Genomic DNA, 72,089 nt, shown 5'->3' with positions numbered 1-72,089 from the left:
AGTTTCAGGCCAATATCACTGATGAACATAGATGCAAAAATCCTCAACAAAATGGTAGCAAACAGAATCCAACAGCACATTGAAAGGATCATACACCATGATCAAGTGGGGTTTATCCCAGGAATGCAAGTATTCTTCAGTATATGCAAATCAATCAGTGTGATACACCATATTAACACACTGAAGAATAAAAACTATATGATAATCTCAATAAATGCAGAAAAAGCTTTTGATAAAATTCAACACCATTTATGATAAAAACTCTCCAGAAAGTGGACATAGAGGGAATCTACCTCAACACAGTAAAAGCCATATATGACAAACCAATAGTCAACATCATTCTCAATGGTGAAAAACTGAAAGAATTTCCTCTAAGATCAGGAGTAAGACAAGGGTGCCCACTCTCACCACTATTATTCAACAAAGTTTTGGAAGTTTTAGCCACAGCAGTCAGAGAAGAAAAAGAAATAAAAGGAATCCACATCAGAAAAGAAGAAGTAAAACTGTCACTGTTTGCAGATGACATGATACTATACATAGAGAATCCTAAAGATGCTACCAGAAAACTACTAGAGCTAATCAATGAATTTGGTAAAGCAGCAGGATGCAAAATTAATGCACAGAAATCTTTTGCATTCCTATACACTAATGATGAAAAATCTGAAAGAGAAATTAAAGAAACACTCCCATTTACCGCTGCAACAAAAAGAATATAATACCTAGGAATAAACCTACCTAAGGAGACAAAAGACCTGTATCTAGAAAACTATAAGACACTGATGAAAGAAATTAAAGATGATACCAACAGATGGAGAGATATACCATGTTCTTGGAATGGAAGAATCAACATTGTGAAAATGACTATACTACCCAAAGCAATCTACAGATTCAATGCAATCTCTATCAAGCTACCAGTGGTATTTTTCATAGAACTAGAACAAAAATTTTCACAATTTGTATGGAAACACAAAAGACCCCAAATAGCTAAAGCAATCCTGAGAAAGAAAAACAGAGCTGGAGGAATCAGGCTCCCGGACTTCAGACTATGCTACAAAGCCACAGTAATCAAGACAGTATGGGACTGGCACAAAAACAGAAATATAGATCAGTGGAACAGGATAGAAAGCCCAGAGATAAACCCACACACATATGGTCACCTTATCTTTGACAAAGGAGGCAAGAATATACAATGGAGAAAAGACAGCTTCTTCAAGAAGTGGTGCTGGGAAAACTGGACAGCTACGTGTAAAAGAATGTAATTAGAACACTTCCTAACACCATACACAAAAATAAACTCAAAATGTATTAAAGACCTAAATGTAAGGCCAGACACTATAACACTCTTAGAGGACAACATAGGCAGCACACTCCATGACATAAATCATAGCAACATCCTTTTTGACCCACCTCCTAGAGTAATGGAAATAAAATAAAAAATAAACAAATGGGACCTAATGAAACTTAAAAGCTTTTGCACAGCAAAGGAAACCATAAACAAGATAAAAAGACTACCCTTAGAATGGGAGAAAATATTTGCAAACAGAGCAACTGACAAAGGATTAATCTCCAAAATATTCAAGCAGCTCATGCAGCTCAGTATCAGAAAAACAAACAACCCAATCCAAAAATGAGCAGAAGACCTAAACAGACACTTCTCCAAAGAAGCTATACAGACGGCCAACAAACACATGAACGAATGCTCAACATCACTAATCATTAGAGAAATGAAAATCAAAACTGCAATGAGGTATCACCTAACACCGGTCAGAATGGCCATCATCAAAAAATCTACAAACAATAAATGCTGGAGAGGGTGTGAAGAAAAGGGAATCCTCCTGCACTGCTGGTGAGAATGTATATTGATACAGCCACTGTGGAGAACAGTATGGAGGTTCCTTAAAGAACTAAAAATAGAGCTACCATACAACCCAGCAATCCCACTACGGGGCATATACCCTGAGAAAACCATAATTCAAAAGGAGTCATGTACCACAATGTTCACTGCAGCTCTATTTACAATAGCTAGGGCATGGAAGCAACCTAACTGTCCATTGACCAATGAATGGATAAAGAAGATGTGGCACATATATACAATGGAATATTACTCAGCCATAAAAAGAAATGAAATTGAGTTATTTGTAATGAGGTGGATGGACCTAGAGACTGTCTTACAGAGTGAAGTAAGTCAGAAAAAGAAAAACAAATATCGTATGCTAACACATATATATGGAATCTAAAAAAGAAAAAAAAGTGGTTCTAAAGAACCTAGGGGCAGGACAGGAATAAAGACGCAGACATAGAGAATGGACTTGAGGAAACGGGGACAGGGAAGGGTAAGCTGGGATGAAGTGAGAGATTGGCATGGACATATATACACTACCAAACGTAAAATAGATAGCTAGTGGGAAGCAGCCACATAGCACAGGGAGATCAGCTCGGTGCTTTGTGACCACTTAGAGGGGTGGGATAGGGAGGGTGGGAGGGAAATGCAAGAGGGAGGGGATATGGGGATATATGAATATGTATAGCTGATTCACTTTGTTATACAGCAGAAACTGACACACCATTGTAAAGCAATTATACTCCAATAAAAATGTTAAAAAATAAATAAAGATACAAATACCTAATACTAAAAATAAAAAATACCTAGGAATAAACCTACCCAAGGAGGCAAAAGTATCGTTTTATAGACAGACCAATTTCTGTACACCTTGGAAATCTGTCTAATGGTCAGAGCCGAATATTAAGTTCAAGTATATTTCTCATTTCAAAAAGAGAGGGGAAAAATTATAACTCCCTGGCAACAACTTGGGGAAATTACCTGGTGCTAAGAAGCTTCTTAACACATTTCTGAAGAAGATTTCAGTACTACTCTGACAGCGATGGATTAATTCTCCCATCCCATGAACCAGATCCAGGCCAACTTAATCAAAAACACCCACTGACAGTTCTGCCTGGTGGCGATACGGGTACAGTACTGGGCACAGAGCAGACCCTCAGATTTTGGTGAAACTTGATAACTGCTTTTTTATTAAACACTCCCCGTGTTCTAAGCTCTGTGCTAAGCACTTTATGTAGCTCACTTTATTTTATCCTCACAGCCTGAAAGATCGAAAAACCAAGCTTAGCATTTACCTCACTGTCTCGTACATAATTATCGCTTAAAAAGTAGCCACTATTCCTATCAGCTATTTTACCAATGAGCGCACAATTAGTAGGAAGTAAACCTAGGAACTGGCCCCAGGATCAAGTGGTAACAAATACATTAAAGAAGTGAATGAATGAGTGAGTGGAAGGAAGGAAGGAAGGAGGGAAGGGAGGACGGAAGGAAAGAAGGAAGGAAGGGAGACAATACAACCAGAGTCATCCCTTTAATAAAAAGACCAGGGGAGGGAATTCCCTGGCAGTCCAGTAGTTAGGACTCCGCGCTTCCACTACAGAGGGCACAGGCTTCCTTCCCTGGTTCAGGGAACGAAGATCCCGCAAGCTGTGCAGTGCAGCCAAAAAAAAAGACAAGGGAAAAAGAGAATAAATGTTAATTATAATGTCTAGGGGTGGAGCACACAGGTTTATCATCTTCTCTGTGCCAAGCCCTGTACTTTGCCCTGAGGAATACACCGAAGAAAAGAAGTGTGATTCCTCCCCTTTGTGGGATCTAGTTGGACTGAAATATGTATCACATATATAGAAGTGAGATGTCTTATTTTCTGACAAAGAGAGTTCCACTCCTATTCCACACATAAGCTAAAACCACCACCAGAAATGACATTCCCACTGTTGCAAACACTGCAGAAGCCCAGGGCCCTGGTGGCAACTCCTGAAGGAGGAACTCGAACCATTTACATGATAACCACATCCATGTTTCATGTAGAAACATGAATGAATAAGCAAATCACACGTACGTCGTTCCTAAAGCACATTCCTAAAGTGGCATGAGCTTTTTTTTTTTCCCAAGGAAGGTTCTTGATTGAATTAGACAGCTTTGTGTTTGGAATTGAATAATGACCCCCAAATCTCTACTCCATCCACCTGAGATTCCACCATTTGATAGTCACTCCTTTGAGTGTTAAGAAATGTGAGAACTTTCTATCCTCCATTAAAACAAATAACACTGGAAAAAATGCTATATTTTAAAGCATGTAAGTGTTTAAGGGAATTAATCGGTTAAATCTCCATTTGAACAACACGTTGAGAGAAAGGCACTAGAGAGAAAGAAGTCCAAACAGGCAACCAGGGGGTGAGCCCGAGAAAGCCAAAGGGCTCCCATCTTAACCAGGGCTAGCCTGGGGCATCACAGTCCATTCATTCTGTGAGACATCACATTCCACTCTTCCCTTTATATTTCATAACAATCACTGGTCACTGGCCAAGCAATAAAGCTTCAAGTGTAGCACTCAGCCATGACTGTAAGTGGACAGTTGGGAATCAACAGAAGGCTACAACCTCAAAAGGAGCTCTTCTTCCAGAATCTTTCTTAGTGACAATACTGGGCGTTTTTCGAAGTAAAAGGCGCAGCCCAATCCTTCTTTATCCAGTTTCTCCTGCTAATTCCCAAACTCAAAAATGCCGTAGGGCCCTGTTTGAGAACGTGCAGTGAGCGTTTCACTCCAAGCATGAAGAAAGTTTGTCTCCACGTTGTTTCTTGTGTAAGCAAAGAAGGCAAATGTGCCACTCATGTTCCTTTCCAACCTTCCCTACTTCTGGGAAGCTGGGATGGATGCAGGAACAATGCAATGCCCGAGATACGGCAAAGCCTGATCAAACGTCCTCGCCACAGAGCTGCCTGGACATAGTTACTGTGTGAGGCTCAGGTTCCATGTTGGGGACCAAGATGTACATAAGAAATGGCAGCTCTCCAGCTCTGTCCTTCTCCCCAGACGGAGGGAGGGAGACAACCAGACAACTGCTCAGGATGTGACAAGGATTCTTCCTGATTTATTCAACACCTACCCTTGCTTGTGACCTTGATAATCCACATGATTTTATTTAAATAGAAAGTAATTGAGAAAACATAAAACAAAACAGTTTTAGAAAGGAGAGTTTTAGATCATATAATGAAAAGGGTCATCAGACAACTGCACACAATATGACAAGGGCTCTTATTTATTTATTGACAACCTAATTTTCTTTGTAATCAGGACAATGGACACGGTATTATTTTTTATGAGAAAATCTGGGGAGAAAATACAGTTAAAAGGGAGAGTTTTATGTAACTGATTGAAATAAGAGGAAAACAATCAAAAATTTTCATTGCTGTAAGTTGAAAGGGTCTCCTGCGATGTCCAGCTGGGGTTGAAATCATGAGACCCCAGGACCTTTGATTCCCGCCCAGTCTGGTGGGGCACCATCTCTCATGTGAAGTTAGGGGCTGCAGGCGGCACAACCCCAAATCTTTCTTCCCCCGCCTCTCCGCTTCACCTTCGAGGCAGCGTGGAGCAATGGTTAAGAGCACAGAGCCTGGCCAGCACCCCCTCTCGGGAGCTGTCATGGAGGGTGCAGAGCAGCAGGTTGTGAAGCAGGCACGGAGGGCAGGGTCCACGCCCATCACCTGGAGCAGAAGATCCACTACATGCACAGCCGTGTGTGCCTTTTCAAGAAGGCAGCTTTCCCTTGGAGGTCAGACCTTCGACTTTTCACTCGATAGCACAATGAACCAGATGCGTCCTACTAATCACCCAAACAAGCAAGGGTCCCAACCAGGCGTGGAAAGCAGGAACTTACCACCACTAGTGGTGTTTCCCTAATGAACAGCTATCAACCAACAGCTAGCCTCCCCTTGCAATCAGGCAGGGGTCTTCGAGACCCATGGGCCAGGAGTTGTAGAGGAAGGCTGCTGCCAGGGACAGGGAGAGGGGCACCGAGAAATATTTTGCTTTCAGATAAGAGAAGCAGGTAGTTGCTGGGATAGCCCCACCCCAGTTCTTCCCACCTTGGAAGCAAAAGTGATTCCAGGACCTCTGTCAGCCACTCAACAACCACAGGTCACTAAGTAAGGAGGGCACTGAGAGTGGGGGGCAAAAAGAAAGAACGATTAGGGTTTACTGGTGGCACTGGGCTAAACCAGCAAAGGTAGAGCCCCCACTTCAACACCTCATAGCTGTGAGATCAACGCCTTTCTTGCTTCAATCACTCATTTATCTCTAGGTGTAAGCACTCCTGACATGCCAGACAGCCTAAGAGCGTAAGTGTGCATTTACCATCAGAAAATGATGAAATCTTGCTGGCCCGTGTTAATTAACTGTGCAATTGTCAGTCACTTTTCCATGAAAAGACAACAACAAAAGGAAGAAGTGAGGCTCCCTTCAGAGGGAGTGCAGATCTCTGCTTTACCCAGTGACCTAGCACGCCACTTCGCTAAACTCTGGGAAGCAAGACCTAGATTTTTAAGCCTGAACTTTTCAAGTCCCCTCTGTTTCTCTCTTGAAATAGCAAATATGTATAAAAATCTGTACTATTGTAAGACATACTTGTGTCTCTGAGAAAAGCAATATATCATCTGTAGTTTTAGAGTCTTTGCTAGTTTCCCATGATTCTGCAGATGTTCAAGAATCAGTATTTGCAGCAGAGCACCATTATTACTAATAACATCACATTAAAACTAACAGTGCTTTACTATCTATAGCACTTTCATATGTATTCTATTTTTTAAATATCTAGAAACCACAAAAGGATTGCTATTTCTTTGACTGAGTGCAGAACAAGGTATGTGAAAACTTAGGAAAACTAGAATAAAATCACTCATATTCTTCACAGGCATATACAAGATAAGACAACAGGCTAGGAAAGGGGGAAGCATGGGAAAATGAAAAAGGAGCTAGATATGAGAATAAAATAATAAAAATTCAACAGCTCAATTTAAAGGTGCTTTAGAGGCTGTAAAAATCGCACAGAATGTGCATAAAATTTGAAGAATATCATGGAGGATAAATTGGAGAAGCTCCACAAGAAATAGAGGAAAAGGATGACGACAGACAAAAGGATGACAGAGAAAACTATAGTTATAAAGACAAGAGAATAAAGAGCCAACATTCACAACTAAAATTCCAAAATAGTCAAATATAAGCAACACAGTGATTGGTCATATCCTGGAAAATAAAGCAAATCTCAACGAAGTTACAAGGATTGGAATCATTCAGAGTATGAATGATTTCATACTCTGACTATCATACTCTGAAAGATTTCTCTGACTATAGGAAAAAGTAAACCAGAAATAAATAACAAAAATATAACCAAAAAGTCCTCAAGTATTTGGAAATTCAGCAATACACTTCTAAATAACCAATGGATCAAAAAACAAATTATAATGGCAATTATAAAATATTTTTATTAAAGGATAACAAAAATGCAGTAAAACACAATTTATGGGATGCAGCTAAAGGCGTGCTTAGAAGGAAATTAATAGCCTTAAATGCTTATATAAGGAAATAAAAAAGCCTTAAAATCCAAGACTGAATTATCTAGTTTAGAAAGTTAGAAAAAGAAGAGTAAATTAAACCCAAGTAAAATAAAAGAAATTAAGAAAAATGCTTTAAAATGTAAAACAAATGGATACATCAATCAAGATGGTGGAATAGGAGGATGTGGAACTCACCTCACCCCACAAACACATTAAAAATACATCTACATGTGGAACAATTCTCACTGGAAACTGGCAGAAAGACTCCTGTACAATCAAGGCTGTTAGAAAGATCCACAGGTAATCTGGTAGGAAGGAAAGAAAAGTGACCAGTCGGGACCTGTGCCCCTGGGAGGGGATAAGAGGAAGAGGGAAATTACACAGGCAGAGAACTGAGTGAGCAGTGACAGACACAGACTGGGCATCCCTGTCCTGGAGTCCTAGAAGGGAGAGACAAGCCCCCATGGACAGTTTGGAGGACCACGAGACTAACAGGAGGGCTGTGGGCAGCCTGAACTCCACCTGTGAGGAGGAAGCATGCTCACTTGCCCCCAAGGCAGGGCAGAGAGAGGCTTCCTGTGACAGCCTCAGCATACATCCCAGCTTACTGAATGGGAGAAAATATTTGCAAATGATATGAAAGATAAGGGGTTAATGTCCAAAAATATATAAACAGCTCATACAACTCAATATCACAAAAACAAACAACCCAATCTGAAAAAATGGGCAGAAGACCTGAATAGACATTTTTCCAAACAAGACATACCAATGGCTAACAGGCATGTGAAAAGATGCTCAACATTGCTTATTATTAGAGATATGTAAATCAAAACAACAATGAAATTGTTGTCACTATCAGAATTGTTGTCATACCTATCAGAATGCCTATCATCAAAAAGTCTGCAAACGGCAAATGTTGGAGTAGATGTGAAGGAAAGGGAACACTTGTGCATTGTTGGTGGGAATGTAAATTGGTGGAATCACTATGAAAAACAGTATGAAGTTTCCTCAGAAAACTAAAAATAGGACTACCATATGATCCAGCCATTCCATTCCTGGGTATATATCCCCCAAAAATGAAAACACTAATTCAAAAAGGTACATGCATCCCAATGTTCATAGCAGTTTTATTTACAATAGCCAAGATATGGAAACAATCCAAGTGTCCAGCAAACAGATGAATGGGTACGGAATATGTCATATATATATTTTTTCCACTATATAAATATATAGTGGAATATTACTCGGGCATGAAAAAGAATGAAATTCTGCCATTTGCAACAACATGGAGGGACCTAGACAGAATTATACTTAGTGAAGTAAGTCACAGAGAGAAAGACAAAAACTGTATGATATCACTTATATGTGGAATCTAAAAAATAAAACAAACAAATGTATATAACAAAACAGAAACAGACTCACAGTTACCACTGGGGAAAAACAAACTACTGTTTACCACTAGGGAGAGAGAAATGGGGAGGAACAAGATACAGGTAGGGAATTAAGAGATGGATAAGTAAAAGGATATATTATACAGCACAGGGAACTATGGCCATTATTTTGAAATAACTTTTAATGGAGTATAATCTATAAAAAACACTGAATCACTATGCTGTACACCTGAAACTAATATAGTATTGTAAACCCACTATACTTCAATAAAATAAAATGTAAAACAAATGGACAGGAGAGAAAAATCAAAGCCAAAATGGTTCTTTTAAAATCTAAGTACACTGAAACTCTTTAAAAGAATTGCTTTAGGAAAAAAGAGAGAGAGAGAGAGAGAAGCCCAGTTATCAAAATGAAGAATTAAAAATGGAACATCACCACCCAGTCTACAGATGTTAAAAAGAGAATGAGAGGATATTATAAATAATTTTATGGAGATCAATTTGTAAGTTATGAAATAGAAAAATTCCTTTAAAAAACACAATTTAGAAACTGATTTTTAAAAAAGAAACAGAAATGTGAATAGTCTTACATTTATTTAAACACTTTTAATTTTTAATTTAAATCCCCCCCAAAAAAATCTCCAGGCCCAGATGGTTTCATTAATGAATTCTCTTTAATATTTTGGAGTATAATGGCACCAATCTTAGAGACGTTTTTCCAGAGGCTGGAAAAGATGAAACACTTCCCAACTCATCCTATAAGACCACTTTGACCTTGATACCAAAACCTGACAAAGACATTATAAGAAACAAAAACTACTGGTCAACGGTTCCCATGAACATAGACACAAAAATACTAAACAAAATATTAGCACAAATAACCCAGTAAAATGCCAAAAGGAAACTGCATGAAGTCTAACTTGGGCCTATTCAAGGAATGCATGGATTTAAAGTCAATAGATATGTTTCTGCTTCTGCTTCCCCTCTCCCTTCCCGACCAATTCTGTCCTACAGGTATCAGGTAGAGCAGGGAGGGCACCTATGGTGGAAGCCAGGGGGTCCTGCGGTGCGCTAGACAGGGGTGTCAGAGGAGGATCTGCACAGAGGGCCAGCCTGGAGTGTAGGCAGGGCAAGGGGTGTATCCATGCAGGGGAGGGAGTGGTGACAGAGATGGGAGATCAATTATATCCTATTGACCAAATGAAGAAGCATATAAGGGTAACAAAAAGAAGGGTTCTCACAGGGTTGGAGAAGAGAGTTACAAATACGGAAGTGGAGAAAACAAAACACTGTGATGTTGGACTGGAATGGGATGTATCAGTGTGAACCAGTGGCTCTCAATAGATATTAGATATATAGATGATAAATGATAGATGGATAGGTAGATGGATTAAAATAAATATAAATGCAAATGAATGTATCTACATATACTTGTGTGTGTACACACACATCACACACCCGTGCATGTATCTTCAATATACATTTGTCACCTAGCTCTGCCTGAGAGGGCCTGGGAGCGGCCACACACCAACGGCAGTGAGCACACCAAGCCACGGACCTTAGCTTCTAAATACCACTTGCCACTAAGAGAAACCAGAAGTCCCTGGAGAAACGGCTTGAGCAGGAAAAGCACACAGTGAGCCTGAAACCACTGTGCCAGAAGGCAAGAAAGTGCTCAGAGAAGAGGGGCCATGCCAACGGACACCCAAGCCAGAGTAAGTGAGCTCTCACTGGGTAGACTGCGTACAATTTGAGCACTGAGGTGAATAATGATGATAACAGATTATGGTCCATTGGGAGTAGTAGAAAAACCATGAGTCCTTTCAGAAACTAATTAAGGAATTCATGTAAAACTCGATGGAGAACAAGATATACATAGTTCCAAAGTACCTCCCCACAAAAATGCTTGTTAATTACAAAGGAGAAGTTAGTAAGTTTACAGTGGAGAAACCTGGCAGACACCACCTTAATCAAGTAGTCAGAGGAAACATCATTAATTATGAAACAAATTGGAATTATGTGTTGCCTGATGGAACACAAGATCGCAGCAGTACTCGTGTGAAGGACAGAACCTCAATCTAATTGTAAGAAAACAGACAAATCCAGACTGGAGGACACTCCACAAAACAAATGGCGGGTACTCTTCAAAAGTATCAAAGTCATGTAGTCCAGGGAAGACCAGGGACTCTCTAGACCAAAGGAGATGATAAAGAGACAGGCCAGTAAATGCAGCATGTGGTTCTGAAAGGAATCTTTGCTACAAAGGTATTGCTGAAACAACTGGGAAACCTTGAATAGGATTTGAGGATTAGATGGTAACATGTATCAATGCAGGTATCTTGATTTGGACGGTTACATAGAAGAATGTCCTTGTTATAGAAATATACCCTAAATTGTAAAGCAGAAACTAACACATCATTGTAAAGCAACTATACTCCAATAAAGATGTTAAAAAAAAAGAAGAAATGTACCCTAAAAACAGGAATGATGGAGGAACATGTCAGCCACTTACTCTCAAATGGCTTAGAAAAAGCAAGTTCTTTTACTCTACTTCCAAGTTTTCTGTGTTTGTTACTGTTTCAAAATTGTTCCAAAATTTTAGATAAATATATTATAAATACATACATATATATCTCATGTTATTTTCTCCTTTACTTTGTTTATGTGGTAAAAAACACACAATACTTCTTGGTGTGTCTGTGTGTGTTATTCATCACATAAACAAAATAAAGAAGAAAAGAATATGATTATTTCAAGAGATGCAGAAAAAGTATTTGACAAAATTTTACATGAATTCATAATTTAAAAAAAAAAAAACTCTAATCAAAGAGACCTGCAGCTTCTGCCCTGAGTTGGAGAGAGCTGGAAGGAACGTTGTTCTCACCCTTTCAACAAAAAAGAGACAGACTAACTTCAAATCCACAAGCTTTTTGAACCCATCAGAAAGCAGAGGTCACAGAGCAAGTACTGGGCTAAAACCTAAGATGGCATAGCGTCTGCAGGGAGTGAAGAGGTGCTAACCTGACCCCGCCCCCTGGGCCACCACACTGTGGGGACAGATTGGTGGAGGTCTTTGCACAGACTGGTGGAAGAGTGTGACAGTTCTGGGGGGCTGCATGGTGTGTCAGGGTGTACACAGCTTCTCATAGGCTCTTTCTTCACACATAAAGAACTCAACAAGCTCTTTAAAATGCCTACTGGGTGCAAACCTGGGGCAAGAGCACAGCAGAAATGCAAAGGGACAAGAAACTCCTCCAGGATCTTTCCCTTCTTTTTCCACTAGGAACAGTTTTAATTCTTCTGGGGAGGGGCATAAGCTGCCCTGGTGACATTGGTGAAAAATCTGCAGTTAGGGAAAGAAATGAGAAAAAAACCCGCTCCTGAGGGAGGGACAGGATCACACAGTGTGGCCACAAGTACAGCAGAGAGGGAGGAGAATCAAGAAAGCCACACTCCTGAGACCCACGGACATGGGGCACATCTAAGATTAAGGCTTAATCAGGATAAAAGACTGCAAACAATGTGATTAGTTCGCCTACAGTCATCTCAATGGATGCAAAAAAAAGCACTTGAAAAAATGCAACATATATTCCTGGTAAATACTCTCAGCAAACTAGTTATAAAAGAGCACTTCCTTAAACTAATAAAGAGCATCTGAGCATCTAAAAACAAACAAACAAACCCTCCAGAGAACACGGTAAAAAACTGAAACGCTTCCAAGGAAACAAGAAAAGGATGTTCTCTCACCACTCTTGTTCAACACTGTCCTGGAAAACTGAGTGCAATAAGGCAAGCAAAAGAAATAAAAGGACCAGACGAAATGGAAAAAACTGTCTATATTCAGAGATGGCATGATTGTCTATGTAAAAAAAAAAAAAAAAAAAAGGACAAAAAACACAAAGAATCTACAAAAAAGCTCCTAGAAATAATAGATGAGTTCAGCAACTTATTAATTTGACATACAAAAATCAATTGTATTTCTACACGCTATTAATGAATAACTGGAAAAATTATTATTTAAAAAAATTTTAAATACCATCTACAACAGCAAATGAAACAGTTATAAATCTAACAAAATATCTGCAGGTTCTGTATGTTGAAAACTACACAACACTAATCAAAAAAATCAAAGAAGACCCAAGTCAATGGAAAGATATGCCATGTTCATGGATTGGAAGACTCAATAATGTTCAAATATAGTTCTCCCCAACTTAACTCGTAGGTTCAATACAATGCCAATCAAAATCCTGGCAGGATTATCTGTAGATGTCTTTCAGTGCCATTTTTAAAAAAAGGTTGCTCACTATTGAATTGCTTTTGCTCCTTGGCCAAAAATCAGTTGACTATATTCGTGTGGCCTTATTTCCACTCTCTCGATTCCATTTTGTTTGTGTGTCTATCTTTTTGCTGATGCCACATTGTTTTAACTATAAGTCTTGAAATCAAGTCCTCCAACTTTGTTCTTCTTTTTAAAAATTATTTTGGCTACTCTCATTACTCTGTATTTCTGCACTTAAAAAAACAGAATTAGATTATCAATATTTACCTCCAAAAAATCCTGCTGTGAGAGACATTACTAAGAGAATGAAAAGAAAAGCCATGGACCAGGAGAAAATATTTGTGAATCACACATCTGACAAAGGACTTGTATCTAGAACATTCTGAGAATGCTCAAAATTCAACAGTAAGAAAACAAACAGCTCAGTTTAAAAATAAGCCAAAGATCTATATACTTCAGCAAAAAAGATACAAGGTTAGAAAATTTTAAAAAGCAACTAATAAGATATGCAACATCATTAGTCAACAGGGAAATACAAATTCAAACCACAGTGAGATATCAGAATATCTAAAAAAAAAAAAAACTGGCAATGACAAGTGTTGACAAGAATGCAAAGCAAATGGAATTTTTATATATTGTTGGTGGGAATGCAAAATGGTATACCCATGTGGAAAACTGTTTGGAAGTTTCTTATAAAGTGAAACGTATACCTACCCTATAACCTAAGCAATCTCACTCCTAGGTATCTACTTAAGAGAACTGAAAATTTATTTCGCTCAAAGCCCTATATATGAATGTTTACTGATGCTTTATATGTATTAGCCAAAAGTAACCTTGCTTTGCCCTGCAACCAGTAAATAGATAAATAAGTTGTGATATGTCCATGCAATGGAATACTACTAAGCAATAAAAAGGAATGAATTATTGGTTCACTTAACAACAGGAATGAAACAAATGCATTTGACGAAGTAAAGAAGCCAGACCCAAAAGGCTATATACATTGTATGATTCCATCTATTTGATGATTTAGAAAAAGAAAAGTATAAGGTAGAAACTGCTTAGTAGTCCCCAGGGGCTGCTGTTGAGGGGAGGAGCTATCTGTAAAAGGGTAGCCAGAACTTTACAGGCGATACAACCGTGGTGGTGAACGTACAACTCCATGCATTTGTCGAAACCCATAGAAATTTGCACTGCACAAAGTGAATTTTAATATAGGTAATTTTTTAATAACAATCAACCAGATTGTAGAAAAGGTCCTAGAAAGCAAGAATGCAGACAATGGTGACAAATGAATCGAACTGTATTACAACAGACTCAAACAAACACACTGAAGCGGGGGGAAGGAAGGCGTTGACCCAAGTAACTTTGGAAAATAATACTTTGCTCAAATACTGTAAGGCTAAAGCTAAAAAGAACTAAACACAAACACTGTACTCTAGTTGATAAATTACTTTCTCACAGGGTTACTGTTAGAATTTCTGAAACTACTTACGTGAATACCAGTGTTGAACAATTAAGTAATGATAGATAATGAGACCCAGGTTTCTCACTATCAAAGAAAATTGTGACAAATAAGATAATGACAAGGACTAGAATGAATGTGGCAGTGCTGGGTTGGAGTCAGAGGTATCAATATGGACTTGAGGACTTTTTAAGCCACAGATAAGTAGACACAAAATTAAATGTAAATGTGTATATACATGGTTTACTGTACAAACATGTATTTCCTAGCTCTACCTACTAAGATGGTCTCTAAGCAGTGACACTCCAGAAGCAATGAGCACACCTGGCAACCAGACCTTGGTTTCTAAATACCATTTTCCAACAAAGGGAACCAGGGCTCCTTGGAGAAGTAGTTGATTCCAGGGTTTGGGCAGGGAAAATCCAAGATGAACCTGAAGCATTCTATGATACCAGAAAGGAAGTACTCAAGGGATGGAGGGGTAAGGAATAGGCCATATTGAAAGGGCACAGGTGCCAACCTGACAAAGTTCTCAATGGCTCAACCTGAACAGCTGTAGCAACAGATAAAAAGTGATGGTACTGGATTATATCTGGAAGAATAAAATAATTATGCATGAGTCAAAAAAAACCCTATATGTCACACTTAACGGTGAAATAATGAAAACTTTCCAACTATAATCGTAAAAGAGATGACACCATCACTACTTCTATTCAGCATTGTACTAGAAGTCCCAGTCACAGCAGTAGTAGTGAAAAAAAATTAAATATAAGAATTGGAAAGGAAAAAATTAAAATGTTATTATTTCACATCATGTTTTGTACTGGATTAATCAAAAAGAATCTATAGGGCTTCCCTGGTGGCGCAGTGGTTGAGAGTCCGCCTGCCGATGCAGGGGACACGGGTTTGTGCCCCGGTCCAGGAAGATCCCACATGCTGCAAAGCGGCTGGGACCGTGAGCCATGGCCGCTGAGTCTGCGCGTCCGGAGCCAGTGCTCCGCAACGGGAGAGGTCACAACAGTGAGAGGCCCACGCACCGCAAAAAAAAAAAAAAAAAAAAAAAGAATCTATAAACAGAACACTAATATTAATAGTGGATTGAGCAAGACCAAAATAGTAGATTGAGTCACATGCAATCACCGTTTCAGAGTTGAATGTTGGCAATTTCAAATGCTTCAACTAAGAAAAGTCAAATGCATTTCAATATACTAAGAAAATAATTAGAAAACAAACTTTTCAAAGATACTTTTTAAAATACCATCAGAAAATATAAAAACATTAAGGAGTAAATCTAACAAAAGACAGACAAGATTTCTGCACTAAAATTTACAAAACTTTATTGAGAGAAATGTTAAAAGACCTATATAAATGGAGAGCTGTAATTTTGACTATTCAGTATTATAAAGTTATCAATTATCCCCGAATTGATGTATATATTCAATGCATTTGCAATCAAAATCATAACGCTTTTTGTGTGGAAACTGACAAGCTGATTCAAATATTTATATGGAAAGGCAGAAGGCCAAGGAGAGTCAAGACGGTCTTGCAGAAGAAAGACAGAGCTGGCAGGTGTAGCCTCCCAGCTACGAAGACTTTTATAAAGCTGCCTTACTTGATACAGTGTGGTATTAGCACATGGATAGACAACAGATCAGTGGACCAGAACAGAGAGTGCAGAAATAGACTCATTTATGGTCACTGGCTTTATGACAGCGATGACACCAAAAGTGGGAAGAATGGTCCATTCAGTAGATGACACTCTGTCACCTGTATATCTGTAGGAGAAACAAAAAAAAATTCCTGACCTGTAGCTCATATCTCACACCACACAGAAAAAACAAATCATTTCCAAGTAGTTTTTAGATGTAAATGTGAAAGATGAAACAACAAACCTTCTAGAAAACAGCATAGAAGAATAGCTTCATGATTTTACAGCAGGAAAATATTTCTTAGACACAGAAAGCACTACACACTAAAGAAAAGGTTAATGGGTTGAGCAATAGTAAATTAGCAAAATTAAAATCTTGTTCAGCAGAAAGACAATACTGAGTATTTATGAAAACCCTACAGCTCACATCATACCTAATGACAAAAGATTTGATGACTTTCCCTTAAGACTGGGGAAAAAGTAAGGATGGCTATAGTAAACATTGTCGTACTGGGGAGCCTACCCAGTGCAATAAGGTGAGAGACAGTGTGGGATAAAAGAGTGTGAGAGTGAGAGATCACACACATTGGAAAAGAAGAAGTAGAAAATCCTAAGGAAATAAACATTTCATTAAGGTCACAAGATACAAGGTCAATATACAAAAATCAACTGTGTTTATATATAGTAGCAATGAACAATTTAAAATACCATTCAAAATAGCATCAAAAACATGAAATATTTAGGTAGAACCTAACAAAATATGTGCAAGACCTGTTCAATGAAAACTATATATTTCCACCAAGGAATTAAAGAATACCAGATAAATGGAGAGATATCTACTATGTTCATGGATTGGAAGTCTCATTTTTATTAAAAATGCAGTTCCTTCCAGCTTACTCTATAAATTCAGTGTATTACCAATCAACATCCCAGGAGGTCTTTTTTGTATAAATTGACAATCTGATTCTAAAATTTATATGAAAATTCAAAAGCTCGAGAATAGTCAAGTTTAAAAAAGAAAAATTAGAGGACTTACATTACCTGAAAATTTACAGTAAAGGGGCCACTGGGGTTCTGGCATGAGGATAAGCACACAGTGCAATGAAACAGAATAGAGAGAACAGAAATAGACTCACACGTATACGGCCAATTTATTTTTAACAAAGAGGAAAAGACAATTCAATGGAGAGAAGAATAGTCTTTTCAAAAATTGGCGCCGGAACAAATGGATATGCACGTGGGTAAAAATGACCCTTTCTCTCACTTAGTGACATATACAAAATTAGCACAAAATGGGTCACACCACAAAATTCTTCAAACCTTGGGGAAGGTAAAATGTTCTAGATAGGACACAAATTTCACAAACAATAAAATAAAATGCTAATGAGATTTAACCAAAATGTAAACTGTGTGCTCTTCTAAAGATGCCATTGACAAAATGAAAAGGCAAACTAAAAACTGAGAGAAAATATTTGCAAATCAAAAATTTGATGAAGAATTTATATCCAGAACATATAAAAACCTCTTAGAACTCAATAATAAAACGCCCTCCTTACAAACCTGGATAAAAGCAATAGAGAAAACTTCTCAAACGTACAAGCAATTGGAAAGTGCATTACTTACAAAACCTAGAGAAAAATGTATTCCAAGACATTCTCCAGCAGACTAAAAGATGAATCAGAATACAGAACTAAAGAGTTTTAGAATTATGTTAGAACGGTACTACTGGGATAAACAATGAAACCAAATCATCACAGAAGTAAAGGAATGTTTACCAAAAAAATGCAGTTTTGAAGATTCAAAAATAAGAATAATTTAATAATAAACTAGCTCTAAAATCTCATCATGTAAAACAACAGAAAGTAGGTGAAGCGGGGTGGGGGGGGGACAAAAGTTAGAGTTAACTTCCTCACCTCTTATGAGGCATGTCGACAGATACAAAATCACAAGCAATTTGATAAAATACACCAAAAGACCTGAAAACATTTATCCTCTTTAGCCAGAAGTTTTACTTGTAGGAAATTGTCTTAAGGAAATAACTATGTGCAAAAAAACTACACAGGTGTTCGTTGCAGCATTATTTTATGATAGACAAAAACTGGAAGGAGTGTAAATGCTCAACTGTATGGGGCGGACTAAAGAACTACACGTGTTCATTCACCGAAATACCATTATTCATTAAGTGATATGTGGACAAAGGATACCTAATGATTAGGAAAGAATTTCATTATCTTTCTTAGGTATTTTTATGTCATTCTAGTTAAGACCAAGAATTTTGCTGGTTTATGATTTTTTTTTCTTTGATCAACAGGATTTATTTGGCATCATCCCTTTTTCTCATTTCTTTTCCTAAGTTTTCTGCTTCTTTCAAACACTTTCACGTGGAATACTTCATTTTAACTTTATCTCCCTCAAAAAACTATTCAATGATTTAAATACTAGTGACTTTGTTTCCTAAAATGGCAGTATTCACAATTTATATTTAAATGAAAAGACAGGGAATTCCCTGGCAGACCAGAGGTTAGGACTCCACGCTTTCACTGCCGAGGGCCCAGGTTTGATCCCTGGTCTGGGAACTAAGCTCCCACAAGCTCTGCGTGGCATGGCCAAAAAATAAATAAATAAAATAAATGAAAAACTAAGGATGCCATCACTTAGAAGCTAGTTGGTTTGCAACACCAATGCATATAAATTCAGTGCTTAGTTTCAAACATGACACTACAGTTGTTTTTAAGTCTCAATAATTTATGGTTTTGACAGACTTGAATAAAACACTAATTACAACAAAGTATACTAATTTTATGATACAAAGAACTAAAATATTAAATCTTTACCAATCCCCAGCAATCCATATTTCTAAAAGAAAAAACATACACATACAATATACATACACATTAACAGATTAATTCAAACCAGACCTCCAACACATATATTTTCAATAAGAACTGATCTAGTAATAAAATATTCTCCACCACAAATGTAAGCCAAACCCATAATTCATTTATTTCAAGTATGTGAATGCTCCACCTTCTGGCGCACGGTCAAGCCTCTAAGAAATCCTTTGCCCAGGAGGCACAAAGTCTTCCACAACTGCCTGGGAGCAAACCATTCCAGGCAGCCATGGCTCAGACAGGGATCATCGTGGGCTGTTCCAGCAACTCTCAGACCAGTCCCCAAAGAGCTGAAGTCAGCAGCTGTTCACAGGCTAAGGACAGCACAGAGAGAGTGGCAAGATGCTCAGGGCTGCAGGGAGGGCATCTCCGCTCCCAGCCTAGGCGATATCCACTCCATGGAATCCTGTGGACCACATCCCACCTCATTAACTCTGCTTGGTACCTCGTGGAGCCAGCAACCCACAGCCAGAACCTTCTAGCAAGATTCCCCACCGGGTTAATTTTTTTTTTTTGGATTGAATTGCATTTTTATTTTTTTTATATTTTTAACATCTTTATTAGAGTCTAATTGCTTTACAATGGTGTGTCAGTTTCTGCTTTATAACAAAGTGAATCAGTAATATATATACATTAGGTCCCCATATCTCTTCCCTTTTCTGATGCAGTCTGCATCACCAAATTAGTGAGCATCATAAAAATTTTTTAAAAATTAAAAAAAAAAATTTTAGTTGTGCAGACAGTTTCGATGTCACCCATCCCTTCCCCTTCACAACACTATTGGGCAGGACCATTTTTGTTACACTTCAGGTCTTTCTGAAAACCACCCCAGTGTTGTTGGCTCATAAAGCTTCCTGGCACTCACTCAAGACCTTCTTTCTCCTTCATGTACAAATATTTCCCAAGTTTTCATTAGAAACAGATTATGAGGGACCTGCATGTTTTGGAGGAAGCTTCTCCCTTGTCACCCACATGCGATGAGCTTTACAATTATTCCTTATTGAAGCCGAACATGTTCACCCTTAAAATTTAATGTCGAGGGCTTCCCTGGTGGCGCAGCGGTTGAGAGTCCGCCTGCCGATGCAGGGGACACGGGTTCGTGCCTCAGTCCGGGAGGATCCCACATGCCGCGGAGCGGCTGGGCCCGTGAGCCATGGCCGCTGAGCCTACGCGTCCGGAGCCTGTGCTCCGCAACGGGAGAGGCCACAACAGTGAGAGACCCACGTACCAAAAAAAAAATTTAATGTCGAGACACTCGAGGAACCACAGTGGACTGCTTCCCATCACTCCCCACTATGGACCAACGTGCTTCAGCTGTCCTTGGATTCACCAAGGCAAAGCCCTCATTTGATCACATCCCTAAGAAGAAAAACTGAATCAGATCAAGTCACCTTCAGTCATGCACATGAAAAGTGAGGAAACCAAATATATATTTGTCCAAAAAAATCAAAACATGGTATATCTGCTGTAGCCGTGTGCCAGGCCCACATGTGGATGCTGTGCCGGCTCCCACCTATGATAGGAATTCTAGCTCACCACTGACATTTCTATGTCCCCTTATGGGGTGCAAGACCCTGGACTTCATGCTACCCTTGGAAAATCAGCAAAGCGTTGCATTTGGGTTTTTTTAAAGAAATTACACAGCTGTTGTTCACAGAAAGGACATATTTTTAAGCAACTGTTTTCCTTACTATTTCATTATTGGTGTCTGCCTACGTGCATTTGATGTTAGCACTGTTCCACACAGCCTCTACTGGAGGTCTCCATTTGTTGTCACAGCCGCGGGGAAGCCATGGAAACTCACAACTGTGAAAGCCCAGGACATAAAGGATGCATTGGATCTGGTGTTCAAGCTTAATTCAGAAAAGAACTGCTTTCCAAAGACTCTCACTTTTGTTTCTAACGTGTTTGGAAATAATGTTTTTATCATGGAGTTTCACTAAGCATCGTGCTAAACTTCCCACCACATGAAAAATGCCTTCTCTGACAGGAGATGGTGTGACCCTGGTGAGATAAGGTGGTCCTGCTCTCAGAATCACCAACCTTCAAACCCACACCATGTACGCAGCAGGTGAAAATCACCTTAAAAGTGCTATGTCAGTAGGAGCTTCTCTGTAACCAGGAAAGAAGGATGAAGCCACACTAACTGAAGGAAGTGAACAACCCAGGGCCACTCTGGGCTTTACCCCACCATGGGACCCTCTCACAACCAGGCTGTGGCCCCAGCAGTGATAGATTTGCATGACGATCCCAGGACACCTACAACAGACTCCTCCTTCTGGGAAGTCCATGTGACGTCCCCAGGTCAAGAAAAAAAAGTCTCTTTTTAAAGAGTCACTCTATTTACAATGAAAGAAATGAGACCTTTTTTCTTTTGTGCATCTGGAAGGCAACAGTGCTGTATATCATATTACGCATGAGGTTTCTCAGATATTTGAACAAGACTGAAGAATTCACATAACTATTAAGCTACAACTTTTCAGCTACAAACCACAAGCTCAAAGACTTGGAGAGGCCTTGAACTTCATGTAAAGTCTCCTGCGCACCACTTCTTAGGGCGTTTCTTGTTAAAAATCCTAAGAAGAATAAAAAAGGTTGGACTATTGACTCAATAATAAACATTTGATCACATCTTAAACTCGAGATCATCTGTGTTTGCATTCCCAGATTCTTTACCAGTAATATGTTGATGCATGTTTGAAAATTTATTAGATGCTGTAAAACAAATCATTAAGCAGGAAGCAGTTCTGAGCCTCAGCGCTCTCTGACCTTTTGTTACCCTATTATAGCACGGAAGTCTTTCTAACAAACAAAAGAGAAATTAGCTCTTTTGTTCTCAGGACTGTCAAGCAGGTTAGTTCATCTAACATAGCCTTTTATTAATAAATGGCACAGATTTTCATGCTAGCGCAGCTAAAGCAAATCACATCATCGTCTGAAAAAGACATACCTATTATTTTTCAGTGATATATTGCTTTGCAGCTGTAGCCAAGACAATCTAATAAGCACTATTAGATAAAGGATTCTGAATATGAATGTATTGAATTTGTAGTGGAAGAAAATGAACATATTGCAGCATTTATGTCAGATTGGGTTAAGCTTGGGCATCTCTTTCTCCTTAATAAATGCAGATCAAAAGACTTTTCTTATGTAAAAAATAATAATACAAATTTCAGCAATATGAAATAACACAACCACTTTGTAATGTTAGGAGGAAATCAGTCAGCCATGTGCTGTACAGAATATAAATTATTTTAGGAGGGCAAACAGATCCCGGGATGCTTTCTCCCATACATTTATATTCATAAAAGGTTCCAAACACCTAGAACAATAGCACCGATCTATTTGCCGTAAAGCATGCCTGCATTTGTAGTGTCACTTATGACAGCTTTGATAGACATGTACTGTGTAAGAAAAATATCTTCCAGCACTCAACTCATGTAATAAATTGATTAAACTTCTCTTCAACCAATTGTTTTTGTCTTAACTTCTTCTTCAGACATCACCTGAAGGAGACTGTGCTTGTTTCCAAAAGACAACGTAAAAGCAGACAGTTTAATCGAGGCCTTAATGTTTGAGCATTGTCAGAATTTCCCCTCAAATGATAAATGATTGTATAATGCAACAGTCTACCGCTAGGGCTGAATTATATTAGCCATCAGTGTTCAAAACCCATTTGAAACTTAATTGTGCTGTGATAGTGGTATCCCCCAGTCAGCAGAACAGCAGGTTTATAAAAATCATCTCCTATGATTGTTAAACGCTTTCCTAATGAAGCTGATGATCACAGCACTTTGCAATAAACGCTTCTGTCAAGATGTCACAAATGCATGAGAGTGGCCTCTACAGTGAGCAAGTGCTTCTGTGATTTGGGTTTATCTTCATTGCACGGAATTCAACAGATCGGTCTGCATATGGAAGATAATCTCCATAAAAAGGGAAAGTGCCGTGTATTAAAATGGGATTATCAACTAGCACATAATCATGCCACTGTGTAATTATATGGTACACCATACGTAGATGTGAACAATCACACAAGAAAATAATTGAGGGCCATAAAACTTAATTCAGAAAAATCAATAGAATATAAAAGCAATCAGATAAGGCCTCTTAAGAAATCGATCAAGGCTTGTACAAAATCATAATGTGTTTTCCTAAGAGAAAAGGAGCTAAATGAAGCAGAGAAACCTACATAATATTCTACAAGTAGTTTTCTAGAGGTGCTTGTATGTTGAAGAGGGAAGATGGAAAATGCAATGACTCTTTACATTCTAGAGCCACGCGAACCGGGAGCAAAAGGAATATATGTTAAATACCGCAACCGAAAGGGCCGTTAGAGCAGTTGTTCCTTTTCGATCATTTATCTCTATTTGTGTCTTTTTGTATCTCTCTAGAGTCTAAAAAAGCTATTAGGCTCTGCTCATTGCAACTTTATGCATCTTTGTATGTGGTATGCTCAACCTGAAACACTCCAAGATTTAAATATTGGTATAAAGGGGAACCAACCGCAGGCTGAAGAGTGTGTAAGGAAGTGGTCTTCCCCATACCCGTGAGCTCCCCGGAGCCCAGCGGTGGCTTTGTCTGAGTGTTACCCCTTCATCATTTCGATGGAATTTGGCCACATAATTTGACCAGAACAGCGTGCTAAGCCAAAACTGTTTTCATTACGTAGGGAAAAAAAGTTTATAAATGAAACATATTTTACCTAAGGGAATACACCACGATTGGGTTGTATCCCTAAGGATCTGGAGAAATAATCAAGGGAAAATACACACTACTTTTGAAATATTCCCACCAAAACTCCACACAATAGTACATTAGCCAGAGCTTTGCGGTTTATTTTGTATGAAAACAAATAACAAAAGCTCATATAACCTATAGGTGAAATGGATCCCTAATCCCCCAAAGCTCACTAGCTGGGCTTCTAGAGGAAACAAATAACTTTTTGTGAAACAGTTAATGTTGCCTTTTTTTTTTTAAAGGAGAGGGGAAAAAAAAAAAAACTCTGCTACTTTTTTCTTTTTTTGTAGCCTGTATTAGGCATTGCACGTTTTCAGGGCCACCTGATTATATTAGCTAAATGCAGCTGGATTTATTGCATCTACTTTTAAAGAGAAGTATATTTATAATTTCTTTGAAAGAATCTCTAATGTGTTCACAGTTTGGGAGAGGGAAGCACAAAAGGGCTTATGTAAAGATGGCTGAATGGAGAAATTTACATGTTATCACTGTAATTTATGAAAACAGAAACTCAGATTATTTACTTCAAAGTTTGTTTTAATGTATTTAGAATTTGAGTGGAACCAGCTGTTTTTTAACTTCTAAAGATCATGTTGTTATAACCCTGTTCAAAAGGGTGATTGTACTGTATTTCTTTAAACAACTTAAGAGGTATTAATTACAAGAGGAAAAGAAAATACTGTAAATGTCTCTTCTGCCTTATGAGTCATACTACAAGCTCAACAACCACAGGCACCTCTGAAGGGCCATGACACATGCACGTGCCCTCAGGGAGCCACGTTCTCCTGGCCGGGGGTCTGCAAATACACCCACAAAATCACCATCATCATCATCACCGAAACTCTCTTGGAATTTGTACACCTGAGACAATGCACACATGGGGAGTGGGGGGTCAGGAATAGAAAATGCAGGCGGTTGGGGCAAGGCCCTCACTCGCATCGGCTTTTATCCAGCAAACACGGGTCAGATCCATAGGGTGGGTGTCCCCAACCCTGATCAAAAATCATGGCTCCTTGGATCCCCAGACCCGGGGCTTTCAATGTGAATCTATATCCCTACAAGTAACCTGGCCTTCAAATCACAGACAAGGAGGTTATTCCATGCCCGTTTAATGAAAGGTGAATAAAGGGATGCTAATAAGTTCTACTTCATTAGATGACAGCAAGCTTTTTCCAAATAGCTGAAAATCCGTGACCTTGTCTTCTTTGCCATTAATCCTACTCTGAGGGCAGGGAGGCGGAGGGACATCAGGTAAGTAGGTACCTGCTCTAATCCACGCCTATCTTCAAAGTCAGAGGTTACCAAGCAGACAAAACAAGGGAGTGGTGGTTTCTTTCTAAGAGAGATTCTTTACAAAAGGATTAAATGTGGGATTCCTCAGAAAATCTAACTCCCATCTGGTGATTAAAACGATCTGCTATGAAACTGCGTCCACAACCTCTCGGACACCCTATGTATGTAGACATATTTCACCACATCAGTTAAGCTAGATCATGTCTCGATCACGAGGAAGCAGGAGCACTGGTTGGGTGCAGGCTCTCTGAGTGGATAATGCGGATCACTCCACAAGCCACCAGGCTCAGGTCACTGTTCCGCGGTCCCCGAGGCAGCGCCCACCATGGGAACAGGTGCACCCGGGAAGTCCTCTGTCATCAACTGGCTGGGCCTGGACACACCTGCTCCTGTAGAAGCAATGTCACCACAAGAGCTGAGAGCTGCTTCCAGACAGGTGAGCTCGAGCCCAAGCAGGTAGGGTGTGGTCCACGGGGTGGGAGGTCTGGCCCCAAAGATGTCTCCATTCCTCAGACAGGGATGTGCCGCTCTGGGGCTTCAGACAGCCCCTCACTACTGCTCTCCAGAGGGGAGCACAAAGACAAAAGAAATCGAAGTTTTCTTTATTTTCTTATTTTAACTAATATTTCACGCTCGCTTTAAAACACATAATATATTGGTGCAATAGCACGTGTATATAATTGATAAATAAAATAAATAGGCTTGTGCTGGAGGTCCACGCTCAAAATTTTACAGTGGAAATTCTTGATCAAAAAGATCAGAGAACATGTATCCCATATCTGGGGTTGTATCTATTCATCAAATGGATGATTGATTTAACCCACCCAGAAGTTCAGTATTTTCCTGAAAATACTTGTTAAGCAAAAGGATCTCTAGCTAGAGGAATCTGTAGTAGGCAGTAAAAATTCCAAGGGCAGAGACTTGGGCTAGGAAAAGACTATCACCCCATGTGGAGCCCAGAACGGCCCCAAGGGCACTCGCTGCACTGATGCTTTTTCGCATCCGCTCCTGGCCTTCTTCTACAGCCAGAGAATTTAAAAAACAAAATAAAAGCCTAGGTGTTCTCTCCCCAGGCAGCCTGCCCTGATGGCAGCTTCCCAGGAAGGAGGGTCAGCTAGCAGGGGCACTGCAATGATGTTTCTGCATCCTCTATAGGTTAGGAATTTATAAGTGAAGGACTGCAGAGCTGAGCCTCCTGTGCAGCTATGCTCTGCTGACTGATGCTGAGGGTGGCTGTCCTCCTGCACCGTCAATGTCATAGCCATTTACTGAGGCCGTACTATGTGCAGTGCATCCAATGTAGCGTTGACGAAAAATGAGAATAAGACACAAACCCTGCTCTCAAGTTTGCTTTTGATCGAGTGGCGGATGAAGAAATATTATCAACTTATGAAGGCAAATGAATGGTGATCTCACAGGCATTGGAGGATGGGAAGAATGCTGGACGAGGAAAAACCAGCCTTCAGGCTGCACGCTGGAACCCCGGTGTCACCAGAGCTATGCCCGAAAATTCCACTTACTCAACATTTCCAGTTAGTTTTTTTCCAGCAAAGCCACTCTGTCTCATTATTAGAGGATGCATGCCAACTCGTCTATTTGTTTTAAAGTTGGGAAATTTAAATACCAAAAACTGATAAAAGTTCAGTTACCTGAAAATTTCAGTCATTTAGAAGATGCTTACTAGTGAAAAGAACTTTTTTCCACAGTATTAAAATGTGCTAACCCTTCTTACCACAAACCAAATGGCTCTCTGAGGCAACAGAATTAAATGATCTGAAAATCAAACATATATGGCACGTCCAAAACTTCTGCTCTTAGCATGTGTGAACATTTCACAAATACATTATTTCACGGTTCCAAAGAGAAAGTGTGAGAGTCTGGAAGGGAATTAGCTGTGAGCATGAAACAGTTCAGGCTTGTGCTGTTGTCTAACTGAGACACCTTCACCAGCTATAAAAATAGCGGTTCCTCAAACCAAAAGATGTATAAGAGAAGAAAATCGACATGATGAAAGCAAAGTGCTATGTGGGAAAACGGGGCTAGTAGGGGGAGAAAAGGAAACATTTTCCATATTGCAAATAGAAAGAAGGAAAAACACCTCAGGAAATAGATGAACATTCATAATGGTATCAGCTGTAAACAAAGGGTCCTATGCTGGCACGAGAGGGTGTAGGGCAGCAAGAGCTACTTCAGAACAACTTCACTCTACGGGTTAAAAGCCAGCTGCCAATGATTCTCATTTAAGGGGGCTTCCTGATGCCCTCAGTGCAGCTCTGCTTGTCTCTCTCGTTGGAGCTGAGATTTAGGTTATGTCTCTGCGAGGAGCAGTGGCAATCTATAGCCAGTGGGGCCAGATCTGGCCACCGCCTTCCACTGTAAATAAAGTTTTATTGAAACAGCCATGCTTATTTGCTTCCATATGGTCTGAGGCTGCTTTCCTGATATAATGGCAGAGTTGAGTAGTGGTGACAGAAACTCTATGGTCCACAAAGCTTAAAATATTTACTATCCGGACGGTTACAGGAAAAGTTTGCTGACCCCTGAACGAAAGAGGGAAAAGCAGCCATTTTTCAGACACGTTGTCTGCCTGGTGAAAATAATCCAGATGTTTAGAGATACCTACAGGGAAGATAATGCTTTCGCTCTTCCTCTAAATGTCGGCAGTCGCCTTTGTTTAATAAGATGTTGGATGTGCGGGAAGCAGGCTATGGGGGGAAGGCTGAGAGCCCGAGGGCAGGCAGACAGAAACAAAGCCAAGACATGAGCAGACGCAGGTTTGCTGGGCAGTGAAGACAGAATGACCACTTGGAGCTGCCGTGTTTCTTTCCTGATCTGGAGATCAGGGAGCTTTTCAGACAGACATGGTCTTGCTTTGGGGTAAAGATTTGATCAACCCCATTTGTGGTCTGGATGGAGAAGCAAGACCTGGCTGAGGACAAGATTATCTAAACTCACAGGTGACCGAATAATTACCCCTACATGTATAGAACAAGGGTGAAGGATTACTTGGAGAGCGTCTCAAGCATGCCTCCCATCATGAAGCGCTCCTCACAGGTCCTGTCTAGGACTGCGACTCATCAGGGTTTTACCCGAAGGTGTGGAGTGCACAGCAAGGTGGGACCTTACCCAAACTGCAGGAGCTAAGTGAGATACCCATATCAGAGCCACGATCCAGCCCACTGCATCTCAACACATTTAAATCCTGGAGGGAAAAAAACAACAACCAGAAACAGAAACAAGCGGGGGCTGGCCTCATTCTGGAACATGCTCAGCTCCCTAAGAGTCTATGTGCCACAACCCAGGTGTCATCCTACTTACACAAAATCAGAGTATACGAATCTATCAAACATGTGTCCTGATTTTCCAGGACAATTTTTACTCTCAGTGGGCCATTCTTCCATTCCCCTTGAGCTTTGACAGTACTCTAGGGATTCCACATGGCATCTCCCAATGGCTCTCTCTCCTGGAAGAGCTTCGGTGCTACGTGACGTGAGGGACTCTCCCTCCTTGGGAAACTGCAGGCAGCACAGTGGGTGCGTGACAGCACGGGACCACAGCACAACACCTTCATTCTCCCTGCGTTTCTCCCTTCCCGCCCTCCACCCCCAACACACAAAAATGACTGTATTATTTGTTCTTACTGAGGGGGATCCTCCCAGGCTTGTCTCTTGACCCTATGGATGGGCATAAATAGATTAGATTTATATGAATGGGATCACACTACATACATTGACTTACAACCTGCTTCTTTGATAACATTTATTAAAGTGGAAAAATGCCCAGGTGAAAAAAAAATGTCATCTTAACAGTTCCACAGTATTCCACCTATTCATGTTCTAAAATGTATCTGTCGCCTAAGCTGCAATGAAAAGCACTGCGTAGACACCTTTGCACATACACTGAATTATCTTGTTAGTACAAACTTCACATTTTCAGAGATATTACCAAACTCTCCTCTGAAGGTTTATATCTACTTACTTTCCTACTAGAAATTTGTAATTTCATCTATTCCCTTACCAGCACTAAATACTGTTACTATATTTAATCATGGCCATGCATACCGGTGAAAGTGTGTCAGTGATATTCTAGTTTGCATTTCTACTCTGGATGTTAAGAGTTCAGGCTCTGGGTTAGACCAGGGGTCCCCAACCCCTGGGCCATACCGGTCCACGGCCTGTTAGGAACCGGGCCCCACAGCAGGAGGTGAGCGGCGGGTGAGCGAGAGAAGCTTCGTCTGCCGCTCCCCATGGCTCCCCATCGCTCGCACTGCCGCCTGAACCATCCCAGCCCCCCTTCCTGGTCCATGGAAAAATTGTCTTCACGGAACCGGTCCCTGGTGCCAAAAAGGTTGGGGACTGCTGGGTTAGACCACCCCCCCAGATCTAACCAAGTGCTTCTTGTTAGATGATTTGGTCAAGGGACAACGTCATCAGTGCCTCAACTTCCTCTGATGAGAAACAGGAATAATAGTATTTGTACCACATAAGGTTGTTATGAAATTAAATGAAACAATACATTTAAATCACTTATATAAGAAGCATAATACAACACAACTAAATGGGGTCTATCCCATGAATGCAAGGTTGGTTTAACATTTGAAAATCAGTGTGCTTCACCATACTGACAAACTAAAAAGGGAAAACCATGAGATCATCTCGAAAACTCAGAAAAAGCATTTGACAAAATCTAACATCCAATACTGATAAAAGCTCTAATCAAAGCTGGAATAGAAGAGAACTTTCTAAACATGAAAAAGAGCATCTAAGAAAAACCTAGAGCCAACATCACATTCAGTGGTGAGAGGCTGAATTCTTTCCCCTGTGATCAGTATTGAGACACATATGTTTGCTCTCAGACTTCTGTTCAATATGGTACTAGAGGTTCCACGCAGGGAAGTAAAGCAAGGAAAGAATAAATAAGTAGTAGGCATCCAGATTGAAAAGAAAGAGGCAGAACTGTCTATTTGCAGGTTACATGAGCACCTAGGTAGAAAATCTGGAACATACAAAAACTCCTAAAACTAATACGTGAGTTTGGGAAGGTTACAGGATGCATAATCAAAATCAAAAATCAATTGTATTTCCATATACTAGCAACAATCAGAATTTAAAATAAAAACAATAGCATCACTTACAATAGCACCAAAATATATGAAATCTTTAGGGATAACTCTGACAAAAGATTGCGAGACCTGTAACTGAAAACTACAAAATATTGCTGAGAGAAATTAAGACCCAAATAAGTGCAGAAATGTAATGTGTTCATGAGTCAGAAGCCTCCATGTTGTTACGACACCAGCTGTCTCCTAACTGAACTATAAATTCCACACAAACTCAACCAAAATTCCCAGAGGTTTTTTTGGTGGGAATGAACGAGCTAACGCTGAAATGCATATGGAAACGCAAAAGACCTAAAATAGCCAAAACAACTCTGAAAACTAACACAATTAGAGGAATAACTGACTTCAAGTGTTATCTTAAAGCTGTAGACGTCAAGCTGGTATCGTATTGACATAAAGACTGACAAGGAGACTGATGCCATGGAGTCCGGAAACAGATCCACACATACGTGGACAATGAATTTGTTACAAATGCGCAAAGACAGTTCAATGGAGGAAGGATATCCACAGGCACCACAAACAAAAAGGAACTCAAAATGGAGAAAGTCTAAATGTAAAAACTTGAACCGTAAAACTTCTGGAATAAAACACAGGGGAAAATTTGGGGGATGCTGAGTTAGACGAAGATTTCTTAGGGACTACACAAAAAGTATGACCCATACAAAGAAACTAACAGTGTAACTGCATCACTTTACTGTACACCTGAAACTAACGCCGTATTGTAAATCAACTACATTTCAATTTAAAAAAAAAAGAAACCAATAAAATACACTTGATGAAAATTAAAAGCTTCTACTCTGCTAAAGGCACTGCTGAGTCAATGAAAAGACAAGCCATAGACTGGGAGAAAATACTTACAAACAAAGCATATACCTGATAAAGAACCTTATTAGTTATATACAAAGTACTCTCAAAATTCAATAAGGAGAAAACAACTCAATTTTTAAACCTAGACAAAAGATTTGAAAAGACACTCCATCAAAGATATACTTTTGAAAATAAGCACATGAGAAGATGCTTCACACAATTAGTCATTGGAAAAATGCAAATTAAAACCACAATAATTCACTACTACATGCATATTAGTTTAATTAAGATTCAAAAGACTGACCATACCAAGGCTAGATTCTGGAACTAGCCTCGGAACCACACTGTTGATGGGAACGGAAAATGTACAAGCACTCTGGAGGACAGTTTGGCGGCTTCAAAAGTACACCTTCCATGTGACTCAGCTATTCTACTCCTAATTATTTACCGAAAAGAAAGCATGTGTCCATATAAAATTTGTACACAAATGCTCACAGAAGCTTATTTATAATAGCTAAGAACCTGAAACGTTCCAAATTTCCAGCCTCAGGTGAGCAGGTGAATTGTGGCATATCCATCCGACGAAACACTACACAGCAACGAAAATGAACAAACCATTTTTTAAAAGAAAAGGAACTACTGATACACAACATGGACAAATCTCAAGATAATGTTGCTGAGTAGAAGAGGTCAAAGAAGAAAAGAATACACACGGTTGGATTCCGTGTATGTAAAATTCTAGCAAATGTAAACTAAGACATAGTGACAGACAGCAGATCAGTGGTTGCCTGGGGATGGTGGTATCTGGGCAGAGGAAGAAGAATCAAAAAGCACCACTCTGGGGGGGTGATACTTTGGGGGGCAATAGATATTTCATTACCTTGATCACGGTGATGGTTTCATAGGCACAGATATGTCAAAGCCTATCAGATTTTACACTTGAAATACGTGCAATTTATTGTAAGCCAACCACACGTCAGTTAAAATATAAAACACTTTGGATGGTGAGTGTCAGAGGACAGCAGGCTCCCAACACGTGTTAGTTACCATTATTATTATTTTTCCACGAGGTGGTTGCTGGATGATTTTCTACTGATTTGACGTTTTTTCTAAGAGTACTTTAAGAGTGGAGAAAAGTGGTCAGTCATGGTTTAAAGATATCTCCCCCAGCCATCCCTTTGTCTTTTCACTTTGTCTTCCTGCCACAGATGTGTTCAGACACACCGTCTTACCCAGGATGGTTTCTGGCTTTCAAGTCATATTTTTAAAGGGAGGAACTGTATTTTAAATATTCAGTCTTGTCTACTTTGACCAGTCTTAATAAAGTATGATTTACATATAATAAACTTCACCCATTCTAATCACACAGTTAGACGGGTTTTGGCGATTTCATACCATCACGTTACCAACATATCTCTATCAGCCCAAAAGCTTCCCTTGTGCCTTTTTGCAGCCATAGCCTCCCCTACCCCTGCTCCTGGCACAACTTACCTGCTTTCTGACAATATCTTCCCCAGAATTTCATGCAAATGACTTCATGTTAGTGTATACATTCTTTCTTTGTATCCGGCTCCTTTCACTTAACATGGACTGTTGAGATGCAGCCACACTTTCGGATGTATCAACAACAATGTCCTTTTTGTGGCTGCACAGCATTCCTGGCACGGACACACCTGGAATTTGTTGATCCACTCACCTCTTGATGCACGTTTGGTTCTTTCCAGCATAGCGTGTGGGCGTTTATTATCATGAATGATGCCGCTATGAACATCCATGGGTAAGTCACTCATGTGAACATGTCTTTTCATTTTCTCTCCTAGGAGTGGGGTTGCTCGGTTTTATGTTTAACTGGATAGAAGCCTGCTGAGCTGTGTTCCAAAGTGCCTGTACCGTTTCTAATTTCCACTGGCGGTGCAGGAGCGTTCCAGCTGCTCCAGGTCTTTGCCAACAGTATCATCTGTTTTTATTTATTTATTTATTTATTTTGAATTTTAGCCATTTCAGTAGGTGGGTAGTGGTTCTGTCTTGTTCCTTGTCAGAACTTATTCATGATGAAAGTGTCTCAACCCATATCAGCTTTCTTTCCCAAGACCAAGATTTTATTCCTAAAATGTCCTTTATCCAGTAATTAAACATTAAACGGGCTAAGGCTTCCAAAGGGGTGGTGATTACAACGTGATAGCATGCTTCCTCACACCCTTGTCATATTGTTAAAGAAAGATTTGGAATATCAATTGAGCTTTCGTAATAAACCATAATGACTTGAGTGTTTTTAGCTAGGAAGGCAAATAAGGAATTAATCATTAAATGAAAAGTATTTCAGGCATCTTATCCTACAGGTCTTTGCTCCAGTAATAACAAAATAAAGACAAGGGAGAAAAAGATCTCAGGATTAAAATTACATTAATACTTCTGTAAGACACGATGTGTGTTAAACTCAGTTTTGATTTTATTAAACTTAAATCCGTGGTTGAGTCCAAAGGAGGTGCAGATGAAGAGACCCTGGAGTTGGGTCATAGGTCAGTGTGGAATTGCAGCGGCCCCAGACGCATCACTCCATGGGAACCAGGCTTCCCGGGCCATTGCCCGTGTGTATGTTGGGGTGATGATGTGGCCGGGGGGGCAACCTAATCCTTTATATAGAAACACGCACGTACGTACATGCACATAGGCACTCAGGAATGAATAATGGGATTTGGATTAGAATAGATTTGGGTATTAATTCGGTACTTAACTTCGTTATATAGGTGCTTTATCAAACAAGAAAATGTTATCAAACGGTATCATTAAAAGCCCATTTTAACAGCCCTTGCAGGCACGCTCCTCGTCCTGAGGCATCTCAGCAGATGAAAGTCGCGGTCTCCATCAGCGGCCTTTGCTGTCACAGCCTCAGTGAAATGAGGACGGGGCTGCGGTCGTGCCAGCCGGTTCCCCGCCTCGGCAAGCACACTGCAGCCGCGTCAACAGCAGCAAAGCAGCACGTGGTCCAGGGCTGAACCCAGACCAAGGCTGATTCCCAGCGGTCTTCATAGCTCCTTCTTTACACTGTCAACTCTGCTAAGCTCCTTTCTGCAGATCTGGTTAAAAGGATTTCCCTCGTATTTGCTGTCCATCCCCTTCCACACTCTTGACATCCTAGAGAATTTCCAAAAATGATTGGCATAATCCAGCACAGGGATTTAGGGGCATAATCTCAATCCAAACTCACCTGCACATTCATCTTTCCTGGAAAACATCTTGGAATCCTTCATTTTCCTGACTCCGTCTGGAGATGCCCACTAACAAGAAAGAAACTGTGTGGTGACCTTTATTCCTCCAAAAGATGGCAGAAATATTCTACCATGGGTCCCCAAAACACAATATAAACTTCTTGCCATCATAACTCAAAAACTAGGGATTCTTTATACGTTTCCTAGAAAAACATGCTTTTATCTGAAGCCACACGTAAACAGTATGTTTTTCTTGTCTGTCTTATACATGATAAAAATTATATAATGCCACCTGGTCATTGCTACTGGGGTTTGGTTTCAAGAAGCGTGGACTTTATTTCCCGGAATTTAAAAGTATGTCAGGGTTCTTGTCGTTTGCAGAGTCTGGGTGATGGGAACAGGGGGAAATTCTTAGCTCTCTTTCACTCCCAGTACTTCTTCATTCTACATGATCAACAGAGAACATTAATCGCGGAGTCTTTTGCATCAGTGAGCACCACGCCTTTGGCCATGTACTTTACAAGACGTCCGAAAGTAACCTGTGAATGAATGTCACTCCCTAGAAGAACTCCCTGAGCAGAATCAACATACAGGCATCGTTTGCAGAAATGGGCGAAATTACCAGGATCGGGCCTTTTTCCAGTGAGGCCCCCTATTAATATATACCTGTGCACATTTTTATCAGAAGAGCTAATAAGACGATAGGGAGGAAGCAAAGTTAGCTATTAGGTAACAATTCTCCTGCCAAGAGCCATAATCTGACACAGACGGAGCTGGGCGTAGCAGTCCATTAATGGTTCACGGCTCACACAATAATGACCTACTAACCTGACGTGGTGTTGCTCTCACACTTTGCTGTCCCCTGGGATGCTACTGTCACTGTGTTATCTATTGCCTGCTTCCCTATCAAAGAAAAAAAGCGGAGCTGAAATGTATGGACGCATCCAGCTCTGTAGTTCATCGCACACCAACCCTGGCAAGTGGAGGAACAATAGATTTATAAGTTTATCCTACATTAAGCCAAACACGCCTGACTGCACCGTAAATTACTAAATAATAAACCAGGTGGTGTAAGATCCTGACTTGGACAGAATATAAAAATCTATCAACCTGTAAAATACAATAACCGTAAATGTGCTATGTAGCTGATGGCTCAGGTAGACCACCCACCACCAGGATCCAAGGTTCCAGCAAGAAAATTCCAGCAAAGACATGCTACATTTGACACTTGGCTCCCTTTTCTTTTGTGCTCCCTGTCGGCGGAGGAAAGATCACTGAGTTAAAAACACTTGAGCGTTTGTTGTGTTTGTCCAATTTCTTTGTCTGGAATCGGCCACTTCCCTTGATTCCCGCAGTTCCTCCGGAGCTGTTCCCACACAGCTCCGAGCTGGTGTCTGCCAGGATGACGTGCAGCTGCATCAAGGTTGCTTGGATGCCTGAACTTCACTTTCAGATGAGCCTGAAACACTCCACGGTGTCTGGAAAGCGGAAAACGCAGGAAAGACGCAGCCTTCACACGATAGCTACCTTCCTCTTGAGAAAAATATCTTAAAACTGGGTTAACTCAGTAAACCCCCATCCTAAATTCCACACTTCACTGGTCGTCGCAGAAATAAAATGAAGATAAGTCAATTGGGCTGGCTCTTCCCTTGCAGCGCCCTGCGAGAGAGATGCCATTTGAACGAATCGCAGGGAAAAAAAATGAATTTCATTTCAGTGAAAGATTCCAAAATGATCCTATAAATTGTGATTCCAAAACATACAAAGCTAATTAATTCCTTTTCAGGAGATTTTCAATGAGGAAGCCAGGTTAAGTTTATATGATTTACAAACAGTGTTTACATTCATAGAGGTGCAACTAATTGCTACACGGTTTGACATCATTACAAGAAAATGCTGGGGGATGCAGACAGTTTAATTAGGGGTGGTTTCCAGTTCACTCCATGATTACCATCACAGAGCTCTCCTAATATGCTTATACAGTACAGTAATGCTGAAAAGTGATTACATTTTGCCCGCTGTCTGCCTAAAATTTGAATGATAATCCCTACATAAAGGGCTGTGTTCACACAGTTTACATTTCTTTCTGGATCGCACTCACCTGCTGGTACTCAGGCCCCATCTCTTCGTATTTTGCAGGTCAGCAGCATGGTGGCTGCGTGCAGGCATTTGGATGAGTCCTAAGAGCTCCTTGGAGTGCTTCCAGATGATACTGGAAAACTCCATGCTTCGCAAGACATTTTAGAAGCATCTTTTTTACCATCTACATGGTTTGGGTACAGCCCCAGGGATGGCTGTAAATAACTTAGTTCCAAATGACAACTCACTTTCCACTTCAGTCAATAACAATTGTTTTTCCAGTTTTAATTTTTAAAGTTTCACTCTGTTAAGTTGCTGTCTTCTGCCATGCATTCAAGTTGCTAATGACAATGTTGTCACTTTGCAGCCCCGAAAACTTGGAGGAGGCTGGGACTTGGGGTGTTCAGACCCCAGGACATCTGGGTTTTAATGAACCCTGTCACCATCGCAGAAAGGCCAGCAATTTGTGTTTCAAACATCGTGCACCACACTTACTTTTAACAAACATAGAAGAACCAAACTCATGGAAGGTTCTAGAATCCACAGGAACGTGCAAAAAATCCATAAGCCTCTCCTGCCCTAAAGACACTTACAATTTAGACCTGGAGAAAAGGCATCTTGACTGGCATCATTTATTTCATTTGGGGCTGAAAGGAAGATGAGTTCAAGCAACGCTGTGAAAGTGATTGAAACCAAAAATCTGACGACTCCAAGCTTTTTACCGTGCACACATTTCTAAGTTTCAGCTGAAGGACTTGCAAAACACTTTATGTTTAACTGTAATCTACTCTGGATCCTGGCGATTCAGTTTTGAAAGATGAATAAATGAATAACATTCCCCAAAGCAAATGGTTTTACAGCGTAATTAACACCTCAAGGGGGTACTCTGGGTTTTCTCAGGAATTTCAAAACACAGACATCAGAGAAAAAATTTTTCAACAAACCTCAAATTGTTGGTGTCTGGGTTAATGAAAGAGACTCCAGCAGCGGACCACCTCCCACAAGCCAGTGCCTCCGAGCTGGGGGACGGGCAGAGAATAGAAAACGAACCATGACCATGCGGTCTCAGCCTCTGGGCCCAAGAGGAGACAAAACTCCACCTGGTACAGCAGGCCCTGTGGGAATCTGTGCTTTGGGGGCTGACTTGACTCTGATTCAAAGAATAAATTTACCTTTCTCAGTCACAATGGCTAATTTATCTATTCAAAATCACATAACCAGTTTCTAATTAACTTTAATTAACTTGGGCATGGCACCAAACATTACATATCTCTGTTAGTAAGCAAACTGATAAATTCCAGACCTAAAACTCTGTAGTCGCCCCAAGTGATTAAAGCATTAAGAACGCGTTTTAAAAACTGTACCTCTTGTCTCTGGCAGACCACGAAGCAACATGTTTCAACCCATTTCCCTGGTCTTGGGCATCACACTAAAGGCTCTTCTCTGGAATCTTCTGAGTTCTTCTCCTCTTTGCTCCTGGCTGAAGCTCCCTCTCCCTGATGCACGGGGCTCTCCCTGCACTGCTCCCTCCCCTAACCTTAACCCTAACCCTGTCACGTCTCTGAAAAGGATACCTGAACGTACACACCTGAACTACAGGTAAGTTTACAAACAGGTACGTCATCTCCATTGTGATGATCCCAGGACGAGTCATCACTTTAGTCCCCTCACCTGGAGGCGGATTCAGCACTGACCAGCGCCCGGTGCACGGTGCAGACTGTCACTGTGCAATGCTCCGCCTCGGGCTCCAGCATTGCACAGATGCTGTGAGCAAATGCTACGCCCTGGACATGAGGGATGCCGGGTGTTCGGGGCACAGGCCAGACAAGTGGCCGGAGCCCTGACTCCAGCTTTGGTCCACATCCTCCGTTGCTACCTGCCTGTCACCAAGGGAGTCACTTCTCCCCTTTCTGCCTCTGCTTCCTGCATCTCTTCGAACCCACCAAGCACCTCATGCTGTAGGCACTTAATACATTGTTGTTTCATTAATTACCTCCATGGAAATTGATATACCTAACCCTGTACCTGAGCAAAGATGAGTCACAGGAGACCAAGTAGAAAGCCCACACAAGCCCATGAGGACACACAGGAAGCGTGACTATCGAAAATAAAAGGATTGTTGCCATTTCCTAAAAAGGAACAACTCGCATCTCCTGTAAAGCAGAGCCCCGGCCACCCTGTGACTTTCAGAACATTCACACGCTGCAGGTTAGAAAACCCTGACATTCATGGGGAACGTGCCCAAGACCTTGGCAAACCCCCATCCAGGGACATAATTCCCATCGAGCTTACCTGGAGTCAGTGCACAGTCAGATACGGATGCTTCCCCGGCTTCCACAGACACTCAGCCCTTGTCAGCAAGCAGTCTCGGCACCGGGCAAAGCCCTCCCACAATCTCCGGGGTCACCTCTTCTTAACCCTGTGGCTCCTCCGTGGGTCTCCTCCTTGTGCTGGGCCTAGGCCACTGATGCCCACATTTCACTCCCAACTTGGTCCAGGATTCCGTTTCTTGGCTGTGAATCCTCATTTTCTCCACTTTCTTTCCATTTCCCGCATTAATAAATAGCTTTTTGAGCGTGGGAGGTAGTGGGTAGATAACACTTCAACATGAGAAAATGAGTTTGAGTCATTTTAAGAAGCAATGAAGGGCTTCCCTGATGGCGCAGTGGTTGAGAGTCCGCCTGCCGATGCAGGGGACACAGGTTCGTGCCCCGGTCCGGGAAGATCCCACATGCCGCGGAGCGGCTGGGCCCGTGAGCCATGGCCGCTGAGCCTGCGCGTCCGGAGCCTGTGCTCCACAACGGGAGAGGCCGCAACAGTGAGAGGCCCGCATACTGCAAAAAAAAAAAAAAAAGAATCAATGAGGGCTTCCCTGGTGGCGCACTGGTTGAGAGTCCGCCTGCCGATGTAGGGGACACGGGTTCGTGCCCCGGTCCGGGAAGATCCCACATGCCGTGGAGCGGCTGGGCCCGTGAGCCATGGCCGCTGAGCCTGCGCGTCCGGAGCCTGTGCTCCGCAACGGGAGAGGCTGCAACAGTGAGAGGCCCCCGTACAGAAAAAAAAAAAAAAAAAAAAGAATCAATGAGTCCACAAAGACAGGAGAACTACGAAGATACACCATAAAGCTGCTGAATTATCCAGGCTCATCTGTTACATAGTTACCACGTACCAAATCTATTTCATGGCAGGCAAAAATCCAAACGGTAAGGCTCAGCAAAACTGCAAATGACGTCATGTCGAGGACCTTCCAGGTTACCTACAAATAGGCAAAACCACAAGGTCAAATCACACATTCCGGTGGTCTCTGCTGAATCAGGTCCCAAAACCAGTCCCGTAGGCCACGAAACCCACAAATGTTCGGTCAGCTTAACAGGACAAAAAGGGTTCCAAGTTCATCTTATCCTTCGAATTGGCCTATGACCCTGGTCCATTAACATCACTTATCACAGACCTCCAGCTCAGATTATTTGACTCCTAGACACTGTGAAGAAAGTTAGGAAGCAAGAACAGAACGCTCCAACTGAACTGGCTTCAACAACGGGGAACTTTATCTCGCAACAAGAGTTCCTGAAATGGCCTGGGAGAGCAATGATTAATTCAGCAACGTAACCAAGAATCGGGCTGTCTTTCCTCTTCCCCTCTGCCATCTCGCCTGGCTCCTTCCCTGGCCTCCTTCCTGGCCTGTTCAGTTTCAGGCATCAGAAGCAGGCAGCCTGACACCCAGCAGGAAAGGACTGGTCACTCCCCTTCCCTCATGTCTCTTTGCTAGTAATTCAAACCTGTCACAGGAGCCCCTCAGCTTCTGATTGGCCAGAATTGCATCACATGCCCTCACCTAAACCAATCACTAGCCAGGAGAGTGGAACCATCATGATTGGCTTAGACCACACCACACATTGTAAACTAAAATTGAGGAAACCAGCTGAGTGGGTCCCAACTCCCATTTTCTTAAATAGGAATCTGAGTCCAGATGTAGATACAAACACATGTGTAAACACTCCTACCTGTTTACGTGTGTGTTAAGCTGTGATGTAAGATGAATGTCTTACTGTGACTGATGGTCCAAATAGTTTAAGAAGCACTGGCTTAGGCCAATCCTGACCTACCCCTGGGGAGGAGGACATAACCTGCCTTCTCTGAAACACATCGCCATGTACGACAGGAAAGACCTGGGTGAGACACGACTGGGTTAGGAAGAAAGAACTGGGGAAAATCAATTGGCAGTGATCCCAAGCACAGAGTGAAGAGCAGCATCTTGTAGTTTGGGGGAGACAACAACCATGTGTACAGAGAGGCAAGAGGATTCAGAGCCAGGGGAGCAAGCACCAGGGCCCCTGGGCTGCCTGTAGGGCCGTGTAGATCCTATGTGTGTGACATGGACACGTTTCCAACCCAAAGCGTGCAGCAGATATGGCAGGGTGTGGATTGCAGGCCAAGAAAGGCACAGGTGATTTAATTTAAAAAACAGAAGCAGCATCTACAAGAATCTTTACCATCTGATGAACGAGTGAGCAGATTTTCCCCAGCTGCAAAGGGTATTGATTGATTTCCTGTGATGGGCTATATGATGATGCGGAAACCATCATGGGGCTTTGAATGCATTGTGACCCGGGAGACAGACGCGTGAGGGCTGTCATCACCAAGACGACTTCTGCTGTAGAGTCGCCGTCTCCTTAAGCTGACGTCATACTTAGTGAAGAAGGAAATTACTCTGGGTATGTTTCATTCCAATCCTTAAGGATTATGGGCTAATTAGGAGGACAGCAATGTAAATTTGCCTTGTGTCAGGTCTTCGGGAACAGTAAAGTAACATAATGAAGCAGTGAGCAAAGCAGATCGTTTAAGCCACTCTTCGCTGCGAATGTATATGATGGCAAAACGTATGCGTTGGCCTGGAAACTAGAAAAACATGGTCCACGCTGCAGGGGTCAAATACTGTTTCTGACAAGAAGAGAGGAACTATGTAAATTTGATTTAAATATATTGCTATGTCTTATATGAAGGCTTTCATAGAAAAATTCCATTAGATAATTAAATAATTCATTTAAAGGAAACTGGAGTTGTTCTTTTTGAAAGAACAAACTGAATTGCATTTAAATAAGCAAAGTAAAAAGCCAAATAAAAGCTTTCTAGAACCAGAAATTTATAAATTTATAATTGATAAAATTAGAAAATAAAATTTTAAGTGGCATTTCCCAACTTTGACTTCTCTCTGGACCTATGGTTACGTGTGCAAAATTACACATAAAAATGTAAAGCTTCAGCTGAAACTGTTTACTCTAAATGACCCAGTTAATCCTGATTCTGAGAACAGACTCCCACAGATCGAGGGTGCGGATGCTCTTACTGTCTGTTGCTAAAGAAAGTGTTACCTTTGTGCTCAAACACCTGTGTGAAGGCAATTGCGAAAACCCCAGCCAGTTCTGAAAGGCTTGGGAGAGGTTCAAGGTCAATTCAAAAAGTTTCTATTCCAGGGCTTCCCTGGTGGCGCAGTGGTTGGGAGTCCGCCTGCCGATGCAGGGGACACGGGCTCGTGCCCCGGTCCGGGAAGATCTCACATGCCACGGAGCGGCTGGGCCCGTGAGCCATGGCCGCTGAGCCTGCGCGTCTGGAGCCTGTGCTCCGCAACGGGAGGGGCCACAGCAGTGAGAGGCCCGCGTACCGCAAAAAAAAAAGTTTGTATTCCATTCTGCTCATCTGCAGGATGGGAAATAATGTCTGGTTTGGCCCAGCCGACTATGGGCAAAAAATGCTGGTTTCAGCAGCAGGGAGTCCTGGGCTGGGAGGGCATCTCAGTCAGCCTTCCATGATCCAATGAAGTGACGTGCCTTCTGCTGCCACCTCTCCTGCAGCTCGCATTGAAGGTTCCAAAAATCCAAGTCAATATTTCATTTTCACTCGTGCTGTGGACCTGAGGGAAGGGCAAGAATGGAAACAACAAAAGAAGAAAGGGAAATGAACTGGGTGGAGGTGGAGACCAAGAATAAAGAAATCAAGGAGATGGACTTGTGAGATGATTAGACAGGGAGGCATTTAGAAAGAGTGAGCAGAGTGCAAACCTGGAGGGTGGGCTTAGCCGCCAGAGAAAGGGCAAGGATGTCTAGCCGACTCCAATAGATATGTTACATTAAATTGTTCTAGACTTGGTCTGCAAAAGCCAGTGAAAGGATCAATCAGCCAGGAAGCCAGAAGCACTCGAAACCCTGCTCTCAATACAATGCTGTCCACCATCCCTTCCACAATTCAGGAGGAAAGCTGCCGGTCTGCTTCTGTGCCTCTCGATAAAATGCTGTCCACCATCCCTTCCACGATTCAGGAGGAAAGCTGCTGGTCTGCTTCTGTGCTAGAAAGAGAAAAAAAGGAAAATCAAGTGCATCTTGATGTCAGCTAAGTTTCCCTGCTGCTTACAAACCCAGGTGAGGCCGGACAACGGCAGCTCCGAAGCAAATGTCTGTGCCGCCATAGAATCTATGCCCCCCGCACTCACAGTCTGATTTATCACTGCTGTCTTCTAGTATAATTCGAGTACCTTCAGGGCCGTTTCCAAGACTAATAAATGATTACAAAGTGCTGCATTGTATCTCATGCCTTCTCTTCTCCCAAATCAAATCCAATAGTGATGCCTTGGGAACACGTTCTCCAAATCAGGGCCAGTGTCTAAACTTGTCCACTCATGGCCCATAATCGGCTCTCTTGGGAGTGCCATTCTGCATATATCACTTGAAATGAGTCCTTCAAAGAAATAATGAAGAAGCTCACATGAGCTGGAACGTCACCTATCTGCTTTGACGATTCATTTTTTTCTTGGGATCCAATGACCACACCTTTATCAGGCCGTGCTGAGGGGCACGTTTATAAATCTCAAACTGCAAAGCAGTAGAAAGAGCTCTTTGGTGGTGAGCCATTAACTCAGCGTTCTCCAGAGTAGACAACATGTGAGCCATAGAAATCCCATGCGAGTTAAATATGAATCTTACTGTCCTGACTTTTAAACCCCAGAGATGAACACCCTGCACAGGTAATGTGGAATAAACCCAACACTGTATGATTTTTAGGAATTCAGATGGACATGTGCTCCTTAGACCTTTGCTAACATAAATTTTGCCTTCAATGATATTTCCCATCCTTTGAAAGGTGGGTCACTACATTCTCTTGCCACTGGGTGATCAGAAGAACCAAAGAAAACAGGCATTAAGTTGACAAAACATCCCGTACATCCATGTGAGTAAAAAGGAAAAAAATAACCAAGATCTTCCTTGTGCCACTTTTCAGGATTCCTGACATCTGTCGTAAAACTCAGGCCATATGTCTTTTCCTTCCATTAAGGAGACTCATCACATAACCAGTGCTAAGTTTCTGTCAAAAAGAATTATTGACTTATAAGCATATCTTCCCCCACCCTGCTAATGATTTCCACAAATACACCCACTGATCATATTTTTCCTATCCTTTCCAGAAATTACTGGGAGACCCAGGGGGCCATCTGGGGTCTTGTGCTCAGGGATTTGACAGGTAATGTTAATGAGACGCACATCAGTATTTATTTCAGGATTTATTTATTTAGAGTGGAGCGTTCTGGTTGCGTGAGCCTTGCTGAACTGGCACTAGAGAAAGAAGGGAGGAAGGAAGGAGGGAGAAGGGGAGAGGGAGGGGACAGGAGAGCAGCTAGAAGCCCCTGTAAAGCAGCTGCACAAGCACCGTTTACTGCCTCTTCTACAGGGACTGCCTTCGTCTGCCCTCATATTGTCAGGTTGACAAGAGGAGAAAAAAAATTAACCAAAAGCCAAATCAAATAAATGTGCAACTCATAAATTCTGCAGCTAAAAATTTACCCCTGAGGGACGGCAACAATGCACCGTGGAAGGTTTCCCCCCTGCTGCCCTCATAAAGGCGGATGATAAGTGAAGCTTCCCTGCTCGGCACCGGGAGGCCGGGTCTAGAAGAACAGCGCCAGGCCACGCTTCCTCCTCCTCTACTTAACGAATTTATGCCCACTGTTGGTGGGCGGCGGGCGTCGAGCTGCTCCCCTCCGACGTGTCAGCATCACCAGGCCCGCGTTGCTAAGCAACACGTGCCTGGACCGGGCTGGCTGGCAGAGAGCCGCCTCTGGGCTTCGGCTCTGGCTGCGGCTCTGGCTGCGGCTGCTCCTGCGTGGGGCGCTGCGTGGGGGAGTGGGAAGCGGAGCTTGAACCACTGACGCCCACCAGCCACTTGATTTTTCGACTCCGAGGCTCGGTATGTCGTTCCGAGCAACACTTGTAATAATGAACATCCTTCTTGCTCCCAAGTATCCAAACAAAAAACTATGGGAAACCAGTTTTGGAGAAAGCCGGCTTGCTGCCTTCCACAGATCAGACCTCCCAGAGGCAGCAAACGAGGCTTTCAAGGTGAAAACGTTTATCTAAACAATTAAAGCTCTTGCCGCTACTGTGTCTTTAGTGCTTTAGTTCTACCTGGACCATACTGGGTGTGCTTTAGTATTTGGGAACAGTAGCCAGTACAGCCAGGGGTCCTGGATGTAGAACATCCATAATAAAGACTCTGCAAAACAATAGGGTTTTTCTTGCCACCCCATAGTCCTGGAGAATTACATTCTTACTTGGCAAAACTCACAAACCCTCATCTGCAGAGCACCATCTTGTGGCGGGCAGTACTGATCTCTGTACCCCTACTCCCAAACCAAGGGCTGGGGCACAAAGACCATAAGACCCAGCACATCCTACAGAAGCTGGATTATTTTTAATGGGAAAGCAGCAGGGATAAAAAGCTATGATCTCAATTAAAAATCAAAGAGATGGAAAATTAGCTTAATATGCTTCTAGATGATTCATCTAGATTCAAACTCGATTAATAGATTAGTGAAAATGCAACATATGCATATTGGCCAAACCTTGTGTCACAAAGGGAAAAAGAAAAACCCAACTTTTTTATAACCACCAAAGATAGCCACAGTCAGAAGTGTTCGTAGAGTTTCTTTTCTCAGATTGCCAAGAAACAGGAATATACTTTTGCTCTCAATTTTCACGTGCAGTGATATTTCATACAAGGCATTTGTAAACTAATCTCAGCAAGTAAATTTTTTCATGTGAAATATTTAAATGTGTTTCTACTAGCTGAAAAAAATGTAGTTTTGCTGCTTCTCTGAGATAAAAGGACAGTGCTGGCGTCACCGTATCTCCCTATTAACTGGAACTATAAATTCAATACATCTCTTTGTCTCTTAAACTCACATAGGTAAAATCGCTTTCTATCAGCAAATGTACTCAACTTACAAAGTCCTTCTTTTTTAACTACACATCCAAGAGAATAGCCAAGGAAACGTTCAACACGCCCTCACCACGGCTGCGGTATTTTGTAACAGCACTTTCAGATGGCAAAAGTAAAGAGTTGCTGTTGTAATGATTTAGGTTAGACTGTAGACTTTGTAATAAAACTAATCCCTCAATGATGCAGTAAGGAGCCCAGGAAGGTGACAACAGCTTTTAAGAAACAGAGTATATGCTTTTATGTTCTTAAAATAAGAACAAATGAGTCACTGTCAAAAATGTTTCTTGTGAATAATTATTTGCTATCAACACTCTGTTAAATTAGGATTTTCTCCTTCTGCACGGGTGATAAAAGCATTGATTAGCTGTCACTTTTAGGTGCTGAGTGACACCTATCTGAGTTCGAAGGACCTCTTTTTGCTGTTTTCCTTCCAGAACTGTAGGCGTTTTGACTAACATTCTGTTCTGAGTCTTTTTGGCTTAGTCCCTGCAACCCTGAGCCTGCATTCTAGAAAATACACACACAGGAATTGTCCTCTCCAAAAGGAGACACCCTCAGATCTGGCCACACCCTTATTTCATATCACAGAAGAGTAGGTCAATAAACCAACTAAAGGTAAAAGTAAAATCTGTAATAACCCATCAGCACTTCACCCTCGCACGTCGCAGCACGTAAAACTTTGCGTCCAAAGGTCTCACATCACGAGAATGAATCAAAAGACTCTTAAATACTCTATGCACCTACTTCTGATGGCTAATTTGGCTTCCCTATGGCGAAGCACTAATTTTTTATCTCAATCCATTGGTACAGTATTCTTTCCCATCCATCACAGGGGGTGGGGAACAGGAAAATTCCACTCTTTTGTGAGAATAAAGCAAAATTAAGCCAAAAAGAAAAACTAGTTTCCTACCAAGGAAAGCCTGCTGCAACAATGGAAAACAAAGAGTGAGCGGAAAGGGGGTGGAGGAGAGAGGCAGCAAACGCTGCAGAGAACCCAGGGGAAGCCTTACAAATGGCTCCACCAGAGCAGAAGGAATCTCAAAAGCATCAGCGGGCCAAATGCAGCTGAGAGAAAGAGCCAATAAGAAAGCCAACAAGGTGGCTGGACCAGATGAATCTGATGGGATGGCTGCGAACAACTCCCAGCTCGACGGGGAGGACCACTGTGGTCGAGAGGAGACGGGTCGAGCTTTTCTTTCCCAGGAAATGAGAGGGAAGTGCCCAGAATGGCTGAGAAAACACAGCCTTCGTGGAGAGGAAAAGAAAGGAACTGCAAACGTTAACTCAGGCTCCTGGACGAAGCCAGGAAAAGGATGGCGCTGCCGAGCAGTGGGGTCAAGGGCAAAGGGCAGGGGTCACCCACCCCCATACCCCCAGGGCAGAGCCTACAGGTGGGAAGGCCCAGCCTAGCCGGGGGCCAGAGGCCCCGCATCTGCCACATCTGCCCCACTCCCACCCGCCTGCTCACACCTGCTGCTGTCTTGCTGGACTGGCTCTGGTCCCATCAACCTTCCCAAGACCTGGACTGAAGGCATAGCCAGCACTGAGTCCCTCCCACCCCCGGGGCCCCTGCCAGCTTCTAGAAGTGCCTACAGGGAGGAATAAGACACTCTGACAGCTGGGGACATGTCGCTCCCCGCTGGCTTTTCTATTCAGCAGATGCCAGGGCCACAGACCAAGTGCTCCTTTTAAAGGGCCAGCCACTCAGCGACTGCTCCAAAAATGGAACCAGAAACCCAGTTCCTGCAAGCAACGGGCAAAGCAAATAAAAATAATTTACTGATAATGCGTGAAGCCGATATAAGACAGGTAAAGCTTAAATTGGGGGAAAACAGGTTGTCTCAATACTTTTTGTTGGAAAAGATCCTGATCCAACTATTGGACTGCTACACCAAACCACCCATTCATACATAACATGGAAGGCAAGCAGATGACTGTGCTTCCCGGGCAGGGCACGTGGAAATACTGCTGCACCAGGTGCTTTAAAGTCTCCCCCAAATTTACATCAGCTCGTTGTACCCTCACAGCACCCTTACAGGGTGAGCTCTGATGGCCATTTGAAAGCGGTGAAAACTGAGGCTCAGACACTGTTTACAACAGCCAGGCCATGGAAACAACCTAAATGTCCACTGACAGAGGCACGGATAAAGGAGATGTGGTCCATATACACAATGGAATATTACTCAGCCATAAAGAGGAATGAAATAATTACAGTAGCCAGGCCATGGAGACAACCTTAATGTCCACTGACAGAGGCATGGATAAAGGAGATGTGGTCCATATACACAACGGAATACTACTCAGCCATAAAAAGCAATGAAATAATGCCATCTGCAGCAACATCGATGGACCTAGAGATTATCATACTGAGTGAAATAAGTCAGACAGAGAAAGACAAATACCGTGTGATATCACTTATATGTGGAATCTAGAAAAATGGTACAAATGAACTTATTTACAAAACGGAAATAGAGTCACAGATGTAGAAAACAATCTTATGGTTACCGGGGGGGAAAGAGGGGGAGAGGTAAATTGGGACATTGGGATTGACATGTACACACTACTGTATATAAAACAGATAACTAATAAGAACCCTACTCAGTACTCTGTAATGGCCTATATGGGAAAAGAATCTAAAAACCAGCGGATATATGCATACGTCTGACTGATTCACTTTGCTGTACAGAAGAAACTTAACACAACACTGTAAATCAACTAGACTCCAATAAAAAATAAAAGATTTAAAAAACGGAGGCTCAGCAAGGTCAAGGGACTTGCTGGGCACCGAGGTAGGAAATCACGGGCTAACGTGGATGAAAGCCACAGCTGAACATCTGGCCTCGGGTCCAAGTGCCACCCCGTGCTGTGCTCAGCCGATGGCTGGGATCTGAGGTCCTGATGGAAACCGAAAGAGAGGAAGCCCTTCTCCTGCAGCCAGGTGTGAAAGCTAGTGTTGCCGGGGTGAACCCTTGAAAGCACAGGGTCGGGTCAACAACAAAATAATGTTTAGTATATCTCATGCAGTAGGTGGGACATACTTATGCAAAAAAAAATTCCTTATTTATCTGAAAGGCACATTTAACTGGGTCCTCGATATTTGACCCGGCATCCCTAGTGAAGGTGAATGTTAGCTCCTCCAGCCCTTCTTCCAACCCAGGAGAGAAAGCCCTGGGGACAGATGAAAAATGCTGGGTGGGTCACGAGCCCTTCCCAGAGGCCAGCACTGTAGGGCATCTCATCTTTTGTGAAGCCCTTTCTCCCATTATCTCATCGAATCCTCCCTACAGAACTAGGGCGTGGGCATCATTATCCCCACATCATGGACAAAGGAAACTGTCACTGAGTTTGAAGCAACTTGGAAAAGTCAGGGACAGAGCCAGGGCAGAAGCCCCCGAGTGTGAGTCCAGGGCTCTCTGTTTAAAATGAGAAATTACACCCTGACCGATCTTCAACCACTGAACTGATACTCCTTAGCTCCTTTTAAGAGCCACAGCTGCAATTTCCTGTTCCCATTTTGAATCCAACAGCATGAAAATGTAACCTACCAAGGTGACATCAACGTCACTTTGGGGCACTAGTCTGTAAAGCACCACAGTAGCTAAGGGCACACTGAGATCACACGCAGAGTGCGGGACCCAGCACCCTTCTGAAAGCCCAAAAGCTTGGATTAGAAATAAGTTGAAAAAAAAATCCTAAAATGAGATGGATTCATTATTCTCATCTCCATGTTCCAGATCTATTAATTTAGCCTCTAAAGTAATCTTTGTCCGGGGTGCATAACTGTATCAAATACCCCTGCTATCAAAGCTTTATTTCCTTGAAAAGGCAAAGATAATATGGGCTGGGTATTCTTTTCCTACACATAATTCATTTAAGTCAGAAATGTTCTCAAATGGCTTCTTTTTTTTACCGCTCTCCAAGTTTACGTGCACCCTGATCCAGAAAGATATAAATTACCATTGGGAGAAGGGGGCAAGGCTGATCTCTCCCAGGACACAAACACCGAGATTTCAGCTCCCTGATACTTTTATTTTGCTGCTAATAAAATGGGGTGGTTAAACCTCCATGGTAGAGTAGGAATATAACACCAGAGTTAAGCTTTAACACCAGCAAAAACTCTATTAAAATGTTGCCCCAGAGACTGTGAATTTGAATTCTGGCGCTGCTAGTCAGGTTGGACCTGGAAACTAAGAAGAGGAAGTTCCTAAGTCCTGCAGAACAGGCCACACAGAAGGATTTTTTTTTTTTCCTCAGTCTAATTTCCTTATAGAGGAGAAAAATATAAAGACATAAGAAAGGCCTCAAAATTCGGAGCTAACTTAGGAGAAGACATAAGCTCCAAGAAGCAGAGTACTAGTCTCCGGCTGCCCCTGCGCTCGGCCCGGAATAGGTAAGCTCCACAGACAGGACAGGTGGAAAGAGAAGGAAGGTGGACGATACTCTGCGATTTGCACTAACGTGTATTTCACTGGGAGAGCTGCTTTCAGAAAGATGCACAGCAGAAAGCAACCCAGTTTAGGGAGAAACACATGACACTCGGCACAGCCTTGACCTGAGGTGTGGCAACCTGGGTGCCAGAACCAGCTCGACCTCCAGCGCACCAGCCACTAACTACCTGACCCAGAGTGTCCTCACCCATTAAATGCAAATTACAGTCCAAGGAGATATGAGAGGGTCACAGCTTCAAAAAATAGACATATTTATTAAAATGCCTGGGGAATCTTAACGTGCCTAAGAAAAAGTTGTTTACGAACGTGGCAAATGGTCTGAATTCAGTGTTTGTAGAATTCACTTACTTATTAATGCTAGAAATTTCCTTTAAAAATAGACGAGGGATAAAAAGTCAGTTACTTTTATCAGTAACAATTACTTTTATCCAAACTTTATTTGGAAGAATAATATTTGTAATACCAACAAAATGTCAAGAATTTTTAGAATAAACAAAAACATTAATAGACTAGGCTGGCATTTTATATTGCAAAACTGATAGCATGAAAGAAAATTAGTACAAACCTATCAGAACTGGCGAAAATGTGAAGGGCATACTGGAACAGATGTGAAAACTAATAGTCTACCTAAGACTAAGAACAAATTAGAATGCAGGTGATAACTGACAGCCAGGTTATCAAACTTCTGGTCTTTGAGCGAAGGCGCCAACAATATTCATGTTACAGCATGCTTGCAGAACGACTGTTCAATATACACTTTACTACCGCAATCAATGAATTTAGCAAAGATGTGTTTAAGAAGAGAGTATTTGAGGATTACGAGCAGGTCTCGGAAATGAAATGGAGGATAAGCTAACAAATCTATCAGAAATAAGACCAACAACTTAAAATTTAAACCAATCTTGAGCATATATTTGAACTTGGATATGCAGAAATGGTCTACAGGTCCCTGAGGTTCAGTGATACACTCCAAGGATCAACAGCCCTATAGACAGTTAAATTACTCAGAAAGCCAGGGAATTTATCAAACATGAATTTCAAAGTGGATTCTGGCCTCCAGGAAAAGTGGAAGTGCCCATTAATGTACATACAAAATAAATGTTGTCCGCAAGCTCTTTACACGATTTATATTTTTGACCATAAATTGGCTAAAGGTTTTTAATGTACATAAAGTGGGACAGAGCCCTCTCTCTTTAACAGAAGTAATCTGGGTCCAGGTTGTGCAAAACTCTTCACAAATCCTAAAAATGTGACCGTTGTCCTGACCAGTGCAACACAAAGAAAGAATGTGCCCCGTTCCACGTCTCCTGGCGCATTGTTTATAACCAACTCCAATTTAAGAATGTTAACATTAAATAGATCTCACACATGGAGATTTGTACAAACCCGTCATATATTATAAATGAAAATTATAAAAAGGTCTGCAAAATTTGTTAAGGCAGATGGGCTGGAATCAGAGGAACACCGAAGTATGCAATAGTCTTTAGAAATTTAGACGGTATTTAACTCATAACCTCAATATTTATTTTATCGATCAAAAGAAATGTTAACTTCATCTACTGGTGACAGATAATTTATCAAAAAATGTTTCAAATAAGAGAATATTTCGTAGCTAAGGTGGCTCAGGAAATTAGTCACTGGCCTTTGGGCCTGAGCTGTCCCCAGGGACAGGGGTGGAGCATCGTTTCTGGGATGACGGAGCCCCAACCCAGGGGAGGAAGGAAGGCAGACAGGTTGGGCTGGGCTCGAGGTAGGGTCCGGAGTGAGGCTTCACCGCACATGGCAGCTCCACATGCCCCAGCATTTCCTTGCCCAAGAAAAGTTGGGATGCAAAGGAATAAAACTCCTCTTTCTGAAGATGGTGCAGATGTACCCAGCACGTGGAGATGTGCTCAGGAGCCCTCAGCCTTCACACACTTCGGTCCCCTATCAGAGTAAATCACGCTAACTTTTCTCTTTCACTCAGCAATTTCCACTGTTTTCTATAAACTGAGTCCTTCTAATTGAAAATCACTGTCTGCACGCTAATCCCATAACTGGCGCCCAATAGCTGACTGGCTGACGAGGCCACGAACCCCATGGGTCCCGAACATTCCAGCACTCCCCAACATTCACACCTAATGGCACCCGGCAGTAGGAAGTTATCTGACCTGATATCAAAATTCACGTTGCCTCCATCTCCTGCTGATTTTAAAGTCTCTCCAGATGTCCTGATAATGTCATCCTCCTACACCCAGGTGAGAGAGGACAGGAGGCCAACGCTTGCGGCCTCCCTTTCCCACGTGTGTGGAACAAGGTGATATCTATGGTGCTCTGGAATGTTCCTTCTGACCTGAGAGTCCTGAAAACTGTGTGTTCTTTCACGTTCACGTCCATCTCCCTCTGGCAAATGAATGTACAAAGTAGCATCCCTTTTTCAAAGATGGGGAGATTGAAACATAAGATTTACATGAGATGCATCATCACGAGATGCCAGAAGCCACACCAGTGGGCCTGCGGACGGATGGTCTGCCTGGAATGTGCCCGTGGACCGTGGCTGTGGTCGTGTCATTATGAGCCCTGCTATTGCACCTCAGGGTGTGGTCGTCCTTCCTGGCTCCCACTGCCTGCAAGAGTTTCAGACGGATCCCTTTCCCGGGGTGTCTGGACCCGACAGAACTCTGGACGTTTGGCAAGGCTGGGCGGTGGCCTGAGAGCACAGTGCATACTCAGGGCCTGGGGCTCCTGTCTGCGAGGCCAGCACAAAGCTAGACTGTCCTTGCCTGGCCGGACCTCAGCCTCACCCACAATGGCCAGCCCTGACCAGGACCAGACACACTTTGCAAATCTACCTCCTCGTAAGCAGAATCTCCAGCAGGAACTGACAGTTTGGGTTCCCTTGTGATCTATCTTGGGGGACGACAGCAAGGCCCCTCGGCCCTTTGCCCAGAGACGGGGCCTGGAAAGTACTCTGCCCCTCCCCCTCCCAGTCCCACCCTGCGCCCACCAGATGCTCAGGAGACCCCGGGAAGCCACATTCTCTGCCCCTCCCCACCCCCTGGCAGGACTGAACCGTGTTGTTCATTTGGGTCTTGCTACTTCTCCCGGGGCCTGTGGACCATGCCTTCCCTGTGTGCCCAGGACGCGAGACAAAGCAGCACTGTGTTCAGACCCAGGGGGAGAAGGCGCCTCGGCCCTCGGCCAGCCCTCCACTAACAGGCCTGTATCAGTCTGCTGGGGCTGCCATAACACCATGTTGCCCCAGGGTTGGTTTCTCCTGAGGCCTCTCTCCTTGGCTTGCAGACGGCCACCTTCTCCCACGGTCCTCCCGTGATCCCCCATCTGTGTGTGTCTGTGTCCTCATCTCCTCTTCTTACAACGACTCCAGTCCCGCGGGATTAGTCCTACTGGATTAGGGCCCACCCATATGACCTCACTTTACCTCTATCACCTCTCTAAAGGCCCCTTCTCCAAACGCAGTGACACTCTGAGGTGCTGGCAGGACTCCTACATGTCCGTTGGGAGAGGTGGGGACAGAATTTAGCCCATAATACACACCGACTTGGCTTCCTGCTCCCTTCCGAGAAGCTTGTTTATGCTACAGGGAGCTCATCACCAAACTGGCTTCTCTCTTCTCTCGATCGGAAACAACGTCTGCCCAGAAATGACAAGGGATAATGCCACAGCGGCAAGACGAATTGGAGGGAATTCTACCCAAAACGAACCCGACAACCTGGTGTGGCGTGTTTCACAGCACAAAGCCCTCTCACATGCATTGGAGTCTTTGATCCTCCAACCCGCTCCGTAAGGGAGGCTGGGGAGGTATTAATCAATGACTACAGATTAATTTATGAGATGACGAGATGCAGAGTACGTTGCCCAAGGTCACACAGCTAATTACGGCCCAAGTCTTGAGACGCCAAGAACATACTCCTTCCACTACCCCTCGTGGTCCCCTGTGCAATAAAGGGACGCCTGGAATACAGGTTCACAGCAGTTCCTTCAAGTTAAAATGCGTTTATCATCTTGCCTAAGTTATGACCCCAACTTTCCCACCAGAAGATCATATCACAATAAAAAACACACAGCGTGCAGGTGGCTAACATGATTTATTAAATTTTCTCAATTTCATGTATTAGGAAGTTCCTCCACACGGGAAAATTTTCTAAATATTGAAAACATATGTACATAGGACAAAGCTCGGGGAAAAAAAAGGTTTATTATAATACATCACACATAGTAAATGTTTTTTTAACAAAGTCTGCATGAACTTTCCACATTAATCAAAAGTGAATGCTGCATGATTCTGTATAATTAACCAGGAAGGCATATTACAAGTGATAAATATCACAGGCAATAAAGTGAAGTGAACGAATATTGACCTTAAATGCTCATTAATAATGCAAGGTTTTTGATGGTCCACAATGCAATTATGACTCGGTTAACTGAAGGGTCAAGTTTCCCAGAGATTCATAATTAGACTTACAGTGGCCTGTTCATCAGAGGTTTAGTAAATGCTGCAACACGCCCCTTTCGGCTCCCTTAATATCTGAATCAGAACCTCAGTCCTTTGATTTCCTGTCCTCCTTGCAAAGCTATGGACTCAGAAAAGGAAACGCATTCCACGTGGAGAGAGAGTCCCGAGATGGTTTGGCGGCCGCTAGAAAAGATGTGCTTATGACAAACACTTGAACCTTGGCTTTGAGAGTAAGGGGCCACCTCAAACGCATCCGGAGGGGAGCAGCTGGACACACCATGAGCCAACACCTGTCCGCCTCTGCACACAGCTTCTGGCTGGCCTCACCAGCCTCTGGGACCTCCAGGATGGACCCTGCCCCCCAGCAGTGGTGAAACTGAGGCAACTAAGAAAGATTCCAAGGACACCTAAAGAGACTTTACAAATTACTTTGTATTTACAAGATGTGGGAAAGATGAGACCAAATACAACCTCACGAGTCCAAACATTCCATCTCCTTTTCTGTGCCTTTTTGGCTAATAAGTTCCTGTGCGACCCAAACAAATTCAGAACATCCCTATTCCCACAGCTGTCTCACCGTTTCAAGCAATGAGACCCCCTCCACAAGGAGAACCCCTGCCATCTGTGCTACTCCAGGCAGACAACACGCCAACTGAGGCTACACCTGCCAGCCTTTGAGTCCTCCTGAACCTAGACCCCTTCCTCCTTCCATCACTGCCCCCTTTACCCCCATCCAGTCCTCAAAGCTCAGCTGACCCACACCTGGTCCAAAATCCAGGTAGCCTCTTCTGTCTGCGACAGCACATGGCATTAAGGGCCCTCCATCTGTTTGGATCACAGGTGTGGTCTCAGCTTCCTTCTTCCTCCCTGTACGCTGAAAGCGACTTCTGGGCTGGAGCTGAGGGACCTCATTCCTCTATCTGCCACTCACCCCAGCCTGGTGCCCTCCCTACAGCAAGTGTGAAGAAATCCTTGCTGAACGGGAGGCGCGGGTGGGGATGAGGTGGCCCATGCTTCCTGCAGAGCCACAGTGTCAAGATGAGTGGGATGCAGACGCATGGGAGCCTCCGGGTCCGTGATGTGCAAGAGCAGCTGGGCACAGGGGGCGTGAGAGCCATGACTTCCCCACGGAGATGGGCTCCCCCGGGGGGAACCCAGGGAGAACACAAGATGCCCTGCTGGATGAGTCAAAGACAGCTGGGAGCTTTAGGAGAGCACGAAACTGGAAACAACCTGAATGTCCAAGAGTAAAGGGGTTGGTTTCATAATTACGGCACATATGCACTGATGAAATATTACAAAATCGTGTTCTAATAAGCATCAAACAGCACATGCATAATCACACAACCGTATGAGAAAACACGTGGACAGAGGACAGACAGACGCGAACCTGCTAACAGCGGCTATGACCAGGCGGTGGGGGTCACAGGTGATTTCCGCTTTTCTATATGTTCCAAATTATCAAAGAGGAATATACAGTGTATGCGGGGCGGGGGCTGCAGTGGGGGGAGTATGGTAGGATTTGCACTTGGCTCTGTCTTGGCAACAGGAATCACTATAAAAACGTAGGGAATTCCTGTGCTCTGAGCCAAAGTGTATTTGGCCACGAAGCATCCAGGGGAGAGAACATGCCGGGACCATCCAAGTTCCCCCTGCACGATTTGTAACAGCCCTTCCCAGAGCACAGGAAATACAGAGGCGTTTCACAGAAGGCAAAGCCAAGTGCCCGAATCCAGATCCACTGGCCTCCTTCCTCCACTGCTTCTTCCTCCCCAGCCCCACTGTCCTTACCTGGAGCCCAAACCCAAGCCAGAGATCCCGAGATGAGTACCAGGGCCATCCTCCTCTGTCACCACTCACCTCCCTCCCTGTCCCACTTCTCTCGAGGTCACCCACATTCCTCTTGCCAGATGCGAACCCAAGCCCGAGAGCACTGGCCGGGGGGTGCCTCACATCACACTCACTGCTCCCCTCACTTGGGGACCTCAGGTCTCCATCAAGGTGTAGCTGGCAGCAGTGACCCAGAGGTGAAAATCCCTTATCCCGTGACCAGTCCCTCGGGCTGGCCAGTCACCTTTATCTACAGTTTCTATAAAAAGAATCTGCTGTGAATTTTCACTCTGCCCTCATACGCCCACTAAAGAGATCTCGTTTCCTATGGACACATCTCCACCTTTTGGGGGCCGGCGCCGTCAGCCCACCCCGAAAAGCTGGCGGTGCTTTGCAGAAGCCTTCACAGGGCAGGATAGGCCAGAGGGACCCTCGGGGTGCAAACGCGGACCCCTCTTTGGCGGCACTAAGCACTCCCATGCTCACCAGCAGCATCAGATTTCAGGCCAAAACCAAACCAGAATAAATGGCGTCCTCGCAGCAACTATAGTTTATGTGTTGTTTTTATTTCCTTTACTTGTCTTTCAGTGTAAACAGTCCATGTTGTTCTAAGAGGTCAGTTTTATGGGCCAGAGCACCACCAAACTATTTAGGTTTAAAATGACACTACTGTTTAAGACCCAGTAATTTCCAGAGCCCGTGATTTACTGCTGCGGTGCTCCATGAGGCTCATTTCAGACCTCCGAGAAGAACTAGTCAAAGTGTTAAATAAACATGAAGTCTGTGCCTTGTTTTCTTTCCAAAAGTGCAAACACTGTTCCTCTAATGATTAAATACTGCTTAACATACAACCAAGTGACTATTTCACAGTTGCTTCTTTCCCGTGGCTTCATTTTATGTATTAATTATTTTGTGTTCAGACAAAGACTTTAATTAGGAGTCATGAAGGGTTTCTGAAGAGTGAATAAGTAGTTCCATCCGCATTAAACTGATAATAAACAGACGTTTCTAAAACAAGGAGCTGCCCCCGTGAAAGCCTTAACTAAGCCTGAATCTATTAACTATTAACTAAACTCAGCCCCATAAAACATTGTTTGGGGATGTTACATGGCAGTAAAAATGATTCAGATCACCTTTAGGTCCTCAAAGAGGAAATAAATTCATTGAAGTTTGGTGGATATTAAAGGTTGAAACTTGCCTTTGAATGTGAAAAATTCAACCAACGTTTTCTTAAGCTCCAAACACTGATTATTAAAAATTGTTTGATTCTTTGAAATGACAGTACAAAAGCAAAAAAAAAATTAAATATGACGGCTTTTTAAGGACAAGAGGCAACTATATGTGCACTTGATGACAATGAATCTGGAAAAAAGGAAACAGGAAGGTTAATTCTGCCCTTTAGGCTAAAATTCTGCTCTCTACTCTCTGTAACGGAAACCACGTTATCTACAATGTCCCTTCAAGGAAGGTTCTGAGAAGCAGTGCATCCTGCTGGAAGGGGCTTTTCTTAGCTGCCTGTGTTCAGAAGGTTCTGGTTTAAACACCTAAGCAGCTGCCCTTCCCCAGATGTTCTTACAAGACGCCTGGCACCTTTGCTGCTGTCCACAGCGCCTGTGGCTGGATGTGTACTTACCCGCGTTTTCAGCTGTATTTTGCTTACTTGCCTTGAGCCTGGCGCCGTCTACTTTGCCACGGCTGCTCAGATGCTGTTTTCTGGCGCCATAAATTCTTCGATCTGGACTCATCCTTAAACAGTGTCTTGGCCACAGGGCTGGGAGTGGTGGGCTGTCTCCTACTTAACCCTTAGGATTCAGCACCTGCCCCAGGGGCCTCCCCACCCTCCAGGCCAACACTATGCCCTCCTCCGCACTCCCCAGCTCCCCCTGTAATAGGGAAGGACAAATCTGACTCCATACTGGATCTGTCTCTTTTACTTTAACCTTTGTATTCTATTGCCTTTGCTCCTGTTAAGAATGTTGCCTACAGCCTGAAATAGACAGGACAGCCCATTCTCAAGGCTCTGACCTTTCAATGTAAACACTTTCCCATTCCCATAGAGATAAAAAGTTGCAGAACAGAGAATGACATATGTCTCGCTGGAGGTTTACAGGAACATGGTGACCTGACCTCCGTGGACAGCTGCAGGAACAAAGGATTCGGACACACACCAAGAAATCTGCAGCAACCAGCCACGCCCCTCGTCACCTGGCCTTTAAAAACCCTTTGCTGAGTTTGCGGTTTTCTGGGCACGAGAACCTGTCTCCTTGCTCAGCTCTGCAATGAACCTCTCTCTGCTCCGAACTCCGACGTTTCGGTTTGTTTGGCCTCCCTGTGCGACGGGCACACGCACCTGCGTTCAGCGACACCTGCAGTCACCTCACCCCCACTCACTGCAAGGTCCACGCTCACCCGCAGTGGGTCCAGCGTGTCTGTGTCTCACACTCTCCTACCAGCCCCTTGCGGGTGGAGGTCTGGCGCACACGCCCCAGCACAGAGTTGGCATGGAAAACAAATGCGTAAAACAAATGGGGGAGCAAAGTGAAGGGAGCTGAGCTCCCTCAGCCTCTGGCATCGGGCGGGATTTTGGCTTCACGCAGAACAGGGAAAGGGCCCAGCTTCCAGCATCACTCGTGTCAACCCGCCACCTCGTCCTGGGTGTGCCCCTAGTGGACAGTTCTTTCTTCCTGGGGGTGTCTCCTCCTGACCCTGCCACGTGGGGACAAAACTGACAGAGGCAAATCTCTGCTCAACAGGGGCAGTCACGACGGGCTGGGCATTAGGGTGACCAGTCGGCCACAAGGACCTGGCCGGAGCCCCTGACCAACTGAGGGCTCCAAGTTGGATGGGGATAGCCACCCCTCTCAGCCTTTGTCCCCTGAGAACCCTGCCTGAGAGACGCAGGCTGAGAGGCAGCTGGACAGGAGGAGCTGCGACAGCCTGGACCCCTGGGCATGGGCCCCAGGGATGCTGGGCGGCCTCAGAGCACTAAGGGAGCTAGAACAGGCAGCCTCCTCCATGTGCCCGGGCCCCGAGCTATGTCCTGGACAGCCTGTCCATCCTGTCACCATGCCCAATCTTGTCTCTAGTGATAAATGCTCTGGACGACTTTGCTTCTGCTGCAGGAATCCCAGAGGGGCTATAAGATGGGGCCCTGGGCAGGGAGGAAGAGGGGCAGAGGCTTCCTAGGTCCGAATCCTCCTAAGTCAGGCTGGCCTTCAAGGTACAGCCAGGCTCACGCTGGAGGGAGGTGCTGAGACCCGCCAGTCTGGCCGCTGCCTGTTTCCATGCTCTCTGCCCTCCGGGGACTTGTCCTCAGGGTCAAGGGCCAAGCCCTGGTCGGGCCTGACCTCTTCTCCCCCGACTGGTGCCGTGTGTGACTATCCCACTGTGTGCCCCTCTCCCCCCTCAACCCAGAGCCCCTGTTGCTTCAACCCCCAAGTCCCCCAGGACACAGGGCTCGGCCAGAGAGGAAAGGGCGTTTTCACCAGAAGAACTCCGGAGCCCCAGCCCTCGGGAGGGCAGGCCGGCATGCACCCCCGTGTGAGCATTTCATTCACATAAACCAAACAGAGAACAAACTAGTGGTGACCAGTGGGCAAGGGGAGCAGGGAGGGACAGGATGGGGGAGGAGAGTAAGAGGTACAAACTACTATGTGTAAAATACATAAGCTACAAGGGTATATTGTGCAGACAGGGAATACAGCCAGTATTTTATAATAACTTTAAATGGAGGATAAGCTACACAAATATTGGGTCACTATGTTGTACACCTGAAACTAATATTGTAAATCAACTATACCTCAATTTAAACAAATAGAATAGGCAGAGTACTCGAATAGACATTTTAACAAAGACAACGAACGTACTAATGGCCAAAAAGCACATGTACTCAACATCACTAATCATCAGGGAAATGCAAATCGAAACCACGAGATATCACCTCACACCTGTTACAAAGGCTATTATCAAAAAACAAGAGATAAATGCTGGTGAAGATGTAGAGAAAAGGGAACCCTCTGCAGGCTGGAATGTTAATGGTGCAGCCACTGTGGAAAACAGGCTGGAGGCCCCTCAAAAAGTTAAAAATAAACGACCATATGATCCAATAATCCCGCTTCTGGGTACGTATCCTAAGGAGATGAAATCACTCTCTCAAAGAGCTCTCTGCACTCCCATGTTCACTGCAGTGCTACACACAATAGCCAAGACACGGAAACAACCTAAGTGTCCATCATCATCACATGAATGGATAAAGAAGATGTGTTATACATAACACAATGGTATATTATTCAGTCATTAAAAAGGAAGCCTTAAAAAAAAAAAAAAGGAAGCCTTGCCTTTTGTGACAACATGAACTGGAGGGTATTATGCTGAGTGAAATAAGCCAGACACAGAAAGACAAATACCGTGTGACGTGTGACATCAGTAACATGTGGAATTTAAAAAAAAAAAAAGAAAGAAAGGTGGGGGGCCAATTTCATAAAATCAGAATAGAATGATGGTTGCCCGGGTCTGGGGGAATGAGGAAATGGGAAGCTATAACTAAAAGTACCTTTTGACCTATAAGAATAAGTTCTGAGGCTCTAACCTACGGCACAGTGACTATAGTTAATAGTAATATATTAATTATCTGGATCTTGGTAATCATTCCACGATGTACATGTATATCAGATCATGTTATACACTTCATTGACAAATAGAATTGTGTGTATTGACAAATATAATTTAAAGTTGAGGGGGAGAAGAAGCAAAGATAAACTGGGGTGAAAAAAGAGAGAGAGAGAGAGAAATCTCCAGGGCGGCCGTGGCACAGTGAATAACTCGTTTCTTATGCTAAGTCACCAAGGATGTGAGCAAGAGAAAAACAATGATGCTGAGTGTGGTCTTATTGTTAGAAAGGAACTCGAGTTTCTACCCATGGATGAGAATTTCCCAGGAGCCCCTGATAAGGACCACTAAGCCGATGGGCACGGTTGGCCACTGTAGGTGATTAAACCACAGAACGTCGCCTAAATGTACATGGCTATAGGCAAAGACAGGCTTGTTGGGAGAAAGAGCTCTGGACGTGGCATGAAAAGTGGGCTTCCAGTCCCAGGGCAGCTGCTTCCTAGTCGGTGCCTGAGACAAACTACAGAACTCAGAGTCATCATCCCTATGAGGCAAATAAAACCGCTGTCCTGGGACCGCAATCAGGACTAAATGAGATGATATCAAAGAGTGCCTCCCAGAGACCGATTCCACCAATGCTCATCTCCTCAAATTCTTATGGCAGATCATCTGCTCACAATTTAATCCATAAACAAACCTCGCTCCGCACACCTCTGTGACGCACTGCTCCGTGTGTATGACTGCACCCTACAGAAACAACCTCACAAGCGCTCCCAGAGAATAAACAGAGATGCCCATGGTACCAGCCTTACAGAGGTGAAAGACTGGAAATAACCTAAGTGCCCATTGGGACGGGTCCGGAAAAGAGAAAAACACACTGCAGCTGTGCCGTGCATACCACGTAGCGTCAGAAAGAGGAGCTCACGGGGAATGAGGCCCAAGTGAAGCAGGGAAAGCAGCACGCAGAGTCAGATCCTATTTATTTAGAAAGACAGACAGACAGACAACGACACACAAAGTATTTACTTCTCATTTTACACCTCTTGTGTTGTAGGGATTTTCCATTTAAGATGAAAAGCCAAAAGAAAATTTCCTACAGTCAAAGCAAACATCTTTGCACCTGTCCTCACCTAACAGAGAGAGAACAGCTTCAGCGCATCATCATCGCGGTGATGTACCGAGGTGAGGCGAGAGCGAGAATGAAGGAGAAAACCATACACCAAAAGCCAGGTCAGGACTCAGCTCTGCTCACGTGGAGATGGGAGATGTGGTGAGTTGTACGTCACTGTCTCCTTTGTGTCCGTGCGATGTTTCAGGCCGTGGCTAAGCCCCAGTGACAGCTAGCACACGTGAATTCAAAGGAGCCAAGCGTGGCACAGGCCTAATTAGGAACTCAGAACAGAGACCCGAAAAGCAAAAGGATAATAGACAATGGTGAATATAGTCCCAAGCTGCCATCTGCCAAATGTCTGCGCTTTGAATTTCATCTCCAGTCGGGTGAAATGCCCATGGATCCCAGGACACTGGAATAAAACTCCATGTGGTTCCATTTTTATGGGTGAATCTGAAACCAGGTGGTTCTGGAGAGAGAGTTCCCATAGCCCTCGCCCTCCTGCAGTTCCCCGGATGCTTAGAATGTTTTCCTAAAACGAAATTACAAACATGAATCTCTTGTATGCAAGGAAACTTTCATACCAAGTATGCCAATTACAGGCTTGTCATTTTCCCTCTGTAAACCCCAATTTTTAGCCATAAAAAATGTGCTTATGATACAACATTTTGAGCTCAAAAGAATCGTTGTTTTTTTTTGCGGGGGAGGGGCAGGGGAGGACTTGCAAATGTCTTCTTAACTTTCTTACAGGAAAACAATCATACAGAAATTAACCATTACTGGTTTTTGTTCAGAATTCAGTGATTCTCTACCCTCATCTTACTTCTAAATTTTTTGAAATGTTAAGTCATAGGATAATCTTCTCTAAAAGTATGGGAAGGGGCTCTCCTGGAGATGGAGAGAGAAAAAGTAAGTGCATGGGGAGGGAAGCAAGGATTTTATAAAATAAGGCCAATAAGGAAATGCATGCAATGATTTCACATTGTTTGAGCCCTGGAGTGCCTTGATGATAAATAAGTCTATCCCTCCGAGCTTAGCACCTTCCAAGACCTGTTTTCTGAGGCGTGGGCGCTATGGCGTTGGGCAGACAATTGGCTTTGAAGCCAAACTTGGAACTGCCCGTCATTAGAGGAGTATTAAGCCATATTCTTAACCTTATTTCAATGGAGGGGTTTTTTGTGTGGTTTAATATAGCTATACCTTTTTCTAGCAGCCACATACTCTAACTTTGACACACGTGAAGATAGAACATCTACAGGGAAATGCAGAATCAAGAGCCATAAGCCACTGGGTTACAGTTCATGAGAATTTGCAATTTAAGTACATGATGACTGAAAGGGGATGTGGATGCATCGGGAAATGTATCTTTCAGCTGCTACATCTGCAAGTAGGTTAATTAAGTCACCAACGCTCTGCAGAGGAGAGTGTAAAACACCTTGATCAAGTGAACTCTTCTCCAGGGTTACACGATTTATAACCCACACCATCCGTGGAGGAGCAGCCCTGCCAGACTTCCGAAGAGACGGCTCCGAGGCGCTCGGCTCACCCAGCAGAGGAAGAGGGAGACGATAGGGCAGTGCGCGTCCCTGCAGCGCCCACCGCCAGGCCCTGTCCTGGCCGCGCCCCGGCCCTGCGCTCAGCCCTCTGGGCAGCGGTGGGCGGCCCCCCTGGGAGCCTGGACTTGAAGGGGAGCGTGGCTCACACCTCCGCCAAGGAGGGCAAAGGGGCGGGGCTCCCGTAGCATCCCAAACAGCGTCAGGGACACAGAGGGGAGCCTGCTGCCTCCCCATCACAAGCCTTTTGCCGCCAAGGAGGAAACGCCCCACTCCCATCTGGTGCCCACCCAGCCTGATAAACACCCCGGAACCTAGAGTCTGAATGCAATACACGCAGCCCTTCTGTTTCCAATGAAAGCACCTAACGTAGCCGTGGTCTTCAGCTGCTGCACCTGGAATAAGGAAGGTGACGCTGCACTGAGTAGTGTCCACGCAGCTGCCCTCAAGGGACGCAGGCAAACCACCCCCCACGCAAAATGTGTCCTCTGAAACCCTCCCCAGTTTAATCTGCCCCAGATCCTGCCCTCGGGGGTCTTGGTTAATCCCCGTAAACCAGGGACAAGGGACCCAGAGCGCTCCCCTAAAGGCCACACCCCTAAAAGGGGCAGTGGAGGTTGGAATGTAAAATCGTTGAGACTCAACAACGCTCCAGGGAGCCCAGCAGAGCAGCAGGGTTGCTGATCGGATGGAAATGGCTCGACTGTGGGCAGCGGGTGGGAGCAGGAATCTGTGCGTCCAGGGTGCACACAGGCCCCTCGATGCCGCGCTTGCGAGTCGCCCCACCGGGAGGCTCCTGCTTCTTACGTCCAAAGGCACCTCCAGATGCCCGCCCCAGAGAAGAACCTTCGGCTCGCAGGTGACAACACCCCCAGGAGCGGAACATGGGACTTGTGCAAGCCCCCGACAGCCCCGTGGCATCTGGTCCTGAATGCCAGTCCTCCGGCTTGCAGTGGCTTCGAAGTTAAACAGTCTCTGCTCCTTCCCTCTACCGCCCCGGCGCCCACGGTCCCATAGGCAATCCCTCGTGCCTTTCCTAGTTGAAGCCACTCTGCCACACTGACCGCTCACAGGATAAGATGGGGCAAGCCCACCTCTTCTCACCGGTAAAACAGGACAACACTGCACACCAGAGAGAAGGTGCGTGAAGCTCCCGGCACAAAGCAGGTACTCAGCAAGGAGTAATGAAGGGTCTACATGAGCAGAATCGGGGAGGGGTCAGTATTAAAATACTCAACAATCTCTTTCTTTTAGAAAAATATCTCATATCCACTCTTCTTGGAGGGAAATGTCCCATTTGGTTTGCCTAGCAATACAACACCCTTTCTCTTGGGTGCTGTGGTAGGCTGGAAAAGGGTCCCTCCCCCCCGCCAAGATGCCCATGTCCCAATCCCTGGAACCTGTGGATGTGATCTTACATGACAAAATGGACTTTGCAAGTGTGACTAAATTAAGGATCTCCCGGAGGGAAGATCATCCTGGACTATCTGGTGGGCCCTAAATGCCATCACAAGTGTCCTTATAAGAGGGAGGCAGAGACAGATTTGACAGTTACAGAGGAGGAGGCCATGTGAGGACAGAAGCAGAGACGGGAGGGGTGCGGCCACAAGCCAAAGCACACCGGCCGCCACCAGAAGCCGGGAGGAGCAAGGAAGAATCTTCCCCGAGAGCCTCTGGAGGGACTGCAGCCCTGCCAACACCTTGATTTCATCCTAGGGGTACTGATGTCAGGCTTCTGGCCGCCAGACGGTTAGAGAATAAGTTCCTGTTGTGTGAAGCCACCCAGTTTGTGATAACTTGTTGTAGCAGCCATGGGAAACTCTTACAGAGACCACGGTGTAAACAGTTTTACGAAAAGATAGAGCCCAGCACCCTGCAGGCTGTTGGTATGAATGGAGAGAATGCTCTGGGCCTGCCCACTTCGAGGGGGCAGGATGCCCTGCTGCGGGTTCAGAAATAAAGAGACACCCTCCCACTTAGAAGCCCCAGCACCTCCCAGTTCCTGGGCCGAAGAGGCTGAAGATATGTTGTGGGAGAGAACAGAAGGCCAACACCTTTCCGCTCCGGGTTTTTTCAGCATAAGTACAATCCAGAATGCATTTACTTTGCCAATCATCCCCTCCAGCGCCCCCACACCCTCACTTCAGCCTCACTCCATCTCTCCTTGCTCCCTGGAGAACTCAGAATGACTTAGGTCACATCAGACTCTTCAGAACTTAGAGAATGAAGCACCCAGCTCATCATAAAGAGGGAAACCACATAACCAATTGTCTAAATGAGGACAACATGTGAACAGTAGCCCCACGATAAGTAAGCCAGGGCACACGGTTCCCTTCACTACAAGGCAGTGCTTCTCAAACTTTCACGTTCGTGCAGATCACCTGGAAGTCTTGTTAAAAAGCCAGGCTCTAGTTCAGGAGGTCTGGGGAGGGGCCTGAGCTTTTGCATTTCTAACGCAGAGGCTGCTGGTCCCCAGACCACACCTTGAACAGCAGGACTGCAGGCCGCTTGCATTTGTGAGCGTAGAATGAACTCAAAATGTATTTGTTCAGTGAATGAAACATCAGAGAAGAAGACCTACATCGTGAAACCCACAAGGCCAGTGTTGTAGGGAGGTTCCAGGGATGGTTTCGTGCAAATACGTGCACATTCACATGTTTTTTCTAAAAGCTGTACAAAGAAGTAAATACCAAAGGGTATAAATGGTCATGAGGATCACAGCAATGGAAGTATCAAAATTAGACTCCGTTTTTGCTACAGAAAAGATAACTTGAATATCAAACTCAACGTGAAAGACAAAGTCAACGGGACAAATGTTGAGCAAATGAAGAGCACGCCACTGATGGGCTGTGTGCTGCCCGCTGCACGGGACTAAATAAAATGGTACTTTAATGCTCCAGACAAAACCAAAACAACACAGTCACCATGAATACAAGATGAACACTGGATGAATGTGGACGGAGCAGAAATACAAGATGGTGGGGCAGGGGGACAGCGGCAGGCTGGGGGGTTGGGGGGGACTCTGCGTCTAGAAGCAGGGGGTGGCATCCAGGAGTTAGACTCCAATGGTACGAAAAGGACTACAGAGCTTCATCAGAAACAGATAAATTGGGGCTTCCCTGGTGCACAGTGGTTAAGAATCCGCCTGCCAATGCAGGGGACACGGGTTCGAGCCCTGGTTCGGGAAGATCCCACATGCCGCAGAGCAACTAAGCCCATGCGCCACAACTACTGAGCCTGCACTCTAGAGCCCGCGAGCCACAGCTGCTGAGCCCATGTGCCACAACTACTGAAGCCCGCATGCCTAGAGCCCATGCTCCGCAACAAGAGAGGCCACTGCGATGAGAAGCCAGCACACCACAATGAAGAGTAGCCCCCACTCTCTGCAACTAGAGAAAGCCCGCATGCAGCGATGAAGACCCAACGCAACCAAAAAAAATAGGAAAAAAAAGAAAGAAAAACTGAGCCAAGATCACTGCTGTTGAAGACAGCGGATGTGGTGGGACACCCCCCCCCCACCTCTCCCTTCACTCACAGAAGGAAGCTGAAAGGAGGTCAAAGTCAAATCTTGCCCCTCACTGGCTTTATGACTGTATCAGCAATAAGTCCAACATCAGAGCAGAGCAAAAGTTCCACTTCTGCTAGAGATATGTGTGCAGGCAACATATCTAGGGAGAGAGGAAAGAAGAGAGAGAGGGAACATACAAATGCTAGCCACAAAAACATAAATCCTCCCATTCAGAAAATGCCCAAACACCAAAATTCCAAAACACATACAATGAAGCTCATACAAAGAAAGACACACAATAAAGACAACAGTGTGAATTCATTCCAGATACAATTAAGTTTGTGGGAGAGCCTAGCAAAAACTTTAAAATAACTATTTTTTAAATGCTAAAGGGATAAATAAAACATCTAACATATCCGTAAACAATTATAAATTATGAACAAAAGAGAAATAAATGAAATAAGAATAGATGTATATGAGAGAAAACCGATTATAACACCTTATAAATGAAATATATAGTCACTAAAAAGTTTTAATTTACGAGATGGGATAAAGAGGAACACAGTCCAGAGTAAAGAGTAAAATGGAAGACAGAGCTGAGGATCACATCAAATGCAGAGACTGGTAACAGTTTGTTTTAATGTATGAAAACCTGTTAAGAAGCAGGGAGAAAAAATTGAGATGCTCCAATATACAGCAAATTGGAGTTCTTAAAACTAAGAATAGGAAATAACTGATACTTGAAAATTTAAAATAAATAATAGATAAGAATTTTACAGAATTGGAGAAAGACATAAGTCCTCAGATTGCAAGAGTGTCCCATCAGAGTAAATAAAAATAATCTATGCCTAGATGGTGTAATGAAATACAGAACATTAAAAATTAGGAGGCAACCTGAAAAGCTTCAAGAAAAAAAGAGATTGCCTATAAAAGAGTAAGTACAACAGCAATAGATTTCTCTATTCAATAGATATCAATAGATTTCAGCAACAAGACTTTCCAGAAGGCAACAAAGTAAATAAAAATAATCTATGCCTAGATGGTGTAGGCAGAGTAAATAAAATATCAGAGTAAATAAAAATAATCTATGCCTAGGTGGTGTAATGAAATACAAAACATTAAAAATAAGGAGGCAACCTGAAAAGCTTCAAGAAAAAAAGAGATTGCCTATAAAAGAATAAGTACAACAGCAACAGATTTCTCTATTCAATAGATATCAATAGATTTCAGCAACAAGAGTTTCCAGAAGGCAACAAAGTAGTATCTTTAAAGTGATGGGGGAAAAATATAACCTTAACCAAGAATTTCAAACCAATCAAACTATCAATCAAGAGTGAGAGCAACGAACAACAGAAACAAACTAGTCATTAAAAAATGGGCAAAATACTTGCAATTTCTCCAAAGAAGATATACAAATGGCCAATAGCACATGAAAAGATAGTGAGCATCATTAATCACTAAGGAAATGTAAATCAAAACCACAATGAGATACTACTTTACCCTCATCAGGATGGCTGTAATTAGAAAAAAAATAACAGAAATAACAAGTTGACAAGGATGTGGAGAGACTAGAACATTTACGCATTGATGGTATAAATCTAAACTAATGCAGCCACTGGGGAAAACCATATGGCAGCTCCTCAAAAAATTAAGCAGGGAATTACCATATGACCCAGCAGTTGCACTCCAGGGTATACACCCAAAAGAACTGAAAGCAAGGACTTAGATATTTGCACACCCATGTTTATAGCAGCATTATTAGCAATAGCCAAAAGGCAGAAGCAAAACAAATGTCAATTAATGTATGAATGGATAAACAAAATTTGGTATTGATATATACATGCAATGGAATATTCAGCCTTAAAAGGTACTGAAATTCTGCCTTGCAAACCGGTTCATCTGTACCGTTTTTCTAGATTCCACATATATGCGTTAATAGATGATATTTTTTTTTCTCTTTCTGACTTACTTCACTCTATATGACAGTCTCTAGGTCCATCTACATCTCTACAAATGACCCAATTTCGTTCCTTTTTATGGCTGAGTAATATTCCATTGTATATATGTACCACATCTTCTTTATCCATTCATTTGTTGATGGGCATTTAGGTTGCCTAGAGCCTGTCATACAGAGTGAAGTAAGTCAGAAAGAGAAAAACAAATATTGTATATTAACACATATATGTGGAATCTAGAAAAATGGTACAATGAACCAATTTGCAAGGCAGAAATAGAGACACAGATGTAGAGAATAAATGTATGGACACCAAGGGGGGAAGTGGGGGGCGGGGTGGTGGGATGAATTGGGAGATTTGGATTGACATATATACACTAATATGTATAAAATAGATAACTAATAAGAACCTGCTGTATAAAAAATAAATTAAAAATTTAGGAAGAAAAAAAAAGTAGTGAAATTCTGATACATGCTACATGGATGAACCTTGAAGACATTACGCTAAGTGAAATAAGCCAGACACAGAAGGACAAATATTCTGTGCTTCCACTTATATGAGGTCCCTAGAATAGCCAAATTCATGGAGACAGAAAGTAGAATGGTGATTGCCAGGGCAAAGAGGGAAGGAGAGAAAGGAAATTATTATTATTATTATTAATGGGTAAAGAGTTTGGGAAGATGAAAAATTCTGGAGATGGATGATGGTAATGGTTGGACAACAAAGTGAATATAAATATGCCATGGAACTGTACACTTAAAAATGCTTAAAATGGTAAATTTTGTTATGAATACTTTATCACAATAAAAAATTGCAACCATAAAAAAAGTAAAAGCAAAATAAAGACATTTTTACCTATACAAAGAATTCATGAATTTACACCCTATAGATCTCAGTTAAAAAAACGATGACAGCATGCATTCAGGAGGAGAAAAAGTAAATGCAAAAGAAACTTATGGGAAATGAGAAGCAAAAATGAGCAATGCAACTGAGAAAGTACGGGTAAATTTAACTGTTAATTTTTAGCATAACTTCTTGCATTAAACAATAGTGGTAAGAGTCAAACAACAGTACACATATGCTAAGGTCTTATTGTGGTCAGAAGAAAGAAAATAGAAATACTGAACAATTGTAGCTTTTGTTACAAAAATTTTAGTTAAATATCTTAAAATTTTAAGGATAATCCCCAAAAGAATGGAAATACAATCTATAGCTTGGCAGAAGGGTAAAAATTTCTCATAAAACTTTTAATCAATTTTCAAAGTAATGAGAAAGAAAGAAAGAAAGAAAGAGAGAAAGGGAAGGGAAAGGAACAAAAAGAAAAGAAAGGAAGAAAGAAGGAAGGAGGGAAAGAGGGAAGGAGGGAGGGAGAGAGGGAGGGAAGGAGGGGGGAGGGTGGGAGGGAGGGAGAGAGGAAGGAAGGAAGGGTAAAGAAAGAAATTTATACTAATAAAAAATAAAATAAGATGGTAAACATAAGACCAAACGTTTCTGTTAATTAATCACAACAAATATTAATGGATTAAATTTACCTATTAAAAGATGTTATCTGATTGGATTTTTAAGAAATCTAGGTATACACCACTTATAAGGAACACACATAAGACAAATCCACACAGATAAATTGAAAATAAAGAAAAAGATCTAATACACACATATTATCCAAAAGTAAAGGGGAGGTTGGTATATTAATATAAAATGAAATGCAATTTAAGCCATAAAAGTATTAATTGCCATAAAAAGTGACACTATATCATAGGGGAAAAAATTCATCAAGAAGTTATCAACAATTATAAAATGTACCCTTCCACAACATAGCTCCAAAATATAACAAGCCCAAACTGGCAATATCATAAGGATAAATTAACAAATCCACAACTACAATATTTGTAAACTATGAACTACAAATAATAAGGAACTCCCTTAACCTGACAAAGGACACTTACTCAATATTTACTACATACATCACACAAACATCACATGAGACTTTAGAAGTTCTCCTTAAAACTGAGGACAAGACAAGGATGTCTGCTATCACTACTTACATTTAACATTGTTCTAGAGATTCTATCCAATGCAACAAGACAAGAAAATTTAAAAATCATTGTTTTAGAAATAGCAAAAGAAGAGATGATATAATAATCTATTTATAAATTCAAGGCAATCTACATATAAATATTAGAAATAGTGATAGTTCAGCATGGTTATTAGATATCAAATTATGGTAGGCACAATAATGGTCTCCAAAGATGTCCATGTTCTAATTCCCAAAACCTGTGAATATGCTACCTTACATGGGAAAATGGACATTGCAGACATGGTTAGGATTAAGGATCTGGAGATGAGAGATTATCCTGGATTATCCAAGATGGGCCCAATCTAATTCCATTGTAAAAGTGGAGATGTGACAGTGGAAGGAAGGTCAGAGAGATGTAATATTGCTTCCATCTGAAGATGGAAGAAGAAGACCATGAACCCAGTAATATGAGGATATTATACCCTCCAGAGAGTGGAAAAAGGCAAGGAAACAGATTCTCCCTCAAGCCTCCAGAAAGGAATACAATCCTACTGACATCTTCATTTTATCCCAGTGAGATCTGCCAGACTTCTGACCTACAAAGATGTACAATTATAAATGTATGCTGCTTTAATATTCTACATTTGTAATACTTTTTTTTACAGCAGCAACACATAATCATACAAAAACGAACAAATAAAAACCCACATCATGTCCATCACCAAACATCCTACTACACAATATAAATGTTAAAGTTCCCATTCACAATAACAATATGAAAGGTGTTTAGAAATAAACCTAAAAAAGATATATGAGAACAGAACTACATATTATAAAAAGATGTAAAACAAGACCAGAATAAATGAGAAGACATATTATGGACATGAATTGGAACATTTTATGTCATAAATATGTCAACTCTGTCCAAAGTAATCAATGAGGTCAATGTAATCACAATGCCAACAGGATTTTTTATAGAACTTTACAAGCTTACCTTAAAATTCAAATGAAAGAGCAAAGGG

This window comes from Pseudorca crassidens, chromosome 16, assembly GCF_039906515.1.
Source record: "Pseudorca crassidens isolate mPseCra1 chromosome 16, mPseCra1.hap1, whole genome shotgun sequence".
Taxonomy (NCBI): Eukaryota; Metazoa; Chordata; class Mammalia; order Artiodactyla; family Delphinidae; genus Pseudorca; species Pseudorca crassidens.
Note: the sequence above shows the minus strand (reverse complement) of the source record.